At 38.5% G+C, this 72,089-nt stretch overlaps 1 annotated feature.

The window, feature by feature from the left end:
* Window positions 1-72,089: part of a centromere (Linear centromere model derived predominantly from reads generated in PMID: 17803354. This region does not represent an actual centromere sequence, as long-range ordering of repeats and unmapped WGS contigs is not provided by the model. For details of model production, see http://arxiv.org/abs/1307.0035.) that runs on past both edges of the window.

Genomic DNA, 72,089 nt, shown 5'->3' on the forward strand with positions numbered 1-72,089 from the left:
CTTCATATAATGTTTGATAGGAGAAGTCTCAGTAACTTCTTTGTGCTGTGTGTATTCAACTCATAGAGTTGAACTTTCCTTTAGAAGAGCAGATGTTAAACACCCTTTTTGTGGAATTTGCAGCTGGAGATTTCAAGCGCTTTGAGGCCTACGGTAGAAAAGGAAACATCTTCTTATAAAATCTAGACAGAATCATTCACAGAAACTTCTTTTTGATGTGTGGGTTCAGCTCACAGAGTTTAACCTTTCTTTTGATGGAGCAGTTTGGAAACACACTGTTTGTAATCTCTGCAAGTGGATATTTGGACCTCTTTGAGGCCTTCGTTGGAAACGGGATTTCTTCATGTAATGTTCGACAGAAGAATTCTCAGTAACTTATTTGTGGTGTGTGTATTCAACTCACAGAGTTGAACCTTCCTTTAGACAGAGCAGATTTGAAACACCCTATTTGTGCAGTTTCCAGTTGGAGATTTCAATCGCTTTGAGACCAAATGTAGAAAAGGAAACATCTTCTTATAAAAACTAGACAGAATCATTCTCAGAAACTACTTTGTGATGTGTGCGTTCAACTCAAGGAGTTTAAGCTTTCTTTTCATAGAGTAGTTTGGAAACACTCTGTCTGTAAAGTCTGCAAGCAGATATTTGGACCTCTTTGAGGCCTTCGTTGGAAACGGGATTTCTTCATAGAACGCTAGAAAGAAGAATACTGAGTAAGTTCTTTGTGTTGCCTCTATTCAACTCACAGAGGGGAACTGTCCTTTAGACAGAGCAGATGTGAAACCCTCTTTTTGTCATATTTGCAGGTGGAGATTTCAAGCGCTTTTAGGCCAAATGTAGAAAAGGAAATATCTTCGTATAAAAACTAGACAGAATCATTCTCAGAAACTACTTTGTGATGTGTGCGTTCAATTCACAGAGTATAACCTTTCTTTTGATGGAGGAGTTTGGAGACACTGTCTTTGTAAAGTCTGCAAGTGGATATTTGGACCTCTTTGAGGCCTTCGTTGGAAACGGGATTTCCTCCTATAATGTTACACAGAAGAATTCTCAGTAACTTATTTGTGGTGTGTGTATTCAACTCACAGAGATGAACCTTCCTTCAGAAAGAGCAGATTTGAAACACTCTTTTTGTGGAGTTTCCATGTGGAGATTTCAATCGCATTGAGACCAAAGGTAGAAAAGGAAACATCTTCGTATATAAACTAGACAGAATCATTCACAGAAACTACTTTGTGATGTGTGTGTTCAACTCAAGGAGTTTAACCTTTCTTTTGATGGAGCAGTTTGGAAAAACTCTGTCTGTAAAGTCTGCAAGCAGATATTTGGACCTCTTTGAGACCTTCGTTGGAAACGGGATTTCTTCATATAATGTTTGATAGGAGAAGTCTCAGTAACTTCTTTGTGCTGTGTGTATTCAACTCATAGAGTTGAACTTTCCTTTAGAAGAGCAGATGTTAAACACCCTTTTTGTGGAATTTGCAGCTGGAGATTTCAAGCGCTTTGAGGCCTATGGTAGAAAAGGAAACATCTTCTTATAAAATCTAGACAGAATCATTCACAGAAACTTCTTTTTGATGTGTGTGTTCAGCTCACAGAGTTTAACCTTTCTTTTGATGGAGCAGTTTGGAAACACTCTGTTTGTAACGTCTGCAAGTGGATATTTGGACCTCTTTGAGGCCTTCGTTGGAAACGGGATTTCTTCAAGTAATGTTCGACAGAAGAATTCTCAGTAACTTATTTGTGGTGTGTGTATTCAACTCACAGAGTTGAACCTTCCTTTAGACAGAGCAGATTTGAAACACCCTATTTGTGCAGTTTCCAGTTGGAGATTTCAATCGCTTTGAGACCAAATGTAGAAAAGGAAACATCTTCGTATAAAAACTAGACAGAATCATTCTCAGAAACTACTTTGTGATGTGTGCGTTCAACTCAAGGAGTTTAAGCTTTCTTTTCATAGAGTAGTTTGGAAACACTCTGTCTGTAAAGTCTGCAAGCAGATATTTGACCTCTTTGAGGCCTTCGTTGGAAACGGGATTTCTTCATAGAACGCTAGAAAGAAGAATACTGAGTAAGTTCTTTGTGTTGCCTCTATTCAACTCACAGAGGTGAACTGTCCTTTAGACAGAGCAGATGTGAAACCCTCTTTTTGTGATATTTGCAGGTGGAGATTTCAAGCGCTTTTAGGCCAAATGTAGAAAAGGAAATATCTTCGTATAAAAACTAGACAGAATCATTCTCAGAAACTACTTTGTGATGTGTGCGTTCAATTCACAGAGTATAACCTTTCTTTTGATGGAGGAGTTTGGAGACACTGTCTTTGTAAAGTCTGCAAGTGGATATTTGGACCTCTTTGAGGCCTTCGTTGGAAACGGGATTTCCTCATATAATGTTACACAGAAGAATTCTCAGTAACTTATTTGTGGTGTGTGTATTCAACTCACAGAGTTGAACCTTCCTTCAGAAAGAGCAGATTTGAAACACTCTTTTTGTGGAGTTTCCATGTGGAGATTTCAATCGCTTTGAGACCAAAGGTAGAAAAGGAAACATCTTCGTATAAAAACTAGACAGAATCATTCACAGAAACTACTTTGTGATGTGTGTGTTCAACTCAAGGAGTTTAACCTTTCTTTTGATGGAGGAGTTTGGAAAAACTCTGTCTTTAAAGTCTGCAAGCAGATATTTGGACCTCTTTGAGGCCTTCGTTGGAAACGGGATTTCTTCATATAATGTTTGATAGGAGAAGTCTCAGTAACTTCTTTGTGCTGTGTGTATTCAACTCATAGAGTTGAACTTTCCTTTAGAAGAGCAGATGTTAAACACCCTTTTTGTGGAATTTGCAGCTGGAGATTTCAAGCGCTTTGAGGCCTACGGTAGAAAAGGGAACATCTTCTTATAAAATCTAGACAGAATCATTCACAGAAACTTCTTTTTGATGTGTGTGTTCAGCTCACAGAGTTTAACCTTTCTTTTGATGGAGCAGTTTGGAAACACTCTGTTTGTAATATCTGCAAGTGGATATTTGGACCTCTTTGAGGCCTTCGTTGGAAACGGGATTTCTTCAAGTAATGTTCGACAGAAGAATTCTCAGTAACTTATTTGTGGTGTGTGTATTCAACTCACAGAGCTGAACCTTCCTTTAGACAGAGCAGATTTGAAACAGCCTATTTGTGCAGTTTCCAGTTGGAGATTTCAATCGCTTTGAGACCAAATGTAGAAAAGGAAACATCTTCGTATAAAAACTAGACAGAATCATTCTCAGTAACTACTTTGTGATGTGTGCGTTCAACTCAAGGAGTTTAAGCTTTCTTTTCATAGAGTACTTTGGAAACACTCTGTCTGTAAAGTCTGCAAGCAGATATTTGGACCTCATTGGGGTCTTCGTTGGAAACGGGATTTCTTCATAGAACGCTAGAAAGAAGAATACTGAGTAAGTTCTTTGTGTTGCCTCTATTCAACTCACAGAGGTGAACTGTCCTTTAGACAGAGCAGATGTGAAACCCTCTTTTTGTGATATTTGCACGTGGAGATTTCAAGCGCTTTTAGGCCAAATGTAGAAAAGGAAATATCTTCGTATAAAAACTAGACAGAATCATTCTCAGAAACTACTTTGTGATGTGTGCGTTCAATTCACAGAGTATAACCTTTCTTTTGATGGAGGAGTTTGGAGACACTGTCTTTGTAAAGTCTGCAAGTGGATATTTGGACCTCTTTGAGGCCTTCGTTGGAAACGGGATTTCCTCATATAATGTTACACAGAAGAATTCTCAGTAACTTATTTGTGGTGTGTGTATTCAACTCACAGAGATGAACCTTCCTTCAGAAAGAGCAGATTTGAAACACTCTTTTTGTGGAGTTTCCATGTGGAGATTTCAATCGCTTTGAGACCAAAGGTAGAAAAGGAAACATCTTCGTATAACAACTAGACAGAATCATTCACAGAAACTACTTTGTGATGTGTGTGTTCAACTCAAGGAGTTTAACCTTTCTTTTGATGGAGCAGTTTGGAAACACACTGTCTGTAAAGTCTGCAAGCAGATATTTGGACCTCTTTGAGTCCTTCGTTGGAAACGGGATTTCTTCATATAATGTTTGATAGGAGAAGTCTCAGTAACTTCTTTGTGCTGTGTGTATTCAACTCATAGAGTTGAACTTTCCTTTAGAAGAGCAGATGTTAAACACCCTTTTTGTGGAATTTGCAGCTGGAGATTTCAAGCGCTTTGAGGCCTACGGTAGAAAAGGAAACATCTTCTTATAAAATCTAGACAGAATCATTCACAGAAACTTCTTTTTGATGTGTGTGTTCAGCTCACAGAGTTTAACCTTTCTTTTGATGGAGCAGTTGGGAAACACACTGTTTGTAATGTCCGCAAGTGGATATTTGGACCTCTTTGAGGCCTTCATTGGAAACGGGATTTCTTCCTGTAATGTTCGACAGAAGAATTCTCAGTAACTTATTTGTGGTGTGTGTATTCAACTCACAGAGCTGAACCTTCCTTTAGACAGAGCAGATTTGAAACAGCCTATTTGTGCAGTTTCCAGTTGGAGATTTCAATCGCTTTCAGACCAAATGTAGAAAAGGAAACATCTTCGTATAAAAACTAGACAGAATCATTCTCAGAAACTACTTTGTGATGTGTGCGTTCAACTCAAGGAGTTTAAGCTTTCTTTTCATAGAGTAGTTTGGAAACACTCTGTCTGTAAAGTCTGCAAGCAGATATTTGGACCTCTTTGAGGCCTTCGTTGGAAACGGGATTTCTTCATAGAACGGTAGAAAGAAGAATACTAAGTTCTTTGTGTTGCCTCTATTCTACTCACAGAGGAGAACTGTCCTTTAGACAGAGCAGATGTGAAACCCTCTTTTTGGGATATTTGCAGGTGGAGATTTCAAGTGCTTTTAGGCCAAATGTAGAAAAGGAAATATCTTCGTATAAAAACTAGACAGAATCATTCTCAGAAACTACTTTGTGATGTGTGCGTTCAATTCACAGAGTATAACCTTTCTTTGATGGAGGAGTTTGGAGACACTGTCTTTGTAAAGTCTGCAAGTGGATATTTGGACCTCTTTGAGGCCTTCGTTGGAAACGGGATTTCTTCATAGAACGCTAGAAAGAAGAATACTGAGTAAGTTCTTTTTGTTGCCTCTATTCAACTCACAGAGGTGAACTGTCCTTTAGACAGAGCAGATTTGAAACAGCCTATTTGTGCAGTTTCCAGTTGGAGATTTCAATCGCTTTGAGACAAATGTAGAAAAGGAAACATCTTCGTATAAAAACTAGACAGAATCATTCCCCAAAACTACTTTGTGATGTGTGCGTTCAACTCACGGAGTTTAAGCTTTCTTTTCATAGAGCAGTTTGGAAACACTCTGTCTGTAAAGTCTGCAAGCAGATATTTGGACCTCTTTGAGGCCTTCGTTGGAAACGGGATTTCTTCATATAACGCTAGAAAGAAGAATACCCAGTAACTTCTTTGTGTTGCCTCTATTCAACTCACAGAGGTGAACTGTCCTTTAGACAGAGCAGATGTGAAACCCTCTTTTTGTGATATTTGCAGGTGGAGATTTCAAGCGCTTTTAGGCCAAATGTAGAAAAGGAAATATCTTCGCATAAAAACTAGACAGAATCATTCTCAGAAACTACTTTGTGATGTGTGCGTTCAATTCACAGAGTATAACCTTTCTTTTGATGGAGGAGTTTGGAGACACTGTCTTTGTAAAGTCTGCAAGTGGATATTTGGACCTCTTTGAGGCCTTCGTTGGAAACGGGATTTCCTCATATAATGTTACACAGAAGAATTCTCAGTAACTTATTTGTGGTGTGTGTATTCAACTCACAGAGTTCAACCTTCCTTCAGAAAGAGCAGATTTGAAACACTCTTTTTGTGGAGTTTCCATGTGGAGATTTCAATCGCTTTGAGACCAAAGGTAGAAAAGGAAACATCTTCGTATAAAAACTAGACAGAATCATTCACAGAAACTACTTTGTGATGTGTGTGTTCAACTCAAGGAGTTTAACCTTTCTTTTGATGGAGCAGTTTGGAAAAACTCTGTCTGTAAAGTCTGCAAGCAGATATTTGGACCTCTTTGAGGCCTTCGTTGGAAACGGGATTTCTTCATATAATGTTTGATAGGAGAAGTCTCAGTAACTTCTTTGTGCTGTGTGTATTCAACTCATAGAGTTGAACTTTCCTTTAGAAGACCAGATGTTAAACACCCTTTTTGTGGAATTTGCAGCTGGAGATTTCAAGCGCTTTGAGGCCGACGGTAGAAAAGGAAACATCTTCTTATAAAATCTAGACAGAATCATTCACAGAAACTACTTTGTGATGTGTGTGTTCAACTCACAGAGTTTAACCTTTCTTTTGATGGAGCAGTTTGGAAACACTCTGTTTGTAATTTCTGCAAGTGGATATTTGGACCTCTTTGGGGCCTTCGTTGGAAACGGGATTTCTTCAAGTAATGTTCGACAGAAGAATTCTCAGTAAGTTATTTGTGGTGTGTGTATTCCACTCACAGAGTTGAACCTTCCTTTAGACAGAGCAGATTTGAAACACCCTATTTGTGCAGTTTCCAGTTGGAGATTTCAATCGCTTGGAGGCCAATCATAGAAACGGAAATATCTTCGTATAAAAACAAGACACAATCATTCTCAGAAACTACTTTGTGATGTGTGCGTTCAACTCAAGGAGTTTAAGGTTTCTTTTCATAGAGTAGTTTGGAAACACTCTGTCTGTAAAGTCTGGAAGCAGATATTTGGACCTCTTTGAGGCCTTCGTTGGAAACGGGATTTCTTCATAGAACGCTAGAAAGAAGAATACTGAGTAAGTTCTTTGTGTTGCCTCTATTCAACTCACAGAGGTGAACTGTCCTTTAGACAGAGCAGATGTGAAACCCTCTTTTTGTGATATTTGCAGGTGGAGATTTCAAGCGCTTTTAGGCCAAATGTAGAAAAGGAAATATCTTCGTATAAAAACTAGACAGAATCATTCTCAGAAACTACTTTGTGATGTGTGCGTTCAATTCACAGAGTATAACCTTTCTTTTGATGGAGGAGTTTGGAGACACTGTCTTTGTAAAGTCTGCAAGTGGATATTTGGACCTCTTTGAGGCCTTCGTTGGAAACGGGATTTCCTCATATAATGTTACACAGAAGAATTCTCAGTAACTTATTTGTGGTGTGTGTATTCAACTCACAGAGTTGAACCTTCCTTCAGAAAGAGCAGATTTGAAACACTCTTTTTGTGGAGTTTCCATGTGGAGATTTCAATCGCTTTGAGACCAAAGGTAGAAAAGGAAACATCTTCGTATAAAAACTAGACAGAATCATTCACAGAAACTACTTTGTGATGTGTGTGTTCAACTCAAGGAGGTTAACCTTTCTTTTGATGGAGCAGTTTGGAAAAACTCTGTCTGTAAAGTCTGCAAGCAGATATTTGGACCTCTTTGAGGCCTTCGTTGGAAACGGGATTTCTTCATATAATGTTTGATAGGAGAAGTCTCAGTAACTTCTTTGTGCTGTGTGTATTCAACGCATAGAGTTGAACTTTCCTTTAGAAGAGCAGATGTTAAACACCCTTTTTGTGGAATTTGCAGCTGGAGATTTCAAGCGCTTTGAGGCCTACGGTAGAAAAGGAAACATCTTCTTATAAAATCTAGACAGAATCATTCACAGAAACTTCTTTTTGATGTGTGTGTTCAGCTCACAGAGTTTAACCTTTCTTTTGATGGAGCAGTTTGGAAACACTCTCTTTGTAATTTGTGCAAGTGGATATTTGGACCTCTTTGAGGCCTTCTTTGGAAATGGGATTTCTTCAAGTAATTTTCGACAGAAGAATTCTCAGTAACTTATTTGTGGTGTGTGTATTCAACTCACAGAGTTGAACCTTCCTTTAGACAGAGCAGATTTGAAACACCCTATTTGTGCAGTTTCCAGTTGGAGATTTCAATCGCTTTGAGACCAAATGTAGAAAAGGAAACATCTTCGTATAAAAACTAGACAGAATCATTCTCAGAAACTACTTTGTGATGTGTGCGTTCAACTCAAGGAGTTTAAGCTTTCTTTTCATAGAGTAGTTTGGAAACACTCTGTCTGTAAAGTCTGCAAGCAGATATTTGGACCTCTTTGGGGCCTTCGTTGGAAACGGGATTTCTTCATAGAACGCTAGAAAGAAGAATACTGAGTAAGTTCTTTGTGTTGCCTCTATTCAACTCACAGAGGTGAACTGTCCTTTAGACAGAGCAGATGTGAAACCCTCTTTTTGTGATATTTGCAGGTGGAGATTTCAAGCGCTTTTAGGCCAAATGTAGAAAAGGAAATATCTTCGTATAAAAACTAGACAGAATCATTCTCAGAAACTACTTTGTGATGTGTGCGTTCAATTCACAGAGTATAACCTTTCTTTTGATGGAGGAGTTTGGAGACACTGTCTTTGTAAAGTCTGCAAGTGGATATTTGGATCTCTTTGAGGCCTTCGTTGGAAACGGGATTTCTTCATATAATGTTACACAGAAGAATTCTCATTAACTTATTTGTGATGTGTGTATTCAACTCACAGAGTTGAACCTTCCTTCAGAAAGAGCAGATTTGAAACACTCTTTTTGTGGAGTTTCCATGTGGAGATTTCAATCGCTTTGAGACCAAAGGTAGAAAAGGAAACATCTTCGTATAAAAACTAGACAGAATCATTCACAGAAACTACTTTGTGATGTGTGTGTTCAACTCAAGGAGTTTAACCTTTCTTTTGATGGAGCAGTTTGGAAACACTCTGTCTGTAAAGTCTGCAAGCGGATATTTGGACCTCTTTGGGGCCTTCGTTGGAAACGGGATTTCTTCATAGAACGCTAGAAAGAAGAATACTGAGTAAGTTCTTTGTGTTGCCTCTATTCAACTCACAGAGGTGAACTGTCCTTTAGACAGAGCAGATGTGAAACCCTCTTTTTGTGATATTTGCAGGTGGAGATTTCAAGCGCTTTTAGGCCAAATGTAGAAAAGGAAATATCTTCGTATAAAAACTAGACAGAATCATTCTCAGAAACTACTTTGTGATGTGTGCGTTCAATTCACAGAGTATAACCTTTCTTTTGATGGAGGAGTTTGGAGACACTGTCTTTGTAAAGTCTGCAAGTGGATATTTGGACCTCTTTGAGGCCTTCGTTGGAAACGGGATTTCCTCATATAATGTTACACAGAAGAATTCTCAGTAACTTATTTGTGGTGTGTGTATTCAACTCACAGAGTTGAAGCTTCCTTCAGAAAGAGCAGATTTGAAACACTCTTTTTGTGGAGTTTCCATGTGGAGATTTCAATCGCTTTGAGACCAAAGGTAGAAAAGGAAACATCTTCGTATAAAAACTAGACAGAATCATTCACAGAAACTACTTTGTGATGTGTGTGTTCAACTCAAGGAGTTTAACCTTTCTTTTGATGGAGCAGTTTGGAAACACACTGTCTGTAAAGTCTGCAAACAGATATTTGGACCTCTTTGAGGCCTTCATTGGAAACGGGATTTCTTCATATAATGTTTGATAGGAGAAGTCTCAGTAACTTCTTTGTGCTGTGTGTATTCAACTCATAGAGTTGAACTTTCCTTTAGAAGAGCAGATGTTAAACACCCTTTTTGTGGAATTTGCAGCTGGAGATTTCAAGCGCTTTGAGGCCTACGGTAGAAAAGGAAACATCTTCTTATAAAATCTAGACAGAATCATTCACAGAAACTTCTTTTTGATGTGTGTGTTCAGCTCACAGAGTTTAACCTTTCTTTTGATGGAGCAGTTTGGAAACACTCTGTTTGTAATGTCTGCAAGTGGATATTTGGACCTCTTTGAGGCCTTCGTTGGAAACGGGATTTCTTCATGTAATGTTCGACAGAAGAATTCTCAGTAACTTATTTGTGGTGTGTGTATTCAACTCAAAGAGTTGAACCTTCCTTTAGACAGAGCAGATTTGAAACACCCTATTTGTGCAGTTTCCAGTTGGAGATTTCAATCGCTTTGAGACCAAATGTAGAAAAGGAAACATCTTCGTATAAAAACTAGACAGAATCATTCTCAGAAACTACTTTGTGATGTGTGCGTTCAACTCAAGGAGTTTAAGCTTTCTTTTCATAGAGTAGTTTGGAAACACTCTGTCTGTAAAGTCTGCAAGCAGATATTTGGACCTCATTGGGGTCTTCGTTGGAAACCGGATTTCTTCATAGAACGCTAGAAAGAAGAATACTGAGTACGTTCTTTGTGTTGCCTCTATTCAACTCACAGAGGTGAACTGTCCTTTAGACAGAGCAGATGTGAAACCCTCTTTTTGTGATATTTGCAGGTGGAGATTTCAAGCGCTTTTAGGCCAAATGTAGAAAAGGAAATATCTTCGTATAAAAACTAGACAGAATCATTCTCAGAAACTACTTTGTGATGTGTGCGTTCAATTCACAGAGTATAACCTTTCTTTTGATGGAGGAGTTTGGAGACACTGTCTTTGTAAAGTCTGCAAGTGGATATTTGGACCTCTTTGAGGCCTTCGTTGGAAACGGGATTTCCTCATATAATTTTACACAGAAGAATTCCCAGTAACTTATTTGTGGTGCGTGTATTCAACTCACAGAGTTGAACCTTCCTTCAGAAACAGCAGATTTGAAACACTCTTTTTGTGGAGTTTCCATGTGGAGATTTCAATCGCTTTGAGACCAAAGCTAGAAAAGGAAACATCTTCGTATAAAAACTAGACAGAATCATTCACAGAAACTACTTTGTGATGTGTGTGTTCAACTCAAGGAGTTTAACCTTTCTTTTGATGGAGCAGTTTGGAAAAACTCTGTCTTTAAAGTCTGCTAGCAGATATTTGGACCTCTTTGAGGCCTTCGTTGGAAACGGGATTTCTTCATATAATGTTTGATAGGAGAAGTCTCAGTAACTTCTTTGTGCTGTGTGTATTCAACTCATAGAGTTGAACTTTCCTTTAGAAGAGCAGATGTTAAACACCCTTTTTGTGGAATTTGCAGCTGGAGATTTCAAGCGCTTTGAGGCCTACGGTAGAAAAGGAAACATCTTCTTATAAAATCTAGACAGAATCATTCACAGAAACTTCTTTTTGATGTGTGTGTTCATCTCACAGAGTTTAACCTTTCTTCTGACGGAGCAGTTTGCAAACACTGTGTTTGCCATGTCGGCAAGTAGATATTTGGATCTCTTTGAGGCCTTCGTTGGAAACGGGATTTCTTCATGTAATGTTCGACAGAAGAATTCTCAGTAACTGATTTGTGGTGTGTGTATTCAACTCACAGAGTTGAACCTTCCTTTAGACAGAGCAGATTTGAAACACCCTGTTTGTGCAGTTTCCAGTTGGAGATTTCAATCGCTTTGAGGCCAATCGTAGAAACGGAAATATCTTCGTATAAAAACAAGACAGAATCATTCTCAGAAACTACTTAGTGATGTGTGCGTTCAACTCACGGAGTTTAAGCTTTCTTTTCATAGAGTAGTTTGGAAACACTCTGTCTGTAAAGTCTGCAAGCAGATATTTGGACCTCTTTGAGGCCTTCGTTGGAAACGGGATTTCTTCATAGAACGCTAGAAAGAAGAATACTCAGTAAATTCTTTGTGTTGAATCTATTCAACTCACAGAGGTGAACTGTCCTTTAGACAGAGCAGATGTGAAACCCTCTTTTTGTGATATTTGCAGGTGGAGATTTCAAGCGCTTTTTGGCCAAATGTAGAAAAGGAAATATCTTCGTATAAAAACTAGACAGAATCATTCTCAGAAACTACTTTGTGATGTGTGCCTTCATTTCACAGAGTATAACCTTTCTTTTGATGGAGGAGTTTGGAGACACTGTGTTTCTAAAGTCTGCAAGTGGATATTTGGACCTCTTTGAGGCCTTCGTTGGAAACGGGATTTCCTCATATAATATTACACAGAAGAATTCTCAGTAACTTATTTGTGGTGTGTGTATTCAACTCACAGAGTTGAACCTTCCTTCAGAAAGAGCAGATTTGAAACACTCTTTTTGTGGAGTTTCCATGTGGAGATTTCAATCGCTTTGAGACCAAAGGTAGAAAAGGAAACATCTTCGTATAAAAACTAGACAGAATCATTCACAAAAACTACTTTGTGATGTGTGTGTTCAACTCAAGGAGTTTGACCTTTCTTTTGATGGAGCAGTTTGGAAACACTCTGTCTGTAAAGTCTGCAAGCAGATATTTGGACCTTTTCGAGGCCTTCGTTGGAAACGGGATTTCTTCATATAATGTTTGATAGGAGAAGTCTCAGTAACTTCTTTGTGCTGTGTGTATTCAACTCATAGAGTTGAACTTTCCTTTAGAAGAGCAGATGTTAAACACCCTTTTTGTGGAATTTGCAGCTGGAGATTTCAAGCGCTTTGAGGCCTACGGTAGAAAAGGAAACATCTTCTTATAAAATCTAGACAGAATCATTCACAGAAACTTCTTTTTGATGTGTGTGTTCAGCTCACAGAGTTTAACCTTTCTTTTGATGGAGCAGTTTGGAAACACTCTGTTTGTAATGTCTGCAAGTGGATATTTGGACCTCTTTGAGGCCTTCGTTGGAAACGGGATTTCTTCATATAATGTTTGATAGGAGAAGTCTCAGTAACTTCTTTGTGCTGTGTGTATTCAACTCATAGAGTTGAACTTTCCTTTAGAAGAGCAGATGTTAAACACCCTTTTTGTGGAATTTGCAGCTGGAGATTTCAAGCGCTTTGAGGCCTACGGTAGAAAAGGAAACATCTTCTTATAAAATCTAGACAGAATCATTCACAGAAACTTCTTTTTGATGTGTGTGTTCAGCTCACAGAGTTTAACCTTTCTTTTGATGGAGCAGTTGGGAAACACACTGTTTGTAATGTCTGCAAGTGGATATTTGGACCTCTTTGAGGCCTTCGTTGGAAACGGGATTTCTTCCTGTAATGTTCGACAGAAGAATTCTCAGTAACTTATTTGTGGTGTGTGTATTCAACTCACAGAGTTCAACCTTCCTTTAGACAGAGCAGATTTGAAACAGCCTATTTGTGCAGTTTCCAGTTGGAGATTTCAATCGCTTTGAGACCAAATGTAGAAAAGGAAACATCTTCGTATAAAAACTAGACAGAATCATTCTGAGAAACTACTTTGTGATGTGTGCGTTCAACTCAAGGAGTTTAAGCTTTCTTTTCATAGAGTAGTTTGGAAACACTCTGTCTGTAAAGTCTGCAAGCAGATATTTGGACCTCTTTGGGGCCTTCGTTGGAAACGGGATTTCTTCATAGAACGCTAGAAAGAAGAATACTGAGTAAGTTCTTTGTGTTGCCTCTATTCAACTCACAGAGGTGAACTGTCCTTTAGACAGAGCAGATGTGAAACCCTCTTTTTGTGATATTTGCAGGTGGAGATTTCAAGCGCTTTTAGGCCAAATGTAGAAAAGGAAATATCTTCGTATAAAAACTAGACAGAATCATTCTCAGAAACTACTTTGTGATGTGTGCGTTCAATTCACAGAGTATAACCTTTCTTTTGATGGAGGAGTTTGGAGACACTGTCTTTGTAAAGTCTGCAAGTGGATATTTGGACCTCTTTGAGGCCTTCGTTGGAAACGGGATTTCCTCATATAATGTTACACAGAAGAATTCTCAGTAACTTATTTGTGGTGTGTGTATTCAACTCACAGAGATGAACCTTCCTTCAGAAAGAGCAGATTTGAAACACTCTTTTCGTGGAGTTTCCATGTGGAGATTTCAATCGCTTTGAGACCAAAGGTAGAAAAGGAAACATCTTCGTATAACAACTAGACAGAATCATTCACAGAAACTACTTTGTGATGTGTGTGTTCAACTCAAGGAGTTTAACCTTTCTTTTGATGGAGCAGTTTGGAAACACTCTGTCTGTAAAGTCTGCAAGCAGATATTTGGACCTCTTTGAGGCCTTCGTTGGAAACGGGATTTCTTCATATAATGTTTGATAGGAGAAGTCTCAGTAACTTCTTTGTGCTGTGTGTATTCAACTCATAGAGTTGAACTTTCCTTTAGAAGAGCAGATGTTAAACACCCTTTTTGTGGAATTTGCAGCTGGAGATTTCAAGCGCTTTGAGGCCTACGGTAGAAAAGGAAACATCTTCTTATAAAATCTAGACAGAATCATTCACAGAAACTTCTTTTCGATGTGTGTGTTCAGCTCACAGAGTTTAACCTTTCTTTTGATGGAGCAGTTTGGAAACACTCTGTTTGTAATGTCTGCAAGTGGATATTTGGACCTCTTTGAGGCCTTCGTTGGAAACGGGATTTCTTCAAGTAATGGTCGACAGAAGAATTCTCAGTAACTTATTTGTGGTGTGTGTATTCAACTCACAGAGTTGAACCTTCCTTTAGACAGAGCAGATTTGAAACACCCTATTTGTGCAGTTTCCAGTTGGAGATTTCAATCGCTTTGAGACCAAATGTAGAAAAGGAAACATCTTCGTATAAAAACTAGACAGAATCATTCCCAGAAACTACTTTGTGATGTGTGCGTTCAACTCAAGGAGTTTAAGCTTTCTTTTCATAGAGTAGTTTGGAAACACTCTGTCTCTAAAGTCTGCAAGCAGATATTTGGACCTCTTTGGGGCCCTTCGTTGGAAACGGGATTTCTTCATAGAACGCTAGAAAGAAGAATACTGAGTAAGTTCTTTGTGTTGCCTCTATTCAACTCAGAGAGGTGAACTGTCCTTTAGACAGAGCAGATGTGAAACCCTCTTTTTCTGATATTTGCAGGTGGAGATTTCAAGCGCTTTTAGGCCAAATGTAGAAAAGGAAATATCTTCGTATAAAAACTAGACAGAATCATTCTCAGAAACTACTTTGTGATGTGTGCGTTCAATTCACAGAGTATAACCTTTCTTTTGATGGAGGAGTTTGGAGACACTGTCTTTCTAAAGTCTGCAAGTGGATATTTGGAACTCTTTGAGGCCTTCGTTGGAAACGGGATTTCCTCATATATGTTACACAGAAGAATTCTAAGTAACTTATTTGTGGTGTGTGTATTCAACTCACAGAGTTGAACCTTCCTTCAGAAAGAGCAGATTTGAAACACTCTTTTTGTGGAGTTTCCATGTGGAGATTTCAATCGCTTTGAGACCAAAGGTAGAAAAGGAAACATCTTCTTATAAAAACTAGACAGAATCATTCACAGAAACTACATTGTGATGTGTGTGTTCAACTCAAGGAGTTTAACCTTTCTTTTGATGGAGCAGTTTGGAAAAACTCTGTCTTTAAAGTCTGCAAGCAGATATTTGGACCTCTTTGAGGCCTTCGTTGGAAACGGGATTTCTTCATATAATGTTTGATAGGAGAAGTCTCAGTAACTTCTTTGTGCTGTGTGTATTCAACTCATTGAGTTGAACTTTCCTTTAGAAGAGCAGATGTTAAACACCCTTTTTGTGGAATTTGCAGCTGGAGATTTCAAGCGCTTTGAGGCCTACGGTAGAAAAGGAAACATCTTCTTATAAAATCTAGACAGAATCATTCACAGAAACTTCTTTTTGATGTGTGTGTTCAGCTCACAGAGTTTAACCTTTCTTTTGATGGAGCAGTTTGGAAACACTCTGTTTGTAATGTCTGCAAGTGGATATTTGGACCTCTTTGAGGCCTTCTTTGGAAACGGGATTTCTTCAAGTAATGTTCGACAGAAGAATTCTCAGTAACTTATTTGTGGTGTGTGTATTCAACTCACAGAGTTGAACCTTCCTTTAGACAGAGCAGATTTGAAACACCCTATTTGTGCAGTTTCCAGTTGGAGATTTCAATCGCTTTGAGACCAAATGTAGAAAAGGAAACATCTTCGTATAAAAACTAGACAGAATCATTCTCAGAAACTACTTTGTGATGTGTGCGTTCAACTCAAGGAGTTTAAGCTTTCTTTTCATAGAGTAGTTTGGAAACACTCTGTCTGTAAAGTCTGCAAGCAGATATTTGGACCTCTTTGTGGCCTTCGTTGGAAACGGGATTTCTTCATAGAACGCTAGAAAGAAGAATACTGAGTAAGTTCTTCGTGTTGCCTCTATTCAACTCACAGAAGTGAACTGTCCTTTAGACAGAGCAGATGTGAAATCCTCTTTTTGTGATATTTGCACGTGGAGATTTCAAGCGCTTTTAGGCCAAATGTAGAAAACGAAATATCTTCGTATAAAAACTAGACAGAATCATTCTCAGAAACTACTTTGTGATGTGTGCGTTCAATTCACAGAGTATAACCTTTCTTTTGATGGAGGAGTTTGGAGACACTGTCTTTGTAAAGTCTGCAAGCAGATATTTGGACCTCTCTGAGGCCATCGTTGGAAATGGGATTTCTTCATATAATGTTTGATAGGAGAAGTCTCAGTAACTTCTTTGTGCTGTGTGTATTCAACTCATAGAGTTGAACTTTCCTTTAGAAGAGCAGATGTTAAACACCCTTTTTGTGGAATTTGCAGCTGGAGATTTCAAGCGCTTTGAGGCCTACGGTAGAAAAGGAAACATCTTCTTATAAAATCTAGACAGAATCATTCACAGAAACTTCTTTTTGATGTGTGTGTTCAGCTCACAGAGTTTAACCTTTCTTTTGATGGAGCAGTTTGGAAACACTCTGTTGTAATGTCTGCAAGTGGATATTTGGACCTCTTTGAGGCCTTCGTTGCAAACGGGATTTCTTCAAGTAATGTTCGACAGAAGAATTCTCTGTAACTTATTTGTGGTGTGTGTATTCAACTCACAGAGTTGAACCTTCCTTTAGACAGAGCAGATTTGAAACACCCTATTTGTGCAGTTTCCAGTTGGAGATTTCAATCGCTTTGAGACCAAAAGTAGAAAAGGAAACATCTTCGTATAAAAACTAGACAGAATCATTCTCAGAAACTACTTTGTGATGTGTGCGTTCAACTCAAGGAGTTTAAGCTTTCTTTTCATAGAGTAGTTTGGAAACACTCTGTCTGTAAAGTCTGCAAGCAGATATTTGGACCTCATTGGGGCCTTAGTTGGAAACGGGATTTCTTCATTGAACGCTAGAAAGAAGAATACTGAGTAAGTTCTTTGTGTTGCCTCTATTCAACTCACAGAGGTGAACTGTCCTTTAGACAGAGCAGATGTGAAACCCTCTTTTTGTGATATTTGCAGGTGGAGATTTCAAGCGCTTTTAGGTCAAATGTAGAAAAGGAAATATCTTCGTATAAAAACTAGACAGAATCATTCTCAGAAACTACTTTGTGATGTGTGCGTTCAATTCACAGAGTATAACCTTTCTTTTGATGGAGGAGTTTGGAGACACTGTCTTTGTAAAGTCTGCAGGTGGATATTTGGACCTCTTTGAGGCCTTCGTTGGAAACGGGATTTCCTCATATAATTTTACACAGAAGAATTCTCAGTAACTTATTTGTGGTGTGTGTATTCAACTCACAGAGTTGAACCTTCCTTCAGAAAGAGCAGATTTGAAACACTCTTTTTGTGGAGTTTCCATGTGGAGATTTCAATCGCTTTGAGACCAAAGGTAGAAAAGGAAACATCTTCGTATAAAAACTAGACAGAATCAATCACAGAAACTGCTTTGTGATGTGTGTGTTCAACTCAAGGAGTTTAACATTTCTTTTGATGGAGCAGTTTGGAAAAACTCTGTCTGTAAAGTCTGCAAGCAGATATTTGGACCTCTTTAAGGCCTTCGTTGGAAACGGGATTTCTTCATATAATGTTTGATAGGAGAAGTCTCAGTAACTTCTTTGTGCTGTGTGTATTCAACTCATAGAGTTGAACTTTCCTTTAGAAGAGCAGATGTTAAACACCCTTTTTGTGGAATTTGCAGCTGGAGATTTCAAGCGCTTTGAGGCCTACGGTAGAAAAGGAAACATCTTCTTATAAAATCTAGACAGAATCATTCACAGAAACTTCTTTTTGATGTGTGTGTTCAGCTCACAGAGTTTAACCTTTCTTTTGATGGAGCAGTTTGGAAACACTCTGTTTGTAATGTCTGCAAGTGGATATTTGGACCTCTTTGAGGCCTTCTTTGGAAACGGGATTTCTTCAAGTAATGTTCGACAGAAGAATTCTCAGTAACTTATTTGTGGTGTGTGTATTCAACTCACAGAGTTGAACCTTCCTTTAGACAGAGCAGATTTGAAACACCCTATTTGTGCAGTTTCCAGTTGGAGATTTCAATCGCTTTGAGACCAAATGTAGAAAAGGAAACATCTTCGTATAAAAACTAGACAGAATCATTCTCAGAAACTACTTTGTGATGTGTGCGTTCAACTCAAGGAGTTTAAGCTTTCTTTTCATAGAGTAGTTTGGAAACACTCTGTCTGTAAAGTCTGCAAGCAGATATTTGACCTCTTTGAGGCCTTCGTTGGAAACGGGATTTCTTCATAGAACGCTAGAAAGAAGAATACTGAGTAAGTTCTTTGTGTTGCCTCTATTCAACTCACAGAGGTGAACTGTCCTTTAGACAGAGCAGATGTGAAACCCTCTTTTTGTGATATTTGCAGGTGGAGATTTCAAGCGCTTTTAGGCCAAATGTAGAAAAGGAAATATCTTCGTATAAAAACTAGACAGAATCATTCTCAGAAACAACTTTGTGATGTGTGCGTTCAATTCACAGAGTATAACCTTTCTTTTGATGGAGGAGTTTGGAGACACTGTCTTTGTAAAGTCTGCAAGTGGATATTTGGACCTCTTTGAGGCCTTCGTTGGAAACGGGATTTCCTCATATAATGTTACACAGAAGAATTCTCAGTAACTTATTTGTGGTGTGTGTATTCAACTCACAGAGATGAACCTTCCTTCAGAAAGAGCAGATTTGAAACACTCTTTTTGTGGAGTTTCCATGTGGAGATTTCAATCGCTTTGAGACCAAAGGTAGAAAAGGAAACATCTTCGTATAACAACTAGACAGAATCATTCACAGAAACTACTTTGTGATGTGTGTGTTCAACTCAAGGAGTTTAACCTTTCTTTTGATGGAGCAGTTTGGAAACACTCTGTCTGTAAAGTCTGCAAGTAGATATTTGGACCTCTTTGAGGCCTTCGTTGGAAACGGGATTTCTTCATATAATGTTTGATAGGAGAAGTCTCAGAAACTTCTTTGTGCTGTGTGTATTCAACTCATAGAGTTGAACTTTCCTTTAGAAGAGCAGATGTTAAACACCCTTTTTGTGGAATTTGCAGCTGGAGATTTCAAGCGCTTTGAGGCCTACGGTAGAAAAGGAAACATCTTCTTATAAAATCTAGACAGAATCATTCACAGAAACTTCTTTTTGATGTGTGTGTTCAGCTCACAGAGTTTAACCTTTCCTTTGATGGAGCAGTTTGGAAACACTCTGTCTGTAATGTCTGCAAGTGGATATTTGGACCTCTTTGAGGCCTTCGTTGGAAACGGGATTTCTTCATGTAATGTTCAACAGAAGAATTCTCAGTAACTTATTTGTGGTGTGTGTATTCAACTCACAGAGTTGAACCTTCCTTTAGACAGAGCAGATTTGAAACACCCTATTTGTGCAGTTTCCAGTTGGAGATTTCAATCGCTTTGAGACCAAATGTAGAAAAGGAAACATCTTCGTATAAAAACTAGACAGAATCATTCTCAGAAACTACTTTGTGATGTGTGCGTTCAACTCAAGGAGTTTAAGCTTTCTTTTCATAGAGTAGTTTGGAAACACTCTGTCTGTAAAGTCTGCAAGCAGATATTTGGACCTCTTTGAGGCCTTCGTTGGAAACGGGATTTCTTCATAGAACGCTAGAAAGAAGAATACTGAGTAAGTTCTTTGTGTTGCCTCTATTCAACTCACAGAGGTGAACTGTCCTTTAGACAGAGCAGATGTGAAACCCTCTATTTGTGATATTTGCACGTGGAGATTTCAAGCGCTTTTAGGCCAAATGTAGAAAAGGAAATATCTTCGTATAAAAACTAGACAGAATCATTCTCAGAAACTACTTTGTGATGTGTGCGTTCAATTCACAGAGTATAACCTTTCTTTTGATGGAGGAGTTTGGAGACACTGTCTTTGTAAAGTCTGCAAGTGGATATTTGGACCTCTTTGAGGCCTTCGTTGGAAACGGGATTTCCTCATATAATGTTACACAGAAGAATTCTCAGTAACTTATTTGTGGTGTGTGTATTCAACTCACAGAGTTGAACCTTCCTTCAGAAAGAGCAGATTTGAAACACTCTTTTTCTGGAGTTTCCATGTGGAGATTTCAATCGCATTGAGACCAAAGGTAGAAAAGGAAACATCTTCGTATAAAAACTAGACAGAATCATTCACAGAAACTACTTTGTGATGTGTGTGTTCAACTCAAGGAGGTTAACCTTCCTTTTGATGGAGCAGTTTGGAAACACTCTGTCTGTAAAGTCTGCAAGCAGATATTTGGACCTCTTTGAGGCCTTCGTTGGAAACGGGATTTCTTCATATAATGTTTGATAGGAGAAGTCTCAGTAACTTCTTTGTGCTGTGTGTATTCAACTCATAGAGTTGAACTTTCCTTTAGAAGAGCAGATGTTAAACACCCTTTTTGTGGAATTTGCAGCTGGAGATTTCAAGCGCTTTGAGGCCTACGGTAGAAAAGGAAACATCTTCTTATAAAATCTAGACAGAATCATTCACAGAAACTTCTTTTTCATGTGTGTGTTCAGCTCACAGAGTTTAATCTTTCTTTTGATGGAACAGTTTGGAAACACTCTGTTTGTAATGTCTGCAAGTGGATATTTGGACCTCTTTGAGGCCTTCGTTGGAAACGGGATTTCTTCATATAATGTTTGATAGGAGAATTCTCAGTAACTTATTTGTGGTGTGTGTATTCAACTCACAGAGTTGAACCTTCCTTTAGACAGAGCAGATTTGAAACACCCTATTTGTGCAGTTTCCAGTTGGAGATTTCAATCGCTTTGAGACCAAATGTAGAAAAGGAAACATCTTCGTATAAAAACTAGACAGAATCATTCTCAGAAACTACTTTGTGATGTGTGCGTTCAACTCAAGGAGTTTAAGCTTTCTTTTCATAGAGTAGTTTGGAAACACTCTGTCTGTAAAGTCTGCAAGCAGATATTTGGACCTCTTTGGGGCCTTCGTTGGAAACGGGATTTCTTCATAGAACGCTAGAAAGAAGAATACTGAGTAAGTTCTTTGTGTTGCCTCTATTCAACTCACAGAGGTGAACTGTCCTTTAGACAGAGCAGATGTGAAACCCTCTTTTTGTGATATTTGCAGGTGGAGATTTCAAGCGCTTTTAGGCCAAATGTAGAAAAGGAAATATCTTCGTATAAAAACTAGACAGAATCATTCTCAGAAACTACTTTGTGATGTGTGCGTTCAATTCACAGAGTATAACCTTTCTTTTGATGGAGGAGTTTGGAGACACTGTCTTTGTAAAGTCTGCAAGTGGATATTTGGACCTCTTTAAGGCCTTCGTTGGAAACGGGATTTCCTCATATAATGTTACACAGAAGAATTCTCAGTAGCTTATTTGTGGTGTGTGTATTCAACTCACAGAGATGAACCTTCCTTCAGAAAGAGCAGATTTGAAACACTCTTTTTGTGGAGTTTCCATGTGGAGATTTCAATCGCTTTGAGACCAAAGTTAGAAAAGGAAACATCTTCGTATAACAACTAGACAGATAATCATTCACAGAAACTACTTTGTGATGTGTGTGTTCAACTCAAGGAGTTTAACCTTTCTTTTGATGGAGCAGTTTGGAAAAACTCTGTCTGTAAAGTCTGCAAGCAGATATTTGGACCTCTTTGAGGCCTTCGTTGGAAACGGGATTTCTTCATATAATGTTTGATAGGAGAAGTCTCAGTAACTTCTTTGTGCTGTGTGTATTCAACTCATAGAGTTGAACTTTCCTTTAGAAGAGCAGATGTTAAACACCCTTTTTGTGGAATTTGCAGCTGGAGATTTCAAGCGCTTTGAGGCCTACGGTAGAAAAGGAAACATCTTCTTATAAAATCTAGACAGAATCATTCACAGAAACTTCTTTTTGATGTGTGTGTTCAGCTCACAGAGTTTAACCTTTCTTTTGATGGAGCAGTTTTGGAAACACTCTGTTTGTAATGTCTGCAAGTGGATATTTGGACCTCTTTGAGGCCTTCGTTGGAAACGGGATTTCTTCAAGTAATGTTCGACGGAAGAATTCTCAGTAACTTATTTGTGGTGTGAGTATTCAACTCACAGATTTGAACCTTCCTTTAGACAGAGCAGATATGAAACACCCTATTTGTGCAGTTTCCGGTTGGAGATTTCAATCGCTTTGAGACCAAATGTAGAAAAGGAAACATCTTCGTATAAAAACTAGACAGAATCATTCTCAGAAACTACTTTGTGATGTGTGCGTTCAACTCAAGGAGTTTAAGCTTTCTTTTCATAGAGTAGTTTGGAAACACTCTGTCTGTAAAGTCTGCAAGCAGATATTTGGACCTCTTTGGGGCCTTCGTTGGAAGCGGGATTTCTTCATAGAACGCTAGAAAGAAGAATACTGAGTAAGTTCTTTGTGTTGCCTCTATTCAACTCACAGAGGTGAACTGTCCTTTAGACAGAGCAGATGTGAAACCCTCTTTTTGTGATATTTGCAGGTGGAGATTTCAAGCGCTTTTAGGCCAAATGTAGAAAAGGAAATATCTTCGTATAAAAACTAGACAGAATCATTCTCAGAAACTACTTTGTGATGTGTGCGTTCAATTCACAGAGTATAACCTTTCTTTTGATGGAGGAGTTTGGAGACACTGTCTTTGTAAAGTCTGCAAGTGGATATTTGGACCTCTTTGAGGCCTTCGTTGGAAACGGGATTTCCTCATATAATGTTACACACAAGAATTCTCAGTAACTTATTTGTGGTGTGTGTATTCAACTCACAGAGTTGAACCTTCCTTCAGAAAGAGCAGATTTGAAACACTCTTTTTGTGGAGTTTCCATGTGGAGATTTCAATCGCTTTGAGACCAAAGGTAGAAAAGGAAACATCTTCGTATAAAAACTAGACAGAATCATTCACAGAAACTACTTTGTGATGTGTGTGTTCAACTCAAGGAGTTTAACCTTTCTTTTGATGGAGCAGTTTGGAAACATTCTGTCTGTAAAGTCTGCAAGCAGATATTTGGACCTCTTTGAGGCCTTCGTTGGAAACGGGATTTCTTCATATAATGTTTGATAGGAGAAGTCTCAGTAACTTCTTTGTGCTGTGTGTATTCAACTCATAGAGTTGAACTTTCCTTTAGAAGAGCAGATGTTAAACACCCTTTTTGTGGAATTTGCAGCTGGAGATTTCAAGCGCTTTGAGGCCTACGGTAGAAAAGGAAACATCTTCTTATAAAATCTAGACAGAATCATTCACAGAAACTTCTTTTTGATGTGTGTGTTCAGCTCACAGAGTTTAACCTTTCTTTTGATGGAGCAGTTTGGAAACACTCTGTTTGTAATGTCTGCAAGTGGATATTTGGACCTCTTTGAGGCCTTCGTTGGAAACGGGATTTCTTCATGTAATGTTTGACAGAAGAATTCTCAGTAACTTATTTTTGGTGTGTGTATTCAACTCACAGATTTGAACCTTCCTTTAGACAGAGCAGATTTGAAACACCCTATTTGTGCAGTTTCCAGTTGGAGATTTCAATGGCTTTGAGGCCAATCATAGAAACGGAAATATCTTCGTATAAAAACAAGACAGAATCATTCTCAGAAACTCTTTGTGATGTGTGCGTTCAACTCAAGGAGTTTAAGCTTTCTTTTCATAGAGTAGTTTGGAAACACTCTGTCTGTAAAGTGTGCAAGCAGATATTTGGACCTCTTTGGGGCCTTCGTTGGAAACGGGATTTCTTCATAGAACGCTAGAAAGAAGAATACTGAGTAAGTTCTTTGTGTTGCCTCTATTCAACTCACAGAGGTGAACTGTCCTTTAGACAGAGCAGATGTGAAACCCTCTTTTTGTGATATTTGCAGGTGGAGATTTCAAGCACTTTTAGGCCAAATGTAGAAAAGGAAATATCTTCGTATAAAAACTAGACAGAAATCATTCTCAGAAACTACTTTCTGATGTGTGCGTTCATTTCACAGAGTATAACCTTTCTTTTGATGGAGGAGTTTGGAGACACTGTGTTTCTAAAGTCTGCAAGTGGATATTTGGACCTCTTTGAGGCCTTCGTTGGAAACGGGATTTCCTCATATAATGTTACACAGAAGAATTCTCAGTAACTTATTTGTGGTGTGTTTATTCAACTCACAGAGGTGAACCTTCCTTCAGAAAGAGCAGATTTGAAACCCTCTTTTTGTGGAGTTTCCATGTGGAGATTTCAATCGCTTTGAGACCAAAGGTAGAAAAGGAAACATCTTCGTATAAAAACTAGACAGAATCATTCACAGAAACTACTTTGTGATGTGTGTGTTCAACTCAAGGAGTTTAACCTTTCTTTTGATGGAGCAGTTTGGAAAAACTCTGTCTGTAAAGTCTGCAAGCAGATATTTGGACCTCTTTGAGGCCTTCGTTGGAAACGGGATTTCTTCATAGAATGCTAGAAAGAAGAAGTCTCAGTAACTTCTTTGTGCTGTGTGTATTCAACTCATAGAGTTGAACTTTCCTTTAGAAGAGCAGATGTTAAACACCCTTTTTGTGGAATTTGCAGCTGGAGATTTCAAGCGCTTTGAGGCCTACGGTAGAAAAGGAAACATCTTCTTATAAAATCTAGACAGAATCATTCACAGAAACTTCTTTTTGATGTGTGTGTTCAGCTCACAGAGTTTAACCTTTCTTTTGATGGAGCAGTTTGGAAACACTCTGTTTGTAATGTCTGCAAGTGGATATTTGGACCTCTTTGAGGCCTTCTTTGGAAACGGGATTTCTTCATGTAATGTTTGACAGAAGAATTCTCAGTAACTTATTTTTGGTGTGTGTATTCAACTCACAGAGTTGAACCTTCCTTTAGACAGAGCAGATTTGAAACACCCTATTTGTGCAGTTTCCAGTTGGAGATTTCAATGGCTTTGAGGCCAATCATAGAAACGGAAATATCTTCGTATAAAAACAAGACAGAATCATTCTCAGAAACTACTTTGTGATGTGTGCGTTCAACTCAAGGAGTTTAAGCTTTCTTTTCATAGAGTAGTTTGGAAACACTCTGTCTGTAAAGTCTGCAAGCAGATATTTGGACCTCTTTGAGGCCTTCGTTGGAAACGGGATTTCTTCATTTAACGCTAGAAAGAAGAATACTGAGTAAGTTCTTTGTGTTGCCTCTATTCAACTCACAGAGGTGAACTGTCCTTTAGACAGAGCAGATGTGAAACCCTCTTTTTGTGATATTTGCAGGTGGAGATTTCAAGCGCTTTTAGGCCCAATGTAGAAAAGGAAATATCTTCGTATAAAAACTAGACAGAATCATTCTCAGAAACTACTTTGTGATGTGTGCGTTCAATTCACAGAGTATAACCTTTCTTTTGATGGAGGAGTTTGGAGACACTGTCTTTGTAAAGTCTGCAAGTGGATATTTGGACCTCTTTGAGGCCTTGGTTGGAAACGGGATTTCCTCATATAATGTTACACAGAAGAATTCTCAGTAACTTATTTGTGGTGTGTGTATTCAACTCACAGAGTTGAACCTTCCTTCAGAAAGAGCAGATTTGAAACACTCTTTTTGTGGAGTTTCCATGTGGAGATTTCAATCGCTTTGAGACCAAAGGTAGAAAAGGAAACATCTTCGTATAAAAACTAGACAGAATCATTCACAGAAACTACTTTGTGATGTGTGTGTTCAACTCACAGAGTTTAACCTTTCTTTTGATGGAGCAGTTTGGAAACACTCTGTTTGTCACGTCTGCAAGTGGATATTTGGACCTCTTTGAGGCCTTCGTTGGAAACGGGATTTCTTCATATAATGTTTGATAGGAGAAGTCTCAGTAACTTCTTTGTGCTGTGTGTATTCAACTCATAGAGTTGAACTTTCCTTTAGAAGAGCAGATGTTAAACACCCTTTTTGTGGAATTTGCAGCTGGAGATTTCAAGCGCTTTGAGGCCTACGGTAGAAAAGGAAACATCTTCTTATAAAATCTAGACAGAATCATTCACAGAAACTTCTTTTTGATGTGTGTGTTCAGCTCACAGAGTTTAACCTTTCTTTTGATGGAGCAGTTTGGAAACACTCTGTTTGTAATGTCTGCAAGTGGATATTTGGACGTCTTTGAGGCCTTCGTTGGAAACGGGATTTCTTCATGTAATGTTCGACAGAAGAATTCTCAGTAACTTATTTGTGGTGTGTGTATTCAACTCACAGAGTTGAACCTTCCTTCAGAAAGAGCAGATTTGAAACACCCTATTTGTGCAGTTTCCAGTTAGAGATTTCAATCGCTTTGAGACCAAATGTAGAAAAGGAAACATACTTCGTATAAAAACTAGACAGAATCATTCTCAGAAACTACTTTGTGATGTGTGCATTCAACTCAAGGAGTTTAAGCTTTCTTTTCATAGAGTAGTTTGGAAACACTCTGTCTGTAAAGTCTGCAAGCAGATATTTGGACCTCTTTGAGGCCTTCGTTGGAAAAGGGATTTCTTCATAGAACGGTAGAAAGAAGAATACTGAGTAAGTTCTTTGTGTTGCCTCTATTCAACTCACAGAGGTGAACTGTCCTTTAGACAGAGCAGATGTGAAACCCTCTTTTTGGGATATTTGCAGGTGGAGATTTCAAGCGCTTTTAGGCCAAATGTAGAAAAGGAAATATCTTCGTATAAAAACTAGACAGAATCATTCTCAGAAACTACTTTGTGATGTGTGCGTTCAATTCACAGAGTATAACCTTTCTTTTGATGGAGGAGTTTGGAGACACTGTCTTTGTAAAGTCTGCAAGTGGATATTTGGACCTCTTTGAGGCCTTCGTTGGAAACGGGATTTCCTCATATAATGTTACACAGAAGAATTCTCAGTAACTTATTTGTGGTGTGTGTATTCAACTCACAGAGATGAAACTTCCTTCAGAAAGAGCAGATTTGAAACACTCTTTTTGTGGAGTTTCCATGTGGAGATTTCAATCGCTTTGAGACCAAAGGTAGAAAAGGAAACATCTTCGTATAACAACTAGACAGAATCATTCACAGAAACTACTTTGTGATGTGTGTGTTCAACTCAAGGAGTTTAACCTTTCTTTTGATGGAGCAGTTTGGAAACACTCTGTCTGTAAAGTCTGCAAGCAGATATTTGGACCTCTTTGAGGCCTTCGTTGGAAACGGGATTTCTTCATATAATGTTTGATAGGAGAAGTCTCAGTAACTTCTTTGTGCTGTGTGTATTCAACTCATAGAGTTGAACTTTCCTTTAGAAGAGCAGATGATAAACACCCTTTTTGTGGAATTTGCAGCTGGAGATTTCAAGCGCTTTGAGGCCTACGGTAGAAAAGGAAACATCTTCTTATAAAATCTAGACAGAATCATTCACAGAAACTTCTTTTTCATGTGTGTGTTCAGCTCACAGAGTTTAACCTTTCTTTTGATGGAGCAGTTTTGAAACACTCTGTTTGTAATGTCTGCAAGTGGATATTTTGACCTCTTTGAGGCCTTCTTTGGAAACGGTATTTCTTCAAGTAATGTTCGACAGAAGAATTCTCAGTAACTTATTTGTGGTGTGTGTATTCAACACACAGAGCTGAACCTTCCTTTAGACAGAGCAGATTTGAAACAGCCTATTTGTGCAGTTTCCAGTTGGAGATTTCAATCGCTTTGAGACCAAATGTAGAAAAGGAAACATCTTCGTATAAAAACTAGACAGAATCATTCTCAGAAACTACTTTGTGATGTGTGCGTTCAACTCAAGGAGTTTAAGCTTTCTTTTCATAGAGTAGTTTGGAAACACTCTGTCTGTAAAGTCTGCAAGCAGATATTTGACCTCTTTGAGGCCTTCGTTGAAAACGGGATTTCTTCATAGAACGCTAGAAAGAAGAATACTGAGTAAGTTCTTTGTGTTGCCTCTATTCAACTCACAGAGGTGAACTGTCCTTTAGACAGAGCAGATGTGAAACCCTCTTTTTGTGATATTTGCAGGTGGAGATTTCAAGCGCTTTTAGGCCAAATGTAGAAAAGGAAATATCTTCGTATAAAAACTAGACAGAATCATTCTCAGAAACTACTTTGTGATGTGTGCGTTCAATTCACAGAGTATAACCTTTCTTTTGATGGAGGAGTTTGGAGACACTGTCTTTGTAAAGTCTGCAAGTGGATATTTGGACCTCTTTGAGGCCTTCGTTGGAAACGGGATTTCCTCATATAATGTTACCCAGAAGAATTCTCAGTAACTTATTTGTGGTGTGTGTATTCAACTCACAGAGTTGAACCTTCCTTCAGAAAGAGCAGATTTGAAACACTCTTTTTGTGGAGTTTCCATGTGGAGATTTCAATCGCATTGAGACCAAAGGTAGAAAAGGAAACATCTTCGTATAAAAACTAGACAGAATCATTCACAGAAACTACTTTGTGATGTGTGTGTTCAACTCAAGGAGTTTAACCTTTCTTTTGATGGAGCAGTTTGGAAATACTCTGTCTGTAAAGTCTGCAAGCAGATATTTGGACCTCTTTGAGGCCTTCGTTGGAAACGGGATTTCTTCATATAATGTTTGATAGGAGAAGTCTCAGTAACTTCTTTGTGCTGTGTGTATTCAACTCATAGAGTTGAACTTTCCTTTAGAAGAGCAGATGATAAACACCCTTTTTGTGGAATTTGCAGCTGGAGATTTCAAGCGCTTTGAGGCCTACGGTAGAAAAGGAAACATCTTCTTATAAAATCTAGACAGAATCATTCACAGAAACTTCTTTTCGATGTGTGTGTTCAGCTCACAGAGTTTAACCTTTCTTTTGATGGAGCAGTTTGGAAACACTCTGTTTGTAATGTCTGCAAGTGGATATTTGGACCTCTTTGAGGCCTTCGTTGGAAACGGGATTTCATCAAGTAATGGTCGACAGAAGAATTCTCAGTAACTTATTTGTGGTGTGTGTATTCAACTCACAGAGTTGAACCTTCCTTTAGACAGAGCAGATTTGAAACACCCTATTTGTGCAGTTTCCAGTTGGAGATTTCAATCGCTTTGAGACCAAATGTAGAAAAGGAAACATCTTCGTATAAAAACTAGGCAGAATCATTCTCCGAAACTACTTTGTGATGTGTGCGTTCAACTCAAGGAGTTTAAGCTTTCTTTTCATAGAGTAGTTTGGAAACACTCTGTCTGTAAAGTCTGCAAGCAGATATTTGGACCTTCTTTGGGGCCTTCGTTGGAAACGGGATTTCTTCATAGAACGCTAGAAAGAAGAATACTGAGTAAGTTCTTTGTGTTGCCTCTATTCAACTCACAGAGGTGAACTGTCCTTTAGACAGAGCAGATGTGAAACCCTCTTTTTGTGATATTTGCACGTGGAGATTTCAAGCGCTTTTAGGCCAAATGTAGAAAAGGAAATATCTTCGTATAAAAACTAGACAGAATCATTCTCAGAAACTACTTTGTGATGTGTGCGTTCAATTCACAGAGTATAACCTTTCTTTTGATGGAGGAGTTTGGAGACACTGTCTTTGTAAAGTCTGCAAGTGGATATTTGGACCTCTTTGAGGCCTTCGTTGGAAACGGGATTTCCTCATATAATGTTACCCAGAAGAATTCTCAGTAACTTATTTGTGGTGTGTGTATTCAACTCACAGAGTTGAACCTTCCTTCAGAAAGAGCAGATTTGAAACACTCTTTTTGTGGAGTTTCCATGTGGAGATTTCAATCGCTTTGAGACCATAGGTAGAAAAGGAAACATCTTCGTATAAAAACTAGACAGAATCATTCACAGAAACTACTTTGTGATGTGTGTGTTCAACTCAAGGAGTTTAACCTTTCTTTTGATGGAGCAGTTTGGAAACACTCTGTCTGTAAAGTCTGCAAGTAGATATTTGGACCTCTTTGAGGCCTTCGTTGGAAACGGGATTTCTTCATATAATGTTTGATAGGAGAAGTCTCAGTAACTTCTTTGTGCTGTGTGTATTCAACTCATAGAGTTGAACTTTCCTTTAGAAGAGCAGATGTTAAACACCCTTTTTGTGGAATTTGCACCTAGAGATTTCAAGCGCTTTGAGGCCTACGGTAGAAAAGGAAACATCTTCTTATAAAATCTAGACAGAATCATTCACAGAAACTTCTTTTTGATGTGTGTGTTCAGCTCACAGAGTTTAACCTTTCTTTTGATGGAGTAGTTTGGAAACACTCTGTTTGTAATGTCTGCAAGTGGATATTTGGACCTGTTTGAGGCCTTCGTTGGAAACGGGATTTCTTCCTGTAATGTTCGACAGAAGAATTCTCAGTAACTTATTTGTGGTGTGTGTATTCAACTCACAGAGTTGAACCTTCCTTTAGACAGAGCAGATTTGAAACACCCTATTTGTGCAGTTTCCAGTTGGAGATTTCAATCGCTTTGAGACCAAATGTAGAAAAGGAAACATCTTCGTATAAAAACTAGACAGAATCATTCTCAGAAACTACTTTGTGATGTGTGCGTTCAACTCAAGGAGTTTAAGCTTTCTTTTCATAGAGTAGTTTGGAAACACTCTGTCTGTAAAGTCTGCAAGCAGATATTTGGACCTCATTGGGGCCTTCGTTGGAAACGGGATTTCTTCATAGAACGCTAGAAAGAAGAATACTGAGTAAGTTCTTTGTGTTGCCTCTATTCAACTCACAGAGGTGAACTGTCCTTTAGACAGAGCAGATGTGAAACCCTCTTTTTGTGATATTTGCAGGTGGAGATTTCAAGCGCTTTTAGGCCAAATGTAGAAAAGGAAATATCTTCGTATAAAAACTAGACAGAATCATTCTCAGAAACTACTTTGTGATGTGTGCGTTCAATTCACAGAGTATAACCTTTCTTTTGATGGAGGAGTTTGGAGACACTGTCTTTGTAAAGTCTGCAAGTGGATATTTGGACCTCTTTGAGGCCTTCGTTGGAAACGGGATTTCCTCATATAATGTTACCCAGAAGAATTCTCAGTAACTTATTTGTGGTGTGTGTATTCAACTCACAGAGTTGAACCTTCCTTCAGAAAGAGCAGATTTGAAACACTCTTTTTGTGGAGTTTCCATGTGGAGATTTCAATCGCATTGAGACCAAAGGTAGAAAAGGAAACATCTTCGTATAAAAACTAGACAGAATCATTCACAGAAACTACTTTGTGATGTGTGTGTTCAACTCAAGGAGTTTAACCTTTCTTTTGATGGAGCAGTTTGGAAACACTCTGTCTGTAAAGTCTGCAAGCAGATATTTGGACCTCTTTGAGGCCTTCGTTGGAAACGGGATTTCTTCATATAATGTTTGATAGGAGAAGTCTCAGTAACTTCTTTGTGCTGTGTGTATCCAACGCATAGAGTTGAACTTTCCTTTAAAAGAGCAGATGTTAAACACCCTTTTTGTGGAATTTGCAGCTGGAGATTTCAAGCGCTTTGAGGCCTACGGTAGAAAAGGAAACATCTTCTTATAAAATCTAGACAGAATCATTCACAGAAACTTCTTTTTGATGTGTGTGTTCAGCTCACAGAGTTTAACCTTTCTTTTGATGGAGCAGTTTGGAAACACTCTGTTTGTAATGTCTGCAAGTGGATATTTGGACCTCTTTGAGGCCTTCGTTGGAAACGGGATTTCTTCATGTAATGTTCGACAGAAGAATTCTCAGTAACTTATTTGTGGTGTGTGTATTCAACTCACAGAGTTGAACCTTCCTTTAGACAGAGCAGATTTGAAACACCCTATTTGTGCAGTTTCCAGTTGGAGATTTCAATCGCTTTGAGACCAAATGTAGAAAAGGAAACATCTTCGTATAAAAACTAGACAGAATCATTCTCAGAAACTACTTTGTGATGTGTGCGTTCAACTCAAGGAGTTTAAGCTTTCTTTTCATAGAGTAGTTTGGAAACACTCTGTCTGTAAAGTCTGCAAGCAGATATTTGGACCTCTTTGAGGCCTTCGTTGGAAATGGGATTTCTTCATAGAACGCTAGAAAGAAGAATACTGAGTAAGTTCTTTGTGTTGCCTCTATTCAACTCACAGAGGTGAACTGTCCTTTAGACAGAGCAGATGTGAAACCCTCTTTTTGTGATATTTGCACGTGGAGATTTCAAGCGCTTTTAGGCCAAATGTAGAAAAGGAAATATCTTCGTATAAAAACTAGACAGAATCATTCTCAGAAACTACTTTGTGATGTGTGCGTTCAATTCACAGAGTATAACCTTTCTTTTGATGGAGGAGTTTGGAGACACTGTCTTTGTAAAGTCTGCAAGTGGATATTTGGACCTCTTTGAGGCCTTTGTTGGAAACGGGATTTCCTCATATAATGTTACACAGGGAGAATTCTCAGTAACATATTTGTGGTGTGTGTATTCAACTCACAGAGTTGAACCTTCCTTCAGAAATAGCAGATTTGAAACGCTCTTTTTGTGGAGTTTCCATGTGGAGATTTCAATCGCTTTGAGACCAAAGGTAGAAAAGGAAACATCTTCGTATAAAAACTAGACAAAATCATTCACAGACACTACTTTGTGATGTGTGTGTTCAACTCACAGAGTTTAACCTTTCTTTGGATGGAGCAGTTTGGAAACACTCTGTTTGTCACGTCTGCAAGTGGATATTTGGACCTCTTTGAGGCCTTCGTTGGAAACGGGATTTCCTCCTATAATGTTACACAGAAGAATTCTCGGTAACTTATTTGTGGTGTGTGTATTCAACTCACAGAGTTGAACTTTCCTTCAGAAAGAGCAGATTTGAAACACTCTTTTTGCGGAGTTTCCATGTGGATATTTCAATGGCTGTGAGACCAAAGGTAGAAAAGGAAACATCTTCGTATAAAAACTAGACAGAATCATTCACAGAAACTACTTTGTGATGTGTGTGTTCAACTCACAGAGTTTAACCTTTCTTTGGATGGAGCAGTTTGGAAAAACTCTGTTTGTCACGTCTGCAAGTGGATATTTGGACCTCTTTGAGGCCTTCGTTGGAAACGGGATTTCTTCATATAATATTTGATAGTGGAAGTCTCAGTAACTTCTTTGTGCTGTGTGTATTCAACTCATAGAGTTGAACTTTCCTTTAGAAGAGCAGATGTTAAACACCCTTTTTGTGGAATTTGCAGCTGGAGATTTCAAGCGCTTTGAGGCCTACGGTAGAAAAGGAAACATCTTCTTATAAAATCTAGACAGAATCATTCACAGAAACTTCTTTTTGATGTGTGTGTTTATCTCACAGACTTTAACCTTTCTTTTGATGGAGCAGTTTGCAAACACTGTGTTTGCCATGTCGGCAAGTGGATATTTGGATCTCTTTCAGGCCTTCGTTGGAAACGGGATTTCTTCATGTAATGTTCGACAGAAGAATTCTCAGTAACTTATTTGTGGTGTGTGTATTCAACTCACAGAGTGGAACCTTCCTTTAGACAGAGCAGATTTGAAACACCCTATTTGTGCAGTTTCCAGTTGGAGATTTGAATCGCTTTGAGGCCAATCGTAGAAACGGAAATATCTTCGTATAAAAACAAGACAGAATCATTCTCAGAAACTACTTTGTGATGTGTGCGTTCAACTCAAGGAGTTTAAGCTTTCTTTTCATAGAGTAGTTTGGAAACACTCTGTCTGTAAAGTCTGCAAGCAGATATTTGGACCTCTTTGGGGCCTTCGTTGGAAACGGGATTTCTTCATAGAACGCTAGAAAGAAGAATACTGAGTAAGTTCTTTGTGTTGCCTCTATTCAACTCAGAGAGGTGAACTGTCCTTTAGACAGAGCAGATGTGAAACCCTCTTTTTGTGATATTTGCAGGTGGAGATTTCAAGCGCTTTTAGGCCAAATGTAGAAAAGGAAATATCTTCGTATAAAAACTAGACAGAATCCTTCTCAGAAACTACTTTGTGATGTGTGCGTTCAATTCACAGAGTATAACCTTTCTTTTGATGGAGGAGTTTGGAGACACTGTCTTTGTAAAGTCTGCAAGTGGATATTTGGACCTCTTTGAGGCCTTCGTTGGAAACGGGATTTCCTCATATAATGTTACACAGAAGAATTCTCAGTAACTTATTTGTGGTGTGTGTATTCAACTCACAGAGTTGAACCTTCCTTCAGAAAGAGCAGATTTGAAACACTCTTTTTGTGGAGTTTCCATGTGGAGATTTCAATCGCATTGAGACCAAAGGTAGAAAAGGAAACATCTTCGTATAAAAACTAGACAGAATCATTCACAGAAACTACTTTGTGATGTGTGTGTTCAACTCAAGGAGTTTAACCTTTCTTTTGATGGAGCAGTTTGGAAACACTCTGTCTGTAAAGTCTGCAAGCAGATATTTGGACCTCTTTGAGGCCTTCGTTGGAAACGGGATTTCTTCATATAATGTTTGATAGGAGAAGTCTCAGTAACTTCTTTGTGCTGTGTGTATTCAACTCATAGAGTTGAACTTTCCTTTAGAAGAACAGATGTTAAACACCCTTTTTGTGGAATTTGCAGCTGGAGATTTCAAGCGCTTTGAGGCCTACGGTAGAAAAGGAAACATCTTCTTATAAAATCTAGACAGAATCATTCACAGAAACTTCTTCTCGATGTGTGTGTTCAGCTCACAGAGTTTAAACTTTCTTTTGATGGAGCAGTTTGGAAACACTCTGTTTGTAATGTCTGCAAGTGGATATTTGGACCTCTTTGAGGCCTTCGTTGGAAACGGGATTTCTTCAAGTAATGTTCGACAGAAGAATTCTCAGTAACTTATTTGTGGTGTGTGTATTCAACTCACAGAGTTGAACCTTCCTTTAGACAGAGCAGATTTGAAACACCCTATTTGTGCAGTTTCCAATTGGAGATTTCAATCGCTTTGAGACCAAATGTAGAAAAGGAAACATCTTCGTATAAAAACTAGACAGAATCATTCTGAGAAACTACTTTGTGATGTATGCGTTCAACTCAAGGAGTTTAAGCTTTCTTTTCATAGAGTAGTTTGGAAACACTCTGTCTGTGAAGTCTGCAAGCAGATATTTGGACCTCTTTGAGGCCTTCGTTGGAAACGGGATTTCTTCATAGAACGCTAGAAAGAGGAATACTCAGTAAGTTCTTTCTGTTGCCTCTATTCAACACACAGAGGTGAACTGTCCTTTAGACAGAGCAGATGTGAAACCCTCTTTTTGTGATATTTGCAGGTGGAGATTTCAAGCGCTTTTAGGCCAAATGTAGAAAAGGATATATCTTCGTATAAAAACTAGACAGAATCATTCTCAGAAAGTACTTTGTGATGTGTGCATTCAATTCACAGAGTATAACCTTTCTTTTGATGGACGAGTTTGGAGACACTGTCTTTGTAAAGTCTGCAAGTGGATATTTGGACCTGCTTTGAGGCCTTCGTTGGAAACGGGATTTCCTCATATAATGTTACACAGAAGAAGTCTCAGTAACTTCTTTGTGCTGTGTGTATTCAACTCATTGAGTTGAACTTTCCTTTAGAAGAGCAGATGTTAAACACCCTTTTTGTGGAATTTGCAGCTGGAGATTTCAAGCGCTTTGAGGCCTACGGTAGAAAAGGAAACATCTTCTTATAAAATCTAGACAGAATCATTCACAGAAACTTCTTTTTGATGTGTGTGTTCAGCTCACAGAGTTTAACCTTTCTTTTGATGGAGCAGTTTGGAAACAAACTGTTTGTAATGTCTGCAAGTGGATATTTGGACCTCTTTGAGGCCTTCTTTGGAAACGGGATTTCTACAAGTAATGTTCGACAGAAGAATTCTCAGTAACTTATTTGTGGTGTGTGTATTCAACTCAAAGAGTTGAACCTTCCTTTAGACAGAGCAGATTTGAAACACCCTATTTGTGCAGTTTCCAGTTGGAGATTTCAATCGCTTTGAGACCAAATGTAGAAAAGGAAACATCTTCGTATAAAAACTAGACAGAATCATTCTCCGAAACTACTTTGTGATGTGTGTGTTCAACTCAAGGAGTTTAAGCTTTCTTTTCATAGAGTAGTTTGGAAACACTCTGTCTGTAAAGTCTGCAAGCAGATATTTGGACCTCTTTGGGGCCTTCGTTGGAAACGGGATTTCTTCATAGAACGCTAGAAAGAAGAATACTGAGTAAGTTCTTTGTGTTGCCTCTATTCAACTCACAGAGGTGAACTGTCCTTTAGACAGAGCAGATGTGAAACCCTCTTTTTGTGATATTTGCAGGTGGAGATTTCAAGCGCTTTTAGGCCAAATGTAGAAAAGGAAATATCTTCGTATAAAAACTAGACAGAATCATTCTCAGAAACTACTTTGTGATGTGTGCGTTCAATTCACAGAGTATAACCTTTCTTTTGATGGAGGAGTTTGTAGACACTGTCTTTGTAAAGTCTGCAAGTGGATATTTGGACCTCTTTGAGGCCTTCGTTGGAAACGGGATTTCCTCATATAATGTTACACAGAAGAATTCTCAGTAACTTATTTGTGGTGTGTGTATTCAACTCACAGAGTTGAACCTTCCTTCAGAAAGAGCAGATTTGAAACACTCTTTTTGTGGAGTTTCCATGTGGAGATTTCAATCGCTTTGAGACCAAAGGTAGAAAAGGAAACATCTTCGTATAAAAACTAGACAGAATCATTCTCAGAAACTACTTTGTGATGTGTGCGTTCAATTCACAGAGTATAACCTTTCTTTTGATGGAGCAGTTTGGAAACACTCTGTCTGTAAAGTCTGCAAGCAGATATTTGGACCTCTTTGAGGTCTTCGTTGGAAACGGGATTTCTTCATATAATGTTTGATAGGAGAAGTCTCAGTAACTTCTTTGTGCTGTGTGTATTCAATGCATAGAGTTGAACTTTCCTTTAGAAGAGCAGATGTTAAACACCCTTTTTGTGGAATTTGCAGCTGGAGATTTCAAGCGCTTTGAGGCCTACGGTAGAAAAGGAAACATCTTCTTATAAAATCTAGACAGAATCACTCACAGAAACTTCTTTTTGATGTGTGTGTTCAGCTCACAGACTTTAACCTTTCTTTTGATGGAGCAGTTTGGAAACACTCTGTAATGTCTGCAAGTGGATATTTGGACCTCTTTGAGGCCTTCGTTGGAAACGGGATTTCTTCATGTAATGTTCGACAGAAGAATTCTCAGTAACTTATTTGTGGTGTGTGTATTCAACTCAAAGAGTTGAACCTTCCTTTAGACAGAGCAGATTTGAAACACCCTATTTGTGCAGTTTCCAGTTGGAGATTTCAATCGCTTTGAGACCAAATGTAGAAAAGGAAACATCTTCGTATAAAAACTAGACAGAATCATTCTCAGAAACTACTTTGTGATGTGTGCGTTCAACTCAAGGAGTTTAAGCTTTCTTTTCATAGAGTAGTTTGGAAACACTCTGTCTGTAAAGTCTGCAAGCAGATATTTGGACCTCTTTGAGGCCTTCGTTGGAAACGGGATTTCTTCATAGAACGGTAGAAAGAAGAATACTGACTAAGTTCTTTGTGTTGCCTCTATTCAACTCACAGAGGTGAACTGCCCTTTAGACAGAGCAGATGTGAAACCCTCTTTTTGTGATATTTGCAGGTGGAGATTTCAAGCGCTTTTAGGCCAAATGTAGAAAAGGAAATATCTTCGTATAAAAACTGGACAGAATCATTCTCAGAAACTACTTTTTGATGTGTGCGTTCAATTCCCAGAGTATAACCTTTCTTTTGATGGAGGAGTTTGGAGACACTGTCTTTGTAAAGTCTGCAAGTGGATATTTGGACCTCTTTGAGGCCTTCGTTGGAAACGGGATTTCCTCATATAATGTTACACAGAAGAATTCCCAGTAACTTATTTGTGGTGCGTGTATTCAACTCACAGAGTTGAACCTTCCTTCAGAAACAGCAGATTTGAAACACTCTTTTTGTGGAGTTTCCATGTGGAGATTTCAATCGCTTTGAGACCAAAGCTAGAAAAGGAAACATCTTCGTATAAAAACTAGACAGAATCATTCACAGAAACTACTTTGTGATGTGTGTGTTCAACTCAAGGAGTTTAACCTTTCTTTTGATGGAGCAGTTTGGAAACACACTGTCTGTAAAGTCTGCAAGCAGATATTTGGACCTCTTTGAGGCCTTCGTTGGAAACGGGATTTCTTCATATAATGTTTGATAGGAGAAGTCTCAGTAACTTCTTTGTGCTGTGTGTATTCAACTCATAGAGTTGAACTTTCCTTTAGAAGAGCAGATGTTAAACACCCTTTTTGTGGAATTTGCAGCTGGAGATTTCAAGCGCTTTGAGGCCTACGGTAGAAAAGGAAACATCTTCTTATAAAATCTAGACAGAATCATTCACAGAAACTTCTTTTTGATGTGTGTGTTCAGCTCACAGAGTTTAACCTTTCTTTTGATGGAGCAGTTGGGAAACACACTGTTTGTAATGTCCGCAAGTGGATATTTGGACCACTTTGAGGCCTTCGTTGGAAACGGGATTTCTTCAAGTAATGTTCGACAGAAGAATTCTCAGTAACTTATTTGTGGTGTGTGTATTCAACTCACAGAGTTGAACCTTCCTTTAGACAGAGCAGATTTGAAACAGCCTATTTGTGCAGTTTCCAGTTGGAGATTTCATTCGCTTTGAGACCAAATGTAGAAAGGTAAACATCTTCGTATAAAAACTAGACAGAATCATTCTCAGAAACTACTTTGTGATGTGTGCGTTCAACTCAAGGAGTTTAACCTTTCTTTTGATGGAGCAATTTGGAAACACTCTGTCTGTAAAGTCTGCAAGCAGATATTTGGACCTCTTTGGGGCCTTCGTTGGAAACGGGATTTCTTCATAGAATGCAAGAAAGAAGAATACTGAGTAAGTTCTTTGTGTTGCCTCTATTCAAATCACAGAGGTGAACTGTCCTTTAGACAGAGCAGATGTGAAACCCTCTTTTTGTGATATTTGCAGGTGGAGATTTCAAGCGCTTTTAGGCCAAATGTAGAAAAGGAAATATCTTCGTATAAAAACTAGACAGAATCATTCTCAGAAACTACTTTGTGATGTGTGCGTTCAATTCACAGAGTATAACCTTTCTTTTGATCGAGGAGTTAGGAGACACTGTCTTTGTAAAGTCTGCAAGTGGATATTTGGACCTCTTTGAGGCCTTCGTTGGAAACGGGATTTCCTCATATAATGTTACACAGAAGAATTCTCAGTAACTTATTTGTGGTGTGTGTATTCAACTCACAGAGTTGAACCTTCCTTCAGAAAGAGCAGATTTGAAACACTCTTTTTGTGGAGTTTCCATGTGGAGATTTCAATCGCTTTGAGACCAAAGGTAGAAAAGGAAACATCTTCGTATAAAAACTAGACAGAATCATTCATGTAAACTACTTTGTGATGTGTGTGTTCAACTCAAGGAGTTTAACCTTTCTTTTGATGGAGCAGTTTGGAAACACTCTGTCTGTAAAGTCTGCAAGCAGATATTTGGACCTCTTTGAGGCCTTCGTTGGAAATGGGATTTCTTCATATAATGTTTGATAGGAGAATTCTCAGTAACTTATTTGTGGTGTGTGTATTCAACTCACAGAGCTGAACATTCCTTCAGAAGGAGCAGATTTGAAACGCTCTTTTTGTGGAGTTTCCATGTGGAGATTTCAATCGCTTTGAGACCAAAGGTAGAAAAGGAAACATCTTCGTATAAAAACTAGACAGAATCATTCACAGAAACTTCTTTTCGATGTGTGTGTTCAGCTCACAGAAGTTTAACCTTTCTTTTGATGGAGCAGTTTGGAAACACTCTGTTTGTAATGTCTGCAAGTGGATATTTGGACCTCTTTGAGGCCTTCGTTGGAAACGGGATTTCATCAAGTAATGGTCGACAGAAGAATTCTCAGTAACTTATTTGTGGTGTGTGTATTCAACTCACAGAGTTGAACCTTCCTTTAGACAGAGCAGATTTGAAACAGCCTATTTGTGCAGTTTCCAGTTGGAGATTTCAAGAGCTTTGAGACCAAATGTAGAAAAGGAAACATCTTCGTATAAAAACTAGACAGAATCATTCTCAGAAACTACTTTGTGATGTGTGCGTTCAACTCAAGGAGTTTAAGCTTTCTTTTCATAGAGTAGTTTGGAAACACTCTGTCTGTAAAGTCTGCAAGCAGATATTTGGACCTCTTTGGGGCCTTCGTTGGAAACGGGATTTCTTCATAGAACGCTAGAAAGAAGAATACTGAGTAAGTTCTTTGTGTTGCCTCTATTCAACTCACAGAGGTGAACTGTCCTTTAGACAGAGCAGATGTGAAACCCTATTTTTGTGATATTTGCAGGTGGAGATTTCAAGCGCTTTTAGGCCAAATGTAGAAAAGGAAATATCTTCGTAAAAAAACTAGACAGAATCATTCTCAGAAACTACTTTGTGATGTGTGCGTTCAATTCACAGAGTATAACCTTTCTTTTGATGGAGGAGTTTGGAGACACTGTCTTTGTAAAGTCTGCAAGTGGATATTTGGACCTCTTTGAGGCCTTCGTTGGAAACGGGATTTCCTCATATAATGTTACACAGAAGAATTCTCAGTAACTTATTTGTGGTGTGTGTATTCAACTCACAGAGTTGAACCTTCCTTCAGAAAGAGCAGATTTGAAACACTCTTTTGGTGGAGTTTCCATGTGGAGATTTCAATCGCTTTGAGACCAAAGGTAGAAAAGGAAACATCTTCGTATAAAAACTAGACAGAATCATTCACAGAAACTACTTTGTGATGTGTGTGTTCAACTCAAGGAGTTTAACCTTTCTTTTGATGGAGCAGTTTGGAAAAACTCTGTCTGTAAAGTCTGCAAGCAGATATTTGGACCTCTTTGGGGCCTTCGTTGGAAACGGGATTTCTTCATAGAATGCTAGAAAGAAGAAATCTCAGTAACTTCTTTGTGCTGTGTGTATTCAACTCATAGAGTTGAAATTTCCTTTAGAAGACCAGATGTTAAACACCCTTTTTGTGGAATTTGCAGCTGGAGATTTCAAGCGCTTTGAGGCCTACGGTAGAAAAGGAAACATCTTCTTATAAAATCTAGACAGAATCATTCACAGAAACTTCTTTTTGATGTGTGTGTTCAGCTCACAGAGTTTAACCATTCCTTTGATGGAGCAGTTTGGAAACACTCTGTTTGTAATGTCTGCAAGTGGATATTTGGACCTCTTTGAGGCCTTCGTTGGAAACGGAATTTCTTCATGTAATGTTCGACAGAAGAATTCTCAGTAACTTATTTGTGGTGTGTGTATTCAACTCACAGAGTTGAACCTTCCTTTAGACAGAGCAGATTTGAAACACCCTATTTGTGCAGTTTCCAGTTGGAGATTTCAATCGCTTTGAGGCCAATGATAGAAACGGAAATATCTTCGTATAAAAATAAGACAGAATCATTCTCAGAAACTACTTTGTGATGTGTGCGTTCAACTCAAGGAGTTTAAGCTTTCTTTTCATAGAGTAGTTTGGAAACACTCTGTCTGCAAAGTCTGCAAGCAGATATTTGGACCTCTTTGAGGCCTTCGTTGGAAACGGGATTTCTTCATATAACGCTAGAAAGAAGAATACTGAGTAAGTTCTTTGTGTTGCCTCTATTCAACTCACAGAGGTGAACTGTCCTTTAGACAGAGCAGATGTGAAACCCTCTTTTTGTGATATTTGCAGGTGGAGATTTCAAGCACTTTCAGGCCAAATGTATAAAAGGAAATATCTTCGTATAAAAACCAGACAGAATCATTCTCAGAAACTACTTTGTGATGTGTGCGTTCAATTCACAGAGTATAACCTTTCTTTTGATGGAGGAGTTTGGAGACACTGTCTTTGTAAAGTCTGCAAGTGGATATTTGGACCTCTTTGAGGCCTTCGTTGGAAACGGGATTTCCTCATATAATGTTACACAGAAGAATTCTCAGTAACTTATTTGTGGTGTGTGTATTCAACTCACAGAGTTGAACCTTCCTTCAGAAAGAGCAGATTTGAAACACTCTTTTTGTGGAGTTTCCATAAGGAGATTTCAATCTCTTTGAGACCAAAGGTAGAAAAGGAAACATCTTCGTATAAAAACTAGACAGAATCTTTCACAGAAACTACTTTGTGATGTGTGTGTTCAACTCAAGGAGTTTAACCTTTCTTTTGATGGAGCAGTTTGGAAACACTCTGTCTGTAAAGTCTGCAAGTGGATATTTGGACCTCTTTGAGGCCTTCGTTGGAAACGGGATTTCTTCATATAATGTTTGATAGGAGAAGTCTCAGTAACTTCTTTGTGCTGTGTGTATTCAACTCATAGAGTTGAACTTTCCTTTAGAAGAGCAGATGTTAAACACCCTTTTTGTGGAATTTGCAGCTGGAGATTTCAAGCGCTTTGAGGCCTACGGTAGAAAAGGAAACATCTTCTTATAAAATCTAGACAGAAATCATTCACAGAAACTTCTTTTTGATGTGTGTGTTCAGCTCACAGAGTTTAACCTTTCTTTTGATGGAGCAGTTTGGAAACACACTGTTTGTAATGTCTGCAAGTGGATATTTGGACCTCTTTGAGGCCTTCGTTGGAAACGGGATTTCTTCCTGTAATGTTCGACAGAAGAATTCTCAGTAACTTATTTGTGGTGTGTGTATTCAACTCACAGAGTTGAGCCTTCCTTTAGACAGAGCAGATTTGAAACACTCTTTTTGTGGAGTTTCCAGTTGGAGATTTCAATCACTTTGAGACCAAATGTAGAAAAGGAAACATCTTCGTATAAAAACTAGACAGAATCATTCTCAGCAAACTACTTTGTGATGTGTGCGTTCAACTCAAGGAGTTTAAGCTTTCTTTTCATAGAGTAGTTTGGAAACACTCTGTCTGTAAAGTCTGCAAGCAGATATTTGGACCTCTTTGAGGCCTTCGTTGGAAACGGGATTTCTTCATATAACGCTAGAAAGAAGAATACTGAGTAAGTTCTTTGTGTTGCCTCTATTCAACTCACAGAGGTGAACTGTCCTTTAGACAGAGCAGATGTGAAACCCTCTTTTTGTGATATTTGCAGGTGGAGATTTCAAGCACTTTTAGGCCAAATGTAGAAAAATAAATATCCTCGTATAAAAACTAGACAGAATCATTCTCAGAAACTACTTTGTGATGTGTGCGTTCAATTCACAGAGTATAACCTTTCTTTTGATGGAGGAGTTTGGAGACACTGTCTTTGTAAAGTCTGCAAGCAGATATTTGGACCTCTTTGAGGCCTTCGTTGGAAACGGGATTTCTTCATATAATGTTTGATAGGAGAATTCTCAGTAACTTATTTGTGGTGTGTGTATTCAACTCACAGAGTTGAACCTTCCTTCAGAAAGAGCAGATTTGAAACACTCTTTTTGTGGTGTTTCCATGTGGAGATTTCAATCGCTTTGAGACCAAAGGTCGAAAAGGAAACATCTTCGTATAAAAACTAGACAGAATCATTCACAGAAACTACTTTGTGATGTGTGTGTTCAACTCAAGGAGTTTAACCTTTCTTTTGATGGAGCAGTTTGGAAACACTCTGTCTGTAAAGTCTGCAAGCAGATATTTGGACCTCTTTGAGGCCTTCGTTGGAAACGGGATTTCTTCATATAATGTTTGATAGGAGAAGTCTCAGTAACTTCTTTGTGCTGTGTGTATTCAACGCATAGAGTTGAACTTTCCTTTAGAAGAGCAGATGTTAAACACCCTTTTTGTGGAATTTGCAGCTGGAGATTTCAAGCGCTTTGAGGCCTACGGTAGAAAAGGAAACATCTTCTTATAAAATCCAGACAGAATCATTCACAGAAACTTCTTTTTGATGTGTGTGTTCAGCTCACAGAGTTTAACCTTTCTTTTGATGGAGCAGTTTGGAAACACTCTGTTTGTAATGTCTGCAAGTGGATATTTGGACCTCTTTGAGGCCTTCGTTGGAAACGGGATTTCTTCAAGTAATGTTCGACAGAAGAATTCTCAGTAACTTATTTGTGGTGTGTGTATTCAACTCACAGAGTTGAACCTTCCTTTAGACAGAGCAGATTTGAAACCCCCTATTTGTGCAGTTTCCAGTTGGAGATTTCAATTGCTTTGAGACCAAATGTAGAAAAGGAAACATCTTCGTATAAAAACTAGACAGAATCATTCTCAGAAACTACTTTGTGATGTGTGCGTTCAACTCAAGGAGTTTCAGCTTTCTTTTCATAGAGTAGTTTGGAAACACTCTGTCTGTAAAGTCTGCAAGCAGATATTTGGACCTCTTTGGGGCCTTCGTTGGAAACAGGATTTCTTCATAGAAGGCTAGAAAGAAGAATACTGAGTAAGTTCTTTGTGTTGCCTCTATTCAACTCACAGAGGTGAACTGTCCTTTAGACAGAGCAGATGTGAAACCCTCTTTTTGTGATATTTGCAGGTGGAGATTTCAAGCGCTTTTAGGCCAAATGTAGAAAAGGAAATATCTTCGTATAAAAACTAGACAGAATCATTCTCAGAAACTACTTTGTGATGTGTGCGTTCAATTCACAGAGTATAACCTTTCTTTTGATGGAGGAGTTTGGAGACACTGTCTTTGTAAAGTCTGCAAGTGGATATTTGGATCTCTTTGAGGCCTTCGTTGGAAACGGGATTTCCTCATAAAATGTTACACAGAAGAATTCTCAGTAACTTATTTGTGGTGTGTGTATTCAACTCACAGAGATGAACCTTCCTTCAGAAAGAGCAGATTTCAAACACTCTTTTTGTGGAGTTTCCATGTGGAGATTTCAATCGCTTTGAGACCAAAGGTAGAAAAGGAAACATCTTCGTATAACAACTAGACAGAATCATTCACAGAAACTACTTTGTGATGTGTGTGTTCAACTCAAGGAGTTTAACCTTCCTTTTGATGGAGCAGTTTGGAAACACTCTGTCTGTAAAGTCTGCAAGCAGATATTTGGACCTCTTTGAGGCCTTCGTTGGAAACGGGATTTCTTCATATAATGTTTGATAGGAGAAGTCTCAGTAACTTCTTTGTGCTGTGTGTATTCAACTCATAGAGTTGAACTTTCCTTTAGAAGAGCAGATGTTAAACACCCTTTTTGTGGAATTTGCAGCTGGAGATTTCAAGCGCTTTGAGGCCTACGGTAGAAAAGGAAACATCTTCTTATAAAATCTAGACAGAATCATTCACAGAAACTTCTTTTTGATGTGTGTGTTCAGCTCACCGAGTTTAACCTTTCTTTTGATGGAGCAGTTTGGAAACACTCTGTTTGTAATGTTTGCAAGTGGATATTTGGACCTCTTTGAGGCCTTCGTTGGAAACGGGATTTCTTCATGTAATGTTCGACAGAAGAATTCTCAGTAACTTATTTGTGGTGTGTGTATTCAACTCACAGAGTTGAACCTTCCTTTAGACAGAGCAGATTTGAAACACCCTATTTGTGCAGTTTCCAGTTGGAGATTTCAATCGCTTTGAGACCAAATGTAGAAAAGGAAACATCTTCGTATAACAACTAGACAGAATCATTCTCAGAAACTACTTTGTGATGTGTGCGTTCAACTCAAGGAGTTTAAGCTTTCTTTTCATAGAGTAGTTTGGAAACACTCTGTCTGTAAAGTCTGCAAGCAGATATTTGGACCTCTTTGGGGCCTTCGTTGGAAACGGGATTTCTTCATAGAACGCTAGAAAGAAGAATACTGAGTAAGTTCTTTGTGTTGCCTCTATTCAACTCACAGAGGTGAACTGTCCTTTAGACAGAGCAGATGTGAAACCCTCTTTTTGTGATATTTGCAGGTAGAGATTTCAAGCGCTTTTAGGCCAAATGTAGAAAAGGAAATATCTTTGTATAAAAACTAGACAGAATCATTCTCAGAAACTACTTTGTGATGTGTGCGTTCAATTCACAGAGTATAACCTTTCTTTAGATGAAGGAGTTTGGAGACACTGTCTTTGTAAAGTCTGCAAGTGGATATTTGGACCTCTTTGAGGCCTTCGTTGGAAACGGGATTTCCTCATATAATGTTACACAGAAGAATTCTCAGTAACTTATTTGTGGTGTGTGTATTCAACTCACAGAGTTGAACCTTCCTTCAGAAAGAGCAGATTTGAAACACTCTTTTTGTGGAGTTTCCATGTGGAGATTTCAATCGCTTTGAGACCAAAGGTAGAAAAGGAAACATCTTCGTATAAAAACTAGACAGAATCATTCACAGAAACTACTTTGTGATGTGTGTGTTCAACTCAAGGAGTTTAACCTTTCTTTTGATGGAGCAGTTTGGAAACACTCTGTCTGTAAAGTCTGCAAGCAGATATTTGGACCTCTTTGAGGCCTTCGTTGGAAACGGGATTTCTTCATATGATGTTTGATAGGAGAAGTCTCAGTAACTTCTTTGTGCTGTGTGTATTCAACTCATAGAGTTGAACTTTCCTTTAGAAGAGCAGATGTTAAACACCCTTTTTGTGGAATTTGCAGCTGGAGATTTCAAGCGCTTTGAGGCCTACGGTAGAAAAGGAAACATCTTCTTATAAAATCTAGACAGAATCATTCACAGAAACTTCTTTTTGATGTGTGTGTTCAGCTCACAGAGTTTAACCTTTCTTTTGATGGAGCAGTTTGGAAACACTCTGTTTGTAATGTCTGCAAGTGGATATTTGGACCTCTTTGAGGCCTTCGTTGGAAACGGGATTTCTTCCTGTAATGTTCGACAGAAGAATTCTCAGCAACTTATTTGTGGTGTGTGTATTCAACTCACAGAGTTGAACCTTCCTTTAGACAGAGTAGATTTGAAACACCCTATTTGTGCAGTTTCCAGTTGGAGATATCAATCGCTTTGAGACCAAATGTAGAAAAGGAAACATCTTCGTATAAAAACTAGACAGAATCATTCTCAGAAACTACTTTGTGATGTGTGCGTTCAACTCAAGGAGTTTAAGCTTTCTTTTCATAGAGTAGTTTGGAAACACTCTGTCTGTAATGTCTGCAAGCAGATATTTGGACCTCTTTGAGGCCTTCGTGGGAAACGGGATTTCTTCATAGAACGCTAGAAAGAAGAATACTGAGTAAGTTCTTTGTGTTGCCTCTATTCAACTCACAGAGGTGAACTGTCCTTTAGACAGAGCAGATGTGAAACCCTCTTTTTGTGATATTTGCAGGTGGAGATTTCAAGCGCTTTTAGGCCAAATGTAGAAAAGGAAATATCTTCGTATGAAAACTAGACAGAAATCATTCTCAGAAACTACTTTGTGATGTGTGCGTTCAATTCACAGAGTATAACCTTTCTTTTGATGGAGGAGTTTGGAGACACTGTCTTTGTAAAGTCTGCAAGTGGATATTTGGACCTCTTTGAGGCCTTCGTTGGAAACGGGATTTCCTCATATAATGTTACACAGAAGAATTCTCAGTAACTTATTTGTGGTGTGTGTATTCAACTCACAGAGTTGAACCTTCGTTCAGAAAGAGCAGATTTGAAACACTCTTTTTGTGGAGTTTCCATGTGGAGATTTCAATCGCTTTGAGACCAAAGGTAGAAAAGGAAACATCTTCGTATAAAAACTAGACAGAATCATTCACAGAAACTACTTTGTGATGTGTGTGTTCAACTCAAGGAGTTTAACCTTTCTTTTGATGGAGCAGTTTGGAAACACTCTGTCTGTAAAGTCTGCAAGCAGATATTTGGACCTCTTTGAGGCCTTCGTTGGAAACGGGATTTCTTCATATAATGTTTGATAGGAGAAGTCTCAGTAACTTCTTTGTGCTGTGTGTATTCAACTCATAGAGTTGAACTTTCCTTTAGAAGAGCAGATGTTAAACACCCTTTTTGTGGAATTTGCAGCTGGAGATTTCAAGCGCTTTGAGGCCTACGGTAGAAAAGGAAACATCTTCTTATAAAATCTAGACAGAATCATTCACAGAAACTTCTTTTTGATGTGTGTGTTCAGCTCACAGAGTTTAACCTTTCTTTTGATGGAGCAGTTTGGAAACACTCTGTTTGTAATGTCTGCAAGTGGATATTTGGACCTCTTTGAGGCCTTCGTTGGAAACGGGATTTCTTCAAGTAATGTTCGACAGAAGAATTCTCAGTAACTTATTTGTGCTGTGTGTATTCAACTCACAGAGTTGAACCTTCCTTTAGACAGAGCAGATTTGAAACACCCTATTTGTGCAGTTTCCAGTTGGAGATTTCAATGGCTTTGAGACCAAATGTAGAAAAGGAAACATCTTCGTATAAAAATTAGACAGAATCATTCTCAGAAACTACTTTGTGATGTGTGCGTTCAACTCAAGGAGTTTAAGCTTTCTTTTCATAGAGTAGTTTGGAAACACTCTGTCTGTAAAGTCTGCAAGCAGATATTTGGACCTCATTGGGGCCTTAGTTGGAAACGGGATTTCTTCATTGAACGCTAGAAAGAAGAATACTGAGTAAGTTCTTTGTGTTGCCTCTATTCAACTCACAGAGGTGAACTGTCCTTTAGACAGAGCAGATGTGAAACCCTCTTTTTGTGATATTTGCAGGTGGAGATTTCAAGCGCTTTTAGGCCAAATGTAGAAAAGGAAATATCTTCGTATAAAAACTAGACAGAATCATTCTCAGAAACTACTTTGTGATGTGTGCGTTCAATTCACAGAGTATAACCTTTCTTTTGATGGAGGAGTTTGGAGACACTGTCTTTGTAAAGTCTGCAAGTGGATATTTGGACCTCTTTGAGGCCTTCGTTGGAAACGGGATTTCCTCATATAATGTTACACAGAAGAATTCTCAGTAACTTATTTGTGGTGTGTGTATTCAACTCACAGAGTTGAACCTTCCTTCAGAAAGAGCAGATTTGAAACACTCTTTTTGTGGGGTTTCCATGTGGAGATTTCAATCGCATTGAGACCAAAGGTAGAAAAGGAAACATCTTCGTATAAAAATTAGACAGAATCATTCACAGAAACTACTTTGTGATGTGTGTGTTCAACTCAAGGAGTTTAACCTTTCTTTTGATGGAGCAGTTTGGAAACACTCTGTCTGTAAAGTCTGCAAGCAGATATTTGGACCTCTTTGAGGCCTTCGTTGGAAACGGGATTTCTTCAAGTAATGTTCGACAGAAGAAGTCTCAGTAACTTCTTTGTGCTGTGTGTATTCAACTCATAGAGTTGAACTTTCCTTTAGAAGACCAGATGTTAAACACCCTTTTTGTGGAATTTGCAGCTGGAGATTTCAAGCGCTTTGAGGCCTACGGTAGAAAAGGAAATATCTTCTTATAAAATCTAGACATAATCATTCACAGAAACTTCTTTTTGATGTGTGTGTTCAGCTCACAGAGTTTAACCTTTCTTTTGATGGAGCAGTTTGGAAACACACTGTTTGTAATGTTTGCAAGTGGATATTTTGACCTCTTTGAGGCCTTCGTTGGAAACGGGATTTCTTCATGTAATGTTCGACAGAAGAATTCTCAGTAACTTATTTGTGGTGTGTGTATTCAACTCACAGAGTTGAACCTTCCTTTAGACAGAGCAGATTTGAAACACCCTATTTGGCAGTTTCCAGTTGGAGATTTCAATCGCTTTGAGGCCAATCGTAGAAACGGAAATATCTTCGTATAAATACAAGACAGAATCATTCTCAGAAACTACTTTGTGATGTGTGCGTTCAACTCAAGGAGTTTAAGCTTTCTTTTCATAGAGTACTTTGGAAACACTCTGTCTCTGAAGTCTGCAAGCAGATATTTGGACCTCTTTGAGGCCTTCGTTGGAAACGGGATTTCTTCATAGAGCGCTAGAAAGAAGAATACTGAGTAAGTTCTTTGTGTTGCCTCTATTCAACTCACAGAGGTGAACTGTCCTTTAGACAGAGCAGATGTGAAACCCTCTTTTTGTGATATTTGCAGGTGGAGATTTCAAGCGCTTTTAGGCCAAATGTAGAAAAGGAAATATCTTCGTATAAAAACTAGACAGAATCATTCTCAGAAACTACTTTGTGATGTGTGCGTTCAATTCACAGAGTATAACCTTTCTTTTGATGGAGGAGTTTGGAGACACTGTCTTTGTAAAGTCTGCAAGTGGATATTTGGACCTCTTTGAGGCCTTCGTTGGAAACGGGATTTCCTCATATAATGTTACACAGAAGAATTCCCAGTAACTGATTTGTGGTGTGTGTATTCAACTCACAGAGTTGAACCTTCCTTCAGAAAGAGCAGATTTGAAACACTCTTTTTGTGGAGTTTCCATGTGGAGATTTCAATCGCTTTGAGACCAAAGGTAGAAAAGGAAACATCTTCGTATAAAAACTAGACAGAATCATTCACAGAAACTACTTTGTGATGTGTGTGTTCAACTCACAGAGTTTAACCTTTCTTTTGATGGAGCAGTTTGGAAGCACTCTGTTTTTCACGTCTGCAAGTGGATATTTGGACCTCTTTGAGGCCTTCGTTGGAAACGGGATTTCTTCTTATAATGTTAGACAGAAGAAGTGTCAGTAACTTCTTTGTGCTGTGTGTATTCAACTCACAGAGCTGAACTTTACTTTACACCGAGCAGATGTTAAACACACTTTTTGTGGAATTTGCAGCTGGAGATTTCTAGCGCTTTGAGGCCGATGGTAGAAAAGGAAACATCTTCTTATAAAATCTAGACAGAATCATTCACAGAAACTTCTTTTTGATGTGTGTGTTCATCTCACAGAGTTTAACCTTTCTTTTGACGGAGCAGTTTCAAACACTGTGTTTGCCATGTCGGCAAGTGGATATTTGGACCTCTTTGAGGCCTTCGTTGGAAACGGGATTTCTTCATGTAATGTTCGAGACAAGAATTCTCAGTAACTTATTTGTGGTGTGTGTATTCAACTCACAGAGTTGAACCTTCCTTCAGAAAGAGCAGATTTGAAACACTCTTTTTGAGGAGTTTCCATGTGGAGATTTCAATCGCTTTGAGACCAAAGGTAGAAAAGGAAACATCTTCTTATAAAAACTAGACAGAATCATTCACAGAAACTACTTTGTGATGTGTGTGTTCAACTCAAGGAGGTTAACCTTTCTTTTGATGGAGCAGTTTGGAAACACTCTGTCTGTAAAGTCTGCAAGCAGATATTTGGACCTCTTTGAGGCCTTCGTTGGAAACGGGATTTCTTCATATAATGTTTGATAGGAGAAGTCTCAGTAACTTCTTTGTCCTGTGTGTATTCAACGCATAGAGTTGAACTTTCCTTTAGAAGAGCAGATGTAAAACACCCTTTTTGTGGAATTTGCAGGTGGAGATTTCAAGCGCATTGAGGCCTACGGTAGAAAAGGAAACATCTTCTTACAAAATCTAGACAGAATCATTCACAGAAACTTCTTTTTGATGTGTGTGTTCAGCTCACCGAGTTTAACCTTTCTTTTGATGGAGTAGTTTGGAAACACTCTGTTTGTAATGTCTGCAAGTGGATATTTGGACCTTTTTGAGGCCTTCCTTGGAAACGGGATTTCTTCATGTAATGTTCGACAGAAGAATTCTCAGTAACTTATTTGTGGTGTGTGTATTCAACTCACAGAGTTGAACCTTCCTTTAGACAGAGCAGATTTGAAACACCCTATTTGTGCAGTTTCCAGTTGGAGATTTCAATCGCTTTGAGGCCAATCGTAGAAACGGAAATATCTTCGTATAAAAACAAGACAGAATCATTCTCAGAAACTACTTTGTGATGTGTGCGTTCAACTCAAGGAGTTTAAGCTTTCTTTTCATAGAGTAGTTTGGAAACACTCTGTCTGTAAAGTCTGCAAGCAGATATTTGGACCTCTTTGAGGCCTTCGTTGGAAACGGGATTTCTTCATAGAACGCTAGAAAGAAGAATACTGAGTAAGTTCTTTGTGTTGCCTCTATTCAACTCACAGAGGTGAACTGTCCTTTAGACAGAGCAGATGTGAAACCCTCTTTTTGTGATATTTGCAGGTGGAGATTTCAAGCACTTTTAGGCCAAATGTAGAAAAGGAAATATCTTCGTATAAAAACTAGACAGAATCATTCTCAGAAACTACTTTGTGATGTGTGCGTTCAATTCACAGAGTATAACCTTTCTTTTGATGGAGGAGTTTGGAGACACTGTCTTTGTAAAGTCTGCAAGTGGATATTTGGACCTCTTTGAGGCCTTCGTTGGAAACGGGATTTCCTCATATAATGTTACACAGAAGAATTCTCAGTAACTTATTTGTGGTGTGTGTATTCAACTCACAGAGATGAACCTTCCTTCAGAAAGAGCAGATTTGAAACACTCTTTTTGTGGAGTTTCCATGTGGAGATTTCAATCGCTTTGAGACCAAAGGTAGAAAAGGAAACATCTTCGTATAAAAACTAGACAGAATCATTCACAGAAACTACTTTGTGATGTGTGTGTTCAACTCAAGGAGTTTAACCTTTCTTTTGATGGAGCAGTTTGGAAACACTCTGTCTGTAAAGTCTGCAAGCAGATATTTGGACCTCTTTGAGGCCTTCGTTGGAAACGGGATTTCTTCATATAATGTTTGATAGGAGAAGTCTCAGTAACTTCTTTCTGCTGTGTTTATTCAGCGCATAGAGTTGAACTTTCCTTTAGAAGAGCAGATGTTAAACACCCTTTTTGTAGAATTTGCAGCTGGAGATTTCAAGCGCTTTGAGGCCTACGGTAGAAAAGGAAACATCTTCTTATAAAATCTAGACAGAATCATTCACAGAAACTTCTTTTTCATGTGTTTGTTCAGCTCACAGAGTTTAACCTTTCTTTTGATGGAGCAGTTTTGAAACACTCTGTTTGTAATGTCTGCAAGTGGATATTTTGACCTCTTTGAGGCCTTCTTTGGAAACGGTATTTCTTCAAGTAATGTTCGACAGAAGAATTCTCAGTAACTTATTTGTGGTGTGTGTATTCAACTCACAGAGTTGAACCTTCCTTTAGACAGAGCCGATTTGAAACACACTATTTGTGCAGTTTCCAGGTGGAGATTTCAATGGCTTTGAGGCCAATCATAGAAACGGAAATATCTTCGTATAAAAACAAGACAGAATCATTCTCAGAAACTACTTTGTGATGTGTGCGTTCAACTCAAGGAGTTTAAGCTTTCTTTTCATAGAGTAGTTTGGAACCACTCTGTCTGTAATGTCTGCAAGCAGATATTTGGACCTCTTTGAGGCCTTCGTTGGAAACGGGATTTCTTCATATAACGCTAGAAAGAAGAATACTCAGTAAGTTCTTGGTGTTGCCTGTATTCAACTCACAGAGGTGAACTGTCCTTTAGACAGAGCAGATGTGAAACCCTCTTTTTGTGATATTTGCAGTTGGAGATTTCAAGCGCTTTTAGGCCAAATGTAGAAAAGGAAATATCTTCGTATAAAAACTAGACAGAATCATTCTCAGAAACTACTTTGTGATGTGTGGGTTCAATTCACAGAGTATAACCTTTCTTTTGATGGAGGAGTTTGGAGACACTGTCTTTGTAAAGTCTGCAAGTGGATATTTGGACCTCTTTGAGGCCTTCGTTGGAAACGGGATTTCCTCATATAATGTTACACAGAAGAATTCTCAGTAACTTATTTGTGGTGTGTGTATTCAACTCACAGAGTTGAACCTTCCTTCAGAAAGAGCAGATTTGAAACACTCTTTTTGTGGAGTTTCCATGTGGAGATTTCAATCGCTTTGAGACCAAAGGTAGAAAAGGAAACATCTTCGTATAAAAACTAGACAGAATCATTCACAGAAACTACTTTGTGATGTGTGTGTTCAACTCAAGGAGTTTAACCTTTCTTTTGATGGAGCAGTTTGGAAACACTCTGTCTGTAAAGTCTGCAAGCAGATATTTGGACCTCTTTGAGGCCTTCGTTGGAAACGGGATTTCTTCATATAATGTTTGATAGGAGAAGTCTCAGTAACTTCTTTGTGCTGTGTGTATTCAACTCATAGAGTTGAACTTTCCTTTAGAAGAGCAGATGTTAAACACCCTTTTTGTGGAATTTGCAGCTGGAGATTTCAAGCGCTTTGAGGCCTACGGTAGAAAAGGAAACATCTTCTTATAAAATCTAGACAGAATCATTCACAGAAACTTCTTTTCGATGTGTGTGTTCAGCTCACAGAGTTTAACCTTTCCTTTGAGGGAGCAGTTTGGAAACACTCTGTTTGTAATGTCTGCAAGTGGATATTTGGACCTCTTTGAGGCCTTCGTTGGAAACGGGATTTCTTCATGTAATGTTCAACAGAAGAATTCTCAGTAACTTATTTGTGGTGTGTGTATTCAACTCACAGAGTTGAACCTTCCTTTAGACAGAGCAGATTTGAAACACCCTATTTGTGCAGTTTCCAGTTGGAGATTTCAATCGCTTTGAGACCAAATGTAGAAAAGGAAACATCTTCGTATAAAAACTAGACAGAATCATTCTCAGAAACTACTTTGTGATGTGTGCGTTCAACTCAAGGAGTTTAAGCTTTCTTTTCATAGAGTAGTTTGGAAACACTCTGTCTGTAAAGTCTGCAAGCAGATATTTGGACCTCTTTGGGGCCTTCGTTGGAAACGGGATTTCTTCATAGAACGCTAGAAAGAAGAATACTGAGTAAGTTCTTTGTGTTGCCTCTATTCAACTCACAGAGGTGAACTGTCCTTTAGACAGAGCAGATGTGAAACCCTCTTTTTGTGATATTTGCAGGTGGAGATTTCAAGCGCTTTTAGGCCAAATGTAGAAAAGGAAATATCTTCGTATAAAAACTAGACAGAATCATTCTCAGAATCTACTTTGTGATGTGTGCGTTCAATTCACAGAGTATAACCTTTCTTTTGATGGAGGAGTTTGGAGACATTGTCTTTGTAAAGTCTGCAAGTGGGTATTTGGACCTCTTTGAGGCCTTCGTTGGAAACGGGATTTCCTCATATAATGTTACACAGAAGAATTCTCAGTAACTTATTTGTGGTGTGTGTATTCAACTCACAGAGTTGAACCTTCCTTCAGAAAGAGCAGATTTGAAACACTCTTTTTGTGGAGTTTCCATGTGGAGATTTCAATCGCTTTGAGACCAAAGGTAGAAAAGGAAACATCTTCGTATAAAAACTAGACAGAATCATTCACAGAAACTACTTTGTGATGTGTGTATTCAACTCAAGGAGTTTAACCTTTCTTTTGATGGAGCAGTTTGGAAAAACTCTGTCTTTAAAGTCTGCAAGCAGATATTTGGACCTCTTTGAGGCCTTCGTTGGAAACGGGATTTCTTCATATAATGTTTGATAGGAGAAGTCTCAGTAACTTCTTTGTGCTGTGTGTATTCAACTCATAGAGTTGAACTTTCCTTTAGAAGAGCAGATGTTAAACACCCTTTTTGTGGAATTTGCAGCTGGAGATTTCAAGCGCTTTGAGTCCTACGGTAGAAATGGAAACATCTTATAAAATCTTGACAGAAATCATTCACAGAAACATCTTTTCGATGTGTGTGTTCAGCTCACAGAGTTTAACCTTTCTTTTGATGGAGCAGTTTGGAAACACTCTGTTTGTAATGTCTGCAAGTGGATATTTGGACCTCTTTGAGGCCTTCGTTGGAAACGGGATTTCTTCAAGTAATGGTCGACAGAAGAATTCTCAGTAACTTATTTGTGGTGTGTGTATTCAACTCACAGAGTTGAACCTTCCTTTAGACAGAGCAGATTTGAAACACCCTATTTGTACAGTTTCCAGTTGGAGATTTCAATGGTTTGAGGCCAATCATAGAAACGGAAATATCTTCGTATAAAAACAAGACAGAATCATTCTCAGAAACTTCTTTGTGATGTGTGCATTCACGTCACGGAGTTTAAGCTTTCTTTTCATAGAGTAGTTTGGAAACACTCTGTCTGTAAAGTCTGCAAGCAGATATTTGTACCTCTTTGAGGACATCGTTGGAAACGGGATTTCTTCATATAACGCTAGAAAGAAGAATACTGAGTAAGTTCTTTGTGTTGCCTCTATTCAACTCACAGAGGTGAACTGTCCTTTAGACAGAGCAGATGTGAAACCCTCTTTTTGTGATATTTGCAGGTGGAGATTTCAAGCGCTTTTAGGCCAAATGTAGAAAAGGAAATATCTTCGTATAAAAACTAGACAGAATCATTCTCAGAAACTACTTTGTGATGTGTGCGTTCAATTCACAGAGTATAACCTTTCTTTTGATGGAGGAGTTTGGAGACACTGTCTTTGTAAAGTCTGCAAGTGGATATTTGGACCTCTTTGAGGCCTTCGTTGGAAACGGGATTTCCTCATATAATGTTACACAGAAGAATTCTCAGTAACTTATTTGTGCTGTGTGTATTCAACTCACAGAGTTGAACCTTCCTTCAGAAAGAGCAGATTTGAAACACTCTTTTTGTGGTGTTTCCATGTGGAGATTTCAATCGCTTTGAGACCAAAGGTAGAAAAGGAAACATCTTCGTATAAAAACTAGACAGAATCATTCACAGAAACTACTTTGTGATGTGTGTGTTCAACTCAAGGAGTTTAACCTTTCTTTTGATGGAGCAGTTTGGAAAAACTCTGTCTGTAAAGTCTGCAGGCAGATATTTGGACCTCTTTGGGGCCTTCGTTGGAAATGGGATTTCTTCATAGAATGCTAGAAAGAAGAAGTCTCAGTAACTTCTTTGTGCTGTGTGTATTCAACTCATAGAGTTGAACTTTCCTTTAGAAGAGCAGATGTTAAACACCCTTTTTGTGGAATTTGCAGCTGGAGATTTCAAGCGCTTTGAGGCCTACGGTAGAAAAGGAAACATCTTCTTATAAAATCTAGACAGAATCATTCACAGAAACTTCTTTTTGATGTGTGTGTTCAGCTCACAGAGTTTAACCTTTCTTTTGATGGAGAAGTTTGGAAACACACTGTTTGTAATGTCTGCAAGTGGATATTTGGACCTCTTTGAGGCCTTCGTTGGAAACGGGATTTCTTCCTGTAATGTTCGACAGAAGAATTCTCAGTAACTTATTTGTGGTGTGTGTATTCAACTCACAGAGTTGAACCTTCCTTTAGACAGAGCAGATTTGAAACACCCTATTTGTGCAGTTTCCAGTTGGAGATTTCAATCGCTTTGAGACCAAATGTAGAAAAGGAAACATCTTCGTATAAAAACTAGACAGAATCATTCTCAGAAACTACTTTGTGATGTGTGCGTTCAACTCAAGGGGTTTAAGCTTTCTTTTCATAGAGTAGTTTGGAAACACTCTGTCTGTAAAGTCTGCAAGCAGATATTTGGACCTCTTTGAGGCCTTCGTTGGAAACGGGATTTCTTCATAGAACGCTAGAAAGAAGAATACTGAGTAAGTTCTTTGTGTTGCCTCTATTCAACTCACAGAGGTGAACTGTCCTTTAGACAGAGCAGATGTGAAACCCTCTTTTTGTGATATTTGCAGGTGGAGATTTCAAGCACTTTTAGGCCAAATGTAGAAAAGGAAACATCTTCGTATAAAAACTAGACAGAATCATTCTCAGAAACTACTTTGTGATGTGTGCGTTCAATTCACAGAGTATAACCTTTCTTTTGATGGAAGAGTTTGGAGACACTGTCTTTGTAAAGTCTGCAAGTGGATATTTGGACCTCTTTGAGGCCTTCGTTGGACACGGGATTTCTTCCTGTAATGTTCGACAGAAGAATTCTCAGTAACTTATTTGTGGTGTGTGTATTCAACTCACAGAGTTGAACCTTCCTTCAGAAAGAGCAGATTTGAAACACTCTTTTTGTGGAGTTTCCATGTGGAGATTTCAATCGCTTTGAGACCAAAGGTAGAAAAGGAAACATCTTCGTGTAAAAACTAGACAGAATCATTCACAGAAACTACTTTGTGATGTGTGTGTTCAACTCAAGGAGTTTAACCTTTCTTTTGATGGAGCAGTCTGGAAACACTCTGTCTGTAAAGTCTGCAAGCAGATATTTGGACCTCTTTGAGGCCTTCATTGGAAACGGGATTTCTTCATATAATGTTTGATAGGAGAAGTCTCAGTAACTTCTTTGTGCTGTGTGTATTCAACTCATAGAGTTGAACTTTCCTTTAGAAGAGCAGATGTTAAACACCCTTTTTGTGGAATTTGCAGCTGGAGATTTCAAGCGCTTTGAGGCCTACGGTAGAAAAGGAAACATCTTCTTATAAAATCTAGACAGAATCATTCACAGAAACTTCTTTCTGATGTGTGTGTTCAGCTCACAGAGTTTAACCTTTCTTTTGATGGAGCAGTTTGGAAACACTCTGTTTGAAATGTCTGCAAGTGGATATTTGGACCTCTTTGAGGCCTTCGTTGGAAACGGGATTTCTTCATGTAATGTTCGACAGAAGAATTCTCAGTAACTTATTTGTGGTGTGTGTATTCAACTCACAGAGTTGAACCTTCCTTTAGACAGAGCAGATTTGAAACAGCCTATTTGTGCAGTTTCCAGTTGGAGATTTCAATCGCTTGGAGGCCAATCATAGAAACGGAAATATCTTCGTATAAAAACAAGACAGAATCATTCTCAGAAACTACTTTGTGATGTGTGCGTTCAACTCAAGGAGTTTAAGCTTTCTTTTCATAGAGTAGTTTGGAAACACTCTGTCTGTAAAGTCTGCAAGCAGATATTTGGACCTCTTTGAGGCCTTCGTTGGAAACGGGATTTCTTCATAGAACGGTAGAAAGAAGAATACTAAGTTCTTTGTGTTGCCTCTATTCAACTCGCAGAGGTGAACTGTCCTTTAGACAGAGCAGATGTGAAACCCTCTTTTTGTGATATTTGCAGGTGGAGATTTCAAGCACTTTTAGGCCAAATGTAGAAAAGGAAACATCTTCGTATAAAAACTAGACAGAATCATTCTCAGAAACTACATTGTGATGTGTGCGTTCAACTCAAGGAGTTTAAGCTTTCTTTTCAAAGAGTAGTTTGGAAACACTCTGTCTGTAAAGTCTGCAAGCAGATATTTGGACCTCTTTGAGGCCTTCGTTGGAAACGGGATTTCTTCATATAACGCTAGAAAGAAGAATACTGAGTAAGTTCTTTGTGTTGCCTCTATTCCACTCACAGAGGTGAACTGTCCTTTAGACAGAGCAGATGTGAAACCCTCTTTTTGTGATATTTGCAGGTGGAGATTTCAAGCACTTTTAGGCCAAATGTAGAAAAGGAAATATCTTCGTATAAAAACTAGACAGAATCATTCTCAGAAACTACTTTGTGATGTGTGCGTTCAATTCACAGAGTATAACCTTTCTTTTGATGGAGGAGTTTGGAGACACTGTGTTTGTAAAGTCTGCAAGTGGATATTTGGACCTCTTTGAGGCCTTCGTTGGAAACGGGATTTCCTCATATAATGTTACACAGAAGAATTCTCAGTAACTTATTTGTGGTGTGTGTATTCAACTCACAGAGTTGAACCTTCCTTCAGAAAGAGCAGATTTGAAACACTCTTTTTGTGGAGTTTCCATGTGGAGATTTCAATCGCTTTGAGACCAAAGGTAGAAAAGGAAACATCTTCGTATAAAAACTAGACAGAATCATTCACAGAAACTACTTTGTGATGTGTGTGTTCAACTCAAGGAGTTTAACCTTTCTTTTGATGGAGCAGTTTGGAAATACTCTGTCTGTAAAGTCTGCAAGCAGATATTTGGACCTCTTTGAGGCCTTCGTTGGAAACGGGATTTCTTCATATAATGTTTGATAGGAGAAGTCTCAGTAACTTCTTTGTGCTGTGTGTATTCAACTCATAGAGTTGAACTTTCCTTTAGAAGAGCAGATGTTAAACACCCATTTTGTGGAATTTGCAGCTGGAGATTTCAAGCGCTTTGAGGCCTATGGTAGAAAAGGAAACATCTTCTTATAAAATCTAGACAGAATCATTCACAGAAACTTCTTTTTGATGGGTGTGTTCAGCTCACAGAGTTTAACCTTTCCTTTGATGGAGCAGTTTGGAAACACTCTGTTTGTAATGTCTGCAAGTGGATATTTGGACCTCTTTGAGGCATTCGTTGGAAACGGGATTTCTTCATGTAATGTTCGACAGAAGAATTCTCAGTAACTTATTTGTGCTGTGTGTATTCAACTCACAGAGTTGAACCTTCCTTTAGACAGAGCAGATTTGAAACACCCTATTTGTGCAGTTTCCAGTTGGAGATTTCAATCGCTTTGAGACCAAATGTAGAAAAGGAAACATCTTCGTATAAAAACTAGACAGAATCATTCTCAGAAACTACTCTGTGATGTGTGTGTTCAACTCAAGGAGTTTAACCTTTCTTTTGATGGAGCAGTTTCGAAAAACTCTGTCTGTAAAGTCTGCAAGCAGATATTTGGACCTCTTTGGGGCCTTCGTTGGAAACGGGATTTCTTCACAGAATGCTAGAAAGAAGAATACTGAGTAAGTTCTTTGTGTTGCCTCTATTCAACTCACAGAGGTGAACTGTCCTTTAGACAGAGCAGATGTGAAACCCTCTTTTTGTGATATTTGCAGGTGGAGATTTCAAGCGCTTTTAGGCCAAATGTAGAAAAGGAAATATCTTCGTATAAAAACTAGACTGAATCATTCTCAGAAACTATTTTGTGATGTGTGCGTTCAATTCACAGAGTATAACCTTTCTTTTGATGGAGGAGTTTGGAGACACTGTCTTTGTAAAGTCTGCAAGTGGATATTTGGACCTCTTTGAGGCCTTCGTTGGAAACGGGATTTCCTCATATAATGTTACACAGAAGAATTCTCAGTAACTTATTTGTGGTGTGTGTATTCAACTCACAGAGTTGAACCTTCCTTCCGAAAGAGCAGATTTGAAACACTCTTTTTGTGGAGTTTCCATGTGGAGATTTCAATCGCTTTGAGACCAAAGGTAGAAAAGGAAACATCTTCGTATAAAAACTAGACAGAATCATTCACAGAAACTACTTTGTGATGTGTGTGTTCAACTCAAGGAGTTTAACCTTTCTTTTGATGGAGCAGTTTGGAAACACTCTGTCTGTAAAGTCTGCAAGCAGATATTTGGACCTCTTTGAGGCCTTCGTTGGAAACGGGATTTCTTCATATAATGTTTGATAGGAGAAGTCTCAGTAACTTCTTTGTGCTGTGTGTATTCAACTCATAGAGTTGAACTTTCCTTTAGAAGAGCAGATGTTAAACACCCTTTTTGTGGAATTTGCAGCTGGAGATTTCAAGCGCTTTGAGGCCTACGGTAGAAAAGGAAACATCTTCTTATAAAATCTAGACAGAATCATTCACAGAAACTTCTTTTTGATGTGTGTGTGCAGCTCACAGAGTTTAACCTTTCTTTTGATGGAGCAGTTTGGAAACACTCTGTTTGTAATGTCTGCAAGTGGTTATTTGGACCTCTTTGAGGCCTTCGTTGGAAACGGGATTTCTTCAAGTAATGTTAGACAGAAGAATTCTCAGTAACTTATTTGTGGTGTGTGTATTCAACTCACAGAGTTGAACCTTCCTTTAGACAGAGCAGATTTGAAACACCCTATTTGTGCAGTTTCCAGTTGGAGATTTCAATCGCTTTGAGACCAAATGTAGAAAAGGAAACATCTTCGTATAAAAACTAGACAGAATCATTCACAGAAACTACTTTGTGATGTGTGTGTTCAACTCACAGAGTTTAACCTTTCTTTTGATGGAGCAGTTTGGAAACACTCTGTCTGTAAAGTCTGCAAGCAGATATTTGGACCTCTTTGAGGCCTTCGTTGGAAACGGGATTTCTTCATATAACGCTAGAAAGAAGAATACTGAGTAAGTTCTCTGGGTTGCCTCTATTCAACTCACAGAGGTGAACTGTCCTTTAGACAGAGCAGATGTGAAACCCTCTTTTTGTGATATTTGCAGGTGGAGATTTCAAGCGCTTTTAGGCCAAATGTAGAAAAGGAAATATCTTCGTATAAAAACCAGACAGAAATCATTCTCAGAAACTACTTTGTGATGTGTGCGTTCAATTCACAGAGTATAACCTTTCTTTTGATGGAGGAGTTTGGAGACACTGTCTTTGTAAAGTCTGCAAGTGGATATTTGGACCTCTTTGAGGCCTTCGTTGGAAACGGGATTTCCTCATATAATGTTACACAGAAGAATTCTCAGTAACTTATTTGTGGTGTGTGTATTCAACTCACAGAGTTGAACCTTCCTTCAGAAAGAGCAGATTTGAAACACTCTTTTTGTGGAGTTTCCATGTGGAGATTTCAATCGCTTTGAGACCAAAGGTAGAAAAGGAAACATCTTCGTATAAAAACTAGACAGAATCATTCACAGAAACTACTTTGTGATGTGTGTGTTCAACTCAAGGAGTTTAACCTTTCTTTTGATGGAGCAGTTTGGAAACACTCTGTCTGTAAAGTCTGCAAGCAGATATTTGGACCTCTTTGAGGCCTTCGTTGGAAACGGGATTTCTTCATATAATGTTTGATAGGAGAAGTCTCAGTAACTTCTTTGTGCTGTGTGTATTCAACTCATAGAGTTGAACTTTCCTTTAGAAGAGCAGATGTTAAACACCCTTTTTGTGGAATTTGCAGCTGGAGATTTCAAGCGCTTTGAGGCCTACGGTAGAAAAGGAAACATCTTCTTATAAAATCTAGACAGAATCATTCACAGAAACTTCTTTTTGATGTGTGTGTTCAGCTCACAGAGTTTAACCTTTCTTTTGATGGAGCAGTTTGGAAACACTCTGTTTGTAATGTCTGCAAGTGGATATTTGGACGTCTTTGAGGCCTTCTTTGGAAACGGGATTTCTTCATGTAATGTTCGACAGAAGAATTCTCAGTAACTTATTTGTGGTGTGTGTATTCAACTCACAGAGTTGAACCTTCCTTTAGACAGAGCAGATTTGAAACACCCTATTTGTGCAGTTTCCAGTTGGAGATTTCAATCGCTTTGAGACCAAATGTAGAAAAGGAAACATCTTCGTATAAAAACTAGACAGAATCATTCTCAGAAACTACTTTGTGATGTGTGCGTTCAACTCACGGAGTTTAAGCTCTCTTTTCATAGAGTAGTTTGGAAACACTCTGTCTGTAAAGTCTGCAAGCAGATATTTGGACCTCTTTGAGTCCTTCGTTGGAAAAGGGATTTCTTCATATAACGCTAGAAAGAAGAATACTGAGTAAGTTCTTTGTGTTGCCTCTATTCAACTCACAGAGGTGAACAGTCCATTAGACAGAGCAGGTGTGAAACCCTCTTTTTGTGATATTTGCACGTGGAGATTTCAAGCGCTTTTAGGCCAAATGTAGAAAAGGAAATATCTTCTTATAAAAACTAGACAGAATCATTCTCAGAAACTACTTTGTGATGTGTGCGTTCAATTCACAGAGTATAACCTTTCTTTTGATGGAGCAGTTTGGAGACACTGTCTTTGTAAAGTCTGCAAGTGGATATTTGGACCTCTTTGAGGCCTTCGTTGGAAACGGGATTTCCTCATATAATGTTACACAGAAGAATTCTCAGTAACTTATTTGGGGTGTGTGTATTCAACTCACAGAGTTGAACCTTCCTTCAGAAAGAGCAGATTTGAAACACTCTTTTTGTGGAGTTTCCATGTGGAGATTTCAATCGCTTTGAGACCAAAGATAGAAAAGGAAACATCTTCGTATAAAAACTAGACAGAATCATTCACAGAAACTACTTTGTGATGTGTGTGTTCAATTCAAGGAGTTTAACCATTCTTTTGATGGAGCAGTTTGGAAAAACTCTGTCTGTAAAGTCTGCAAGCAGATATTTGGACCTCTTTGGGGCCTTCGTTGGAAACGGGATTTCTTCATAGAATGCTAGAAAGAAGAAGTCTCAGTAACTTCTTTGTGCTGTGTGTAATCAACTCATAGAGTTGAACTTTCCTTTAGAAGAGCAGATGTTAAACACCCTTTTTGTGTAATTTGCAGCTGGAGATTTCAAGCGCTTTGAGGCCTACGGTAGAAAAGGAAACATCTTCTTATAAAATCTAGACAGAATCATTCACAGAAACTTCTTTTTGATGTGTGTGTTCAGCTCACAGAGTTTAACCTTTCTTTTGATGGAGCAGTTGGGAAACACACTGTTTGTAATGTCTGCAAGTGGATATTTGGACCTCTTTGAGGCCTTCGTTGGAAACGGGATTTCTTCCTGTAATGTTCGACAGAAGAATTCTCAGTAACTTATTTGTGGTGTGTGTATTCAACTCAAAGAGTTGAACCTTCCTTTAGACAGAGCAGATTTGAAACACCCTATTTGTGCAGTTTCCAGTTGGAGATTTCAATCGCTTTGAGACCAAATGTAGAAAAGGAAACATCTTCGTATAAAAACTAGACAGAATCATTCTCAGAAACTACTTTGTGATGTGTGCGTTCAACTCAAGGAGTTTAAGCTTTCTTTTCATAGAGTAGTTTGGAAACACTCTGTCTGTAAAGTCTGCAAGCAGATATTTGGACCTCTTTGAGGCCTTCGTTGGAAACGGGATTTCCTCCTATAATGTTACACAGAAGAATTCTCAGTAACTTATTTGTGGTGTGTGTATTCAACTCACAGGGTTGAACCTTCCTTCAGAAAGAGCAGATTTGTAACACTCTTTTTGTGGAGTTTCCATGTGGAGATTTCAATGGCTTTGAGACCAAATGTAGAAAAGGAAACATCTTCGTATAAAAACTAGACAGAATCATTCTCAGAAACTACTTTGTGATGTGTGCGTTCAACTCAAGGAGTTTAAGCTTTCTTTTGATGGAGCAGTTTGGAAAGACTCTGTCTGTAAAGTCTGCAAGCAGATATTTGGACCTCTTTGAGGCCTTCGTTGGAAACGGGATTTCTTCATATAATGTTTGATACGAGAAGTCTCAGTAACTTCTTTGTGCTGTGTGTATTCAACTCATAGAGTTGAACTTTCCTTTAGAAGAGCAGATGTTAAACACCCTTTTTGTGGAATTTGCAGCTGGAGATTTCAAGCGCTTTGAGGCCTACGGTAGAAAAGGAAACATCTTCTTATAAAATCTAGACAGAATCACTCACAGAAACTTCTTTTTGATGTGTGTGTTCAGCTCACAGACTTTAACCTTTCTTTTGATGGAGCAGTTTGGAAACACTCTGTAATGTCTGCAAGTGGATATTTGGACCTCTTTGAGGCCTTCGTTGGAAACGGGATTTCTTCATGTAATGTTCGACAGAAGAATTCTCAGTAACTTATTTGTGGTGTGTGTATTCAACTCACAGAGTTGAACCTTCCTTTAGACAGAGCAGATTTGAAACACCCTATTTGTGCAGTTTCCAGTTGGAGATTTCAATCGCTTTGAGACCAAATGTAGAAAAGGAAACATCTTCGTATAAAAACTAGACAGAATCATTCTCAGAAACTACTTTGTGATGTATGCGTTCAACACAAGGAGTTTAAGCTTTCTTTTCATAGAGTAGTTTGGAAACACTCTGTCTGTGAAGTCTGCAAGCAGATATTTGGACCTCTTTGAGGCCTTCGTTGGAAACGGGATTTCTTCATAGAACGCTAGAAAGAAGAATACTAAGTAAGTTCTTTGTGTTGCCTCTATTCAACTCACAGAGGTGAACTGTCCTTTAGACAGAGCAGATGTGAAACCCTCTTTTTGTGATATTTGCAGGTGGAGATTTCAAGCACTTTTAGGCCAAATGTAGAAAAGGAAACATCTTCGTATAAAAACTAGACAGAATCATTCTGAGAAACTACTTTGTGATGTGTGCGTTCAATTCACAGAGTATAACCTTTCTTTTGATGGAGGAGTTTGGAGACACTGTCTTTGTAAAGTCTGCAAGTGGATATTTGGACCTCTTTGAGGCCTTCGTTGGAAACGGGATTTCCTCATATAATGTTACACAGAAGAATTCTCAGTAACTTATTTGTGGTGTGTGTATTCAACTCACAGAGTTGAACCTTCCTTCAGAAAGAGCAGATTTGAAACACTCTTTTTGTGGAGTTTCCATGTGGAGATTTCAATCGCTTTGAGACCAAAGGTAGAAAAGGAAACATCTTCGTATAAAAACTAGACAGAATCATTCACAGAAACTACTTTGTGATGTGTGTGTTCAACTCAAGGAGTTTAACCTTTCTTTTGATGGAGCAGTTTGGAAATACTCTGTCTGTAAAGTCTGCAAGCAGATATTTGGACCTCTTTGAGGCCTTCGTTGGAAACGGGATTTCTTCATATAATGTTTGATAGGAGAAGTCTCAGTAACTTCTTTGTGATGTGTGTATTCAACGCATAGAGTTGAACTTTCCTTTAGAAGAGCAGATGTTAAACACCCTTTTTGTGGAATTTGCAGCTGGAGATTACAAGCACTTTGAGGCCTACGGTAGAAAAGGAAACATCTTCTTATAAAATCTAGACAGAATCATTCACAGAAACTTCTTTTTGATGTGTGTGTTCAGCTCACAGAGTTTAACCTTTCTTTTGATGGAGCAGTTTGGAAACACTCTGTTTGTAATGTCTGCAAGTGGATATTTGGACGTCTTTGAGGCCTTCGTTGGAAACGGGATTTCTTCATGTAATGTTCGACAGAAGAATTCTCAGTAACTTATTTGTGGTGTGTGTATTCAACTCACAGAGTTGAACCTTCCTTTAGACAGAGCAGATTTGAAACACCCTATTTGTGCAGTTTCCAGTTGGAGATTTCAATCGCTTTGAGACCAAATGTAGAAAAGGAAACATCTTCGTATAAAAACTAGACAGAATCATTCTCAGAAACTACTTTGTGATGTGTGCGTTCAACTCAAGGAGTTTAAGCTTTCTTTTCATAGAGTAGTTTGGAAACACTCTGTCGGTAAAGTCTGCAAGCAGATATTTGGACGTCTTTGAGGCCTTCGTTGGAAACGGGATTTCTTCATAGAACGCTAGAAAGAAGAATACTGAGTACGTTCTTTGTGTTGCCTCTATTCAACTCACAGAGGTGAACTGTCCTTTAGACAGAGCAGATGTGAAACCCTCTTTTTGTGATATTTGCAGGTGGAGATTTCAAGCGCTTTTAGGCCAAATGTAGAAAAGGAAATATCTTCGTATAAAAACTAGACAGAATCATTCTCAGAAACTACTTTGTGATGTGTGCGTTCAATTCACAGAGTATAACCTTTCTTTTGATGGAGGAGTTTGGAGACACTGTCTTTGTAAAGTCTGCAAGTGGATATTTGGACCTCTTTGAGGCCTTCGTTGGAAACGGGATTTCCTCATATAATGTTACACAGAAGAATTCTCAGTAACTTATTTGTGGTGTGTGTATTCAACTCACAGAGATGAACCTTCCTTCAGAAAGAGCAGATTTGAAACACTCTTTTTGTGGAGTTTCCATGTGGAGATTTCAATCGCTTTGAGACCAAAGGTAGAAAAGGAAACATCTTCGTATAACAACTAGACAGAATCATTCACAGAAACTACTTTGTGATGTGTGTGTTCAACTCAAGGAGTTTAACCTTTCTTTTGATGGAGCAGTTTGGAAACACTCTGTCTGTAAAGTCTGCAAGTAGATATTTGGACCTCTTTGAGGCCTTCGTTGGAAACGGGATTTCTTCATATAATGTTTGATAGGAGAAGTCTCAGTAACTTCTTTGTGCTGTGTGTATTCAACGCATAGAGTTGAACTTTCCTTTAGAAGAGCAGATGTTAAACACCCTTTTTGTGGAATTTGCAGCTGGAGATTTCAAGCGCTTTGAGGCCTACGGTAGAAAAGGAAACATCTTATAAAATCTAGACAGAATCATTCACAGAAACTTCTTTTTGATGTGTGTGTTCAGCTCACAGAGTTTAACCTTTCTTTTGATGGAGCAGTTTGGAAACACTCTGTTTGTAATGTCTGCAAGTGGATATTTGGACCTCTTTGAGGCCCTCGTTGGAAACGGGATTTCTTCAAGTAATGTTCGGGAGAAGAATTCTCAGTAACTTATTTGTGGTGTGTGTATTCAACTCACAGAGTTGAACCTTCCTTTAGACAGAGCAAATTTGAAACACCCTATTTGTGCAGTTTCCAGTTGGAGATTTCAATCGCTTTGAGACCAAATGTAGAAAAGGAAACATCTTCGTATAAAAACTAGACAGAATCATTCTCAGAAACTCTTTGTGATGTGTGCGTTCAACTCAAGGAGTTTAAGCTTTCTTTTCATAGAGTAGTTTGGAAACACTCTGTCTGTAAAGTGTGCAAGCAGATATTTGGACCTCTTTGGGGCCTTCGTTGGAAACGGGATTTCTTCATAGAACGCTAGAAAGAAGAATACTGAGTAAGTTCTTTGTGTTGCCTCTATTCAACTCACAGAGGTGAACTGTCCTTTAGACAGAGCAGATGTGAAACCCTCTTTTTGTGATATTTGCAGGTGGAGATTTCAAGCACTTTTAGGCCAAATGTAGAAAAGGAAATATCTTCGTATAAAAACTAGACAGAATCATTCTCAGAAACTACTTTGTGACGTGTGCGTTCAATTCACAGAGTATAACCTTTCTTTTGATGGAGGAGTTTGGAGACACTGTCTTTGTAAAGTCTGCAAGTGGATATTTGGACCTCTTTGAGGCCTTCGTTGGAAACGGGATTTCCTCATATAATGTTACACAGAAGAATTCTCAGTAACTTATTTGTGGTGTGTGTATTCAACTCACAGAGATGAACCTTCCTTCAGAAAGAGCAGATTTGAAACACTCTTTTTGTGGAGTTTCCATGTGGAGATTTCAATCGCATTGAGACCAAAGGTAGAAAAGGAAACATCTTCGTATAAAAACTAGACAGAATCATTCACAGAAACTACTTTGTGATGTGTGTGTTCAACTCACAGAGTTTAACCTTTCTTTTGATGGAGCAGTTTGGAAACACTCTGTTTGTCACGTCTGCAAGTGGATATTTGGACCTCTTTGAGGCCTTCGTTGGAAACGGGATTTCTTCATATAATGTTTGATAGGAGAAGTCTCAGTAACTTCTTTGTGCTGTGTGTATTCAACTCATAGAGTTGAACTTTCCTTTAGAAGAGCAGATGTTAAACACCCTTTTTGTGGAATTTGCAGCTGGAGATTTCAAGCGCTTTGAGGCCTACGGTAGAAAAGGAAACATCTTCTTATAAAATCTAGACAGAATCATTCACAGAAACTTCTTTTTGATGTGTGTGTCCAGCTCACAGAGTTTAACCTTTCTTTTGATGGAGCAGTTGGGAAACACACTGTTTGTAATGTCTGCAAGTGGATATTTGGACCTCTTTGAGGCCTTCGTTGGAAACGGGATTTCTTCAAGTAATGTTCGACAGAAGAATTCTCAGTAACTTATTTGTGGTGTGTGTATTCAACTCACACAGTTGAACCTTCCTTTAGACAGAGCAGATTTGAAACACCCTATTTGTGCAGTTTCCAGTTGGAGATTTCAATCGCTTTGAGACCAAATGTAGAAAAGGAAACATCTTCGTATAAAAACTAGACAGAATCATTCTCAGAAACTATTTTGTGATGTGTGCGTTCAACTCAAGGAGTTTAAGCTTTCTTTTCATAGAGTAGTTTGGAAACACTCTGTCTGTAAAGTCTGCAAGCAGATATTTGGACCTCTTTGGGGCCTTCGTTGGAAACGGGATTTCTTCATAGAACGCTAGAAAGAAGAATACTGAGTAAGTTCTTTGTGTTGCCTCTATTCAACTCACAGAGGTGAACTGTCCTTTAGACAGAGCAGATGTGAAACCCTCTTTTTGGGATATTTGCAGGTGGAGATTTCAAGCGCTTTTAGGCCAAATGTAGAAAAGGAAATATCTTCGTATAAAAACTAGACAGAATCATTCTCAGAAACTACTTTGTGATGTGTGCGTTCAATTCACAGAGTATAACTTTTCTTTTGATGGAGGAGTTTGGAGACACTGTCTTTGTAAAGTCTGCAAGTGGATATTTGGACCTTTTTGAGGCCTTCGTTGGAAACGGGATTTCCTCGTATAATGTTACACAGAAGAATTCTCAGTAACTTATTTGTGGTGTGTGTATTCAACTCACAGAGTTGAACCTTCCTTCAGAAAGAGCAGATTTGAAACACTCTTTTTGTGGAGTTTCCATGTGGACATTTCAATCGCTTTGAGACCAAAGGTAGAAAAGGAAACATCTTCGTATAAAAACTAGACAGAATCATTCACAGAAACTACTTTGTGATGTGTGTGTTCAACTCAAGGAGTTTAACCTTTCTTTTGATGGAGCAGTTTGGAAACACTCTGTCTGTAAAGTCTGCAAGCAGATATTTGGACCTCTTTGAGGCCTTCGTTGGAAACGGGATTTCTTCATATAATGTTTGATAGGAGAATTCTCAGTAACTTCTTTGTGCTTTGTGTATTCAACTCATAGAGTTGAACTTTCCTTTAGAAGAGCAGATGTTAAACACCCTTTTTGTGGATTTTGCAGGTGGAGATTTCAAGCGCTTTGAGGCCTACGGTAGAAAAGGAAACATCTTCTTATAAAATCTAGACAGAATCATTCACAGAAACTTCTTTTTGATGTGTGAGTTCAGCTCACAGAGTTTAACCTTTCTTTTGATGGAGCAGCTTGGAAACACTCTGTTTGTAATGTCTGCAAGTGGATATTTGGACCTCTTTGAGGCCTTCGTTGGAAACGGGATTTCTTCATGTAATGTTCGACAGAAGAATTCTCAGTAACTTATTTGTGGTGTGTGTATTCAACTCACAGAGTTGAACCTTCCTTTAGACAGAGCAGATTTGAAACACCCTATTTGTGCAGTTTCCAGTTGGAGATTTCAATCGCTTTGAGACCAAATGTAGAAAAGGAAACATCTTCGTATAAAAACTAGACAGAATCATTCTCAGAAACTACTTTGTGATGTGTGCGTTCAACTCAAGGAGTTTAAGCTTTCTTTTCATAGAGTAGTTTGGAAACACTCTGTCTGTAAAGTCTGCAAGCAGATATTTGGACCTCTTTGAGGCCTTCGTTGGAAACGGGATTTCTTCATATAACGCTAGAAAGAAGAATAGTGAGTAAGTTCTTGGTGTTGCCTCTATTCAACTCACAGAGGTGAACTGTCCTTTAGACAGAGCAGATGTGAAACCCTCTTTTTGTGATATTTGCAGGTGGAGATTTCAAGCGCTTTTAGGCCAAATGTAGAAAAGCTAATATCTTCGTATAAAAACTAGACAGAATCATTCTCAGAAACTACTTTGTGATGTGTGCGTTCAATTCACAGAGTATAACCTTTCTTTTGATGGAGGAGTTTGGAGACACTGTCTTTGTAAAGTCTGCAAGTGGATATTTGGGACCTCTTTGAGGCCTTCGTTGGAAACGGGATTTCCTCATATAATGTTACACAGAAGAATTCTCAGTAACTTATTTGTGGTGTGTGTATTCAACTCACAGAGTTGAACCTTCCTTCAGAAAGAGCAGATTTGAAACTCTCTTTTTGTGGAGTTTCCAAGTGGAGATTTCAATCGCTTTGAGACCAAAGGTAGAAAAGGAAACATCTTCGTATAAAAACTAGACAGAATCATTCACAGAAACTACTTTGTGATGTGTGTGTTCAACTCAAGGAGTTTAACCTTTCTTTTGATGGAGCAGTTTGGAAATACTCTGTCTGTAAAGTCTGCAAGCAGATATTTGGACCTCTTTGAGGCCTTCGTTGGAAACGGGATTTCTTCATATAATGTTTGATAGGAGAAGTCTCAGTAACTTCTTTGTGCTGTGTGTATTCAACTCATAGAGTTGAACTTTCCTTTAGAAGAGCAGATGTTAAACACCCTTTTTGTGGAATTTGCAGCTGGAGATTTCAAGCGCTTTGAGGCCTACGGTAGAAAAGGAAACATCTTCTTATAAAATCTAGACAGAATCATTCACAGAAACTTCTTTTTGATGTGTGTGTTCAGCTCACAGAGTTTAACCTTTCTTTTGATGGAGCAGTTTGGAAACACTCTGTTTGTAATGTCTGCAAGTGGATATTTGGACCTCTTTGAGGCCTTCGTTGGAAACGGGATTTCTTCAAGTAATGTTCGACAGAAGAATTCTCAGTAACTTATTTGTGGTGTGTGTATTCAACTCACAGAGTTGAACCTTCCTTTAGACAGAGCAGATTTGAAACACCCTATTTGTGCAGTTTCCAGTTGGAGATTTCAATCGCTTTGAGACCAAATGTAGAAAAGGAAACATCTTCGTATAAAAACTAGACAGAATCATTCTCAGAAACTACTTTGTGATGTGTGCGTTCAACTCAAGGAGTTTAAGCTTTCTTTTCATAGAGTAGTTTGGAAACACTCTGTCTGTAAAGTCTGCAAGCAGATATTTGGACCTCTTTGGGGCCTTCGTTGGAAACGGGATTTCTTCATAGAACGCTAGAAAGAAGAATACTGGGTAAGTTCTTTGTGTTGCCTCTATTCAACTCACAGAGGTGAACTGTCC

The sequence above is a fragment of the Homo sapiens genome, chromosome 12 (genome assembly GCF_000001405.40).
Source record: "Homo sapiens chromosome 12, GRCh38.p14 Primary Assembly".
Taxonomy (NCBI): domain Eukaryota; kingdom Metazoa; phylum Chordata; class Mammalia; order Primates; family Hominidae; genus Homo; species Homo sapiens.